Source organism: Quercus robur, chromosome 6, assembly GCF_932294415.1.
Source record: "Quercus robur chromosome 6, dhQueRobu3.1, whole genome shotgun sequence".
In the NCBI taxonomy this organism is placed as follows: domain Eukaryota; kingdom Viridiplantae; phylum Streptophyta; class Magnoliopsida; order Fagales; family Fagaceae; genus Quercus; species Quercus robur.
In genome coordinates, this window is record NC_065539.1 from 2,558,908 (window position 1) to 2,629,544 (window position 70,637).

General features: G+C 34.2%; 7 protein-coding genes, 2 long non-coding RNA genes and 1 other non-coding gene across 10 annotated transcripts; 5 read left to right on the forward strand and 5 right to left on the reverse strand.

Annotated features, from left to right (window-relative positions):
* Positions 1-2,593: 2,593 nt before the first annotated feature.
* LOC126689589 (protein ALP1-like) lies at positions 2,594-3,944 on the forward strand. Its single transcript, XM_050384825.1, has 3 exons — positions 2,594-3,088; positions 3,176-3,401; positions 3,484-3,944. The coding sequence occupies exons 1-3, from the start codon at positions 2,594-2,596 to the stop codon at positions 3,942-3,944; spliced, it is 1,182 nt and encodes a 393-aa protein (XP_050240782.1).
* A 190-nt stretch (positions 3,945-4,134) lies between these two features.
* LOC126689590 (uncharacterized) lies at positions 4,135-4,860 on the forward strand. The gene is made up of 2 exons (XM_050384826.1): positions 4,135-4,479; positions 4,675-4,860. The coding sequence occupies exons 1-2, from the start codon at positions 4,135-4,137 to the stop codon at positions 4,858-4,860; spliced, it is 531 nt and encodes a 176-aa protein (XP_050240783.1).
* A 4,492-nt stretch (positions 4,861-9,352) lies between these two features.
* LOC126690576 (myb-related protein 308-like) lies at positions 9,353-10,774 on the forward strand. The gene is made up of 2 exons (XM_050385779.1): positions 9,353-9,818; positions 10,068-10,774. The coding sequence occupies exons 1-2, from the start codon at positions 9,556-9,558 to the stop codon at positions 10,432-10,434; spliced, it is 630 nt and encodes a 209-aa protein (XP_050241736.1). The 5' UTR covers positions 9,353-9,555; the 3' UTR covers positions 10,435-10,774.
* Positions 10,775-15,938: 5,164 nt separating this feature from the next.
* On the reverse strand, positions 15,939-18,818 carry LOC126690577 (uncharacterized). Its single transcript, XM_050385780.1, has 3 exons — positions 18,658-18,818; positions 16,528-16,641; positions 15,939-16,288 (listed from the first exon to the last, which is right to left on the reverse strand). Exons 1-3 carry the CDS (start codon positions 18,679-18,681, stop codon positions 16,148-16,150), a joined length of 279 nt encoding a protein of 92 aa, XP_050241737.1. The 5' UTR covers positions 18,682-18,818; the 3' UTR covers positions 15,939-16,147.
* Positions 18,819-18,837: 19 nt separating this feature from the next.
* Positions 18,838-18,911, forward strand: TRNAI-AAU (transfer RNA isoleucine (anticodon AAU)). The gene has a single exon. It is a non-coding gene; the product is annotated as a tRNA-Ile (tRNA).
* A 1,527-nt stretch (positions 18,912-20,438) lies between these two features.
* LOC126690578 (proteasome subunit alpha type-7) lies at positions 20,439-24,805 on the reverse strand. Its single transcript, XM_050385781.1, has 3 exons — positions 24,509-24,805; positions 23,201-23,615; positions 20,439-20,931 (listed from the first exon to the last, which is right to left on the reverse strand). The coding sequence occupies exons 1-3, from the start codon at positions 24,679-24,681 to the stop codon at positions 20,770-20,772; spliced, it is 750 nt and encodes a 249-aa protein (XP_050241738.1). The 5' UTR covers positions 24,682-24,805; the 3' UTR covers positions 20,439-20,769.
* Positions 24,806-25,754: 949 nt separating this feature from the next.
* Positions 25,755-28,131, forward strand: LOC126690579 (uncharacterized). Its single transcript, XR_007644666.1, has 3 exons — positions 25,755-26,043; positions 26,687-26,773; positions 27,838-28,131. It is a non-coding gene; the product is annotated as an uncharacterized LOC126690579 (long non-coding RNA).
* Positions 28,132-28,611: 480 nt separating this feature from the next.
* On the reverse strand, positions 28,612-31,028 carry LOC126690580 (uncharacterized). The gene is made up of 2 exons (XR_007644667.1): positions 29,759-31,028; positions 28,612-28,961 (listed from the first exon to the last, which is right to left on the reverse strand). It is a non-coding gene; the product is annotated as an uncharacterized LOC126690580 (long non-coding RNA).
* A 6,432-nt stretch (positions 31,029-37,460) lies between these two features.
* On the reverse strand, positions 37,461-45,077 carry LOC126690581 (histidine kinase 1). Its single transcript, XM_050385782.1, has 13 exons — positions 44,474-45,077; positions 43,641-43,883; positions 42,766-43,521; positions 42,265-42,512; positions 42,024-42,183; positions 41,535-41,661; positions 41,331-41,420; positions 40,280-40,474; positions 40,105-40,174; positions 39,863-39,905; positions 39,441-39,581; positions 38,146-39,333; positions 37,461-37,854 (listed from the first exon to the last, which is right to left on the reverse strand). The coding sequence occupies exons 1-13, from the start codon at positions 44,726-44,728 to the stop codon at positions 37,639-37,641; spliced, it is 3,732 nt and encodes a 1,243-aa protein (XP_050241739.1). The 5' UTR covers positions 44,729-45,077; the 3' UTR covers positions 37,461-37,638.
* A 14,451-nt stretch (positions 45,078-59,528) lies between these two features.
* LOC126690582 (protein EARLY-RESPONSIVE TO DEHYDRATION 7, chloroplastic) lies at positions 59,529-66,485 on the reverse strand. Its single transcript, XM_050385784.1, has 4 exons — positions 65,352-66,485; positions 64,900-65,066; positions 60,406-60,490; positions 59,529-60,015 (listed from the first exon to the last, which is right to left on the reverse strand). Exons 1-4 carry the CDS (start codon positions 66,248-66,250, stop codon positions 59,826-59,828), a joined length of 1,341 nt encoding a protein of 446 aa, XP_050241741.1. The 5' UTR covers positions 66,251-66,485; the 3' UTR covers positions 59,529-59,825.
* Positions 66,486-70,637: the final 4,152 nt, after the last annotated feature.

The window sequence follows — 70,637 nt, forward strand, 5'->3', positions numbered from 1 at the left end:
AAATTCACACAAAAATAAAACATGAGAGAGAGAGAGAGAGAGAGAGAGAGAGAGAGAGAGAGAGAGAGAGAGAGTAATAACCTTTTTCATGTGAGAAAATATGTATAAAATGGGATAGAGAATGTCAATTTATAATAATAGAATGAGGATAAGACGAGTCAAAATAAAAGGAAGAGAAAGAGATAGATGAAGAGTGACATTAAGGTTGAGAGTAGTGGAGAGATGAAAAGGTAAAAGAAAAGTTACGGTTGGAAGTAGTGGAGAGAAGTGAGAAACATGTAGATGATGTGGCTGCTGATGTGGCTCAATAGGAGCGTAGCAATAATAAATGTTACCCTTCAATTTTTAGATATATATATATATATATATATATAGATAGATAGATTGATTAGATGTTATTAACTATTTGTTCCATAAACTGTTTTTTATTTTATTTTTTATATATGAATAATTTTAAAGTATACAAAAACTTAAAATTTAAGTATTTTATGGATGAGACAGTTATTAGTCTTAAATCATCTTAAAATTTTAGTACGGAGGGTAAACAAATAAAATATAATTTAATGATGAATTTGTCAAAAATTAATTGAATGACAAAATATTGAGTAGTATAACATTAATTAAAGTCATGTAAAATGTTTCTTAATTACCTTCTACCAAAAAAAAAAAAAAAAAATCACACAAAGTTGTAATTTGAACTCAATCATATATATATATATATATATATACATATATATTACACAATTTTTTTTAACCATAGATCTTCAACGAGAGAGAGAGAGAGAGAGAGAGAGAGAGCCTACGCTCTGTTTGTTTCACCGGAAAACTATCTATATAGATAGTTTTCCACATTTTCTAGTGTTTGGTAGCATAAAAAAAAATTAGTCAACAGAAAACTATCTTTAGTCAACGGAAAACCCTAATAAAAACAAGGCTTATTTTCTATGGGATGTTTTCCAATTTTTTTTTTTGGAAAACAATCTCTCTCTCACGCATCACATCTCCTATAAATATTATTTTTTTCTTTACCCTCTGCAGCCGCGGGAAACAACTATTTTGGCGCCTCTGTCTCACAGTCTCACGGTAAGCTCTCAGTTTTCTTCCTTCTCTTTGCTTTTTCTCTCCTCTCATATTCTCACTGTCTCTCCCCCTCTGGTCTCTCCTCTTTTCAGTTTTCACAGATCTCTCTCTATCTGTCTCCCACGGTCAACAACTGTTCCTTGCAGTATTCCCACGGTAAGGTTCTTGATTTCAATTATGCTCACACGGTTTACTATCCAGATCTTCAATGGTAGCCATTATTCAATTATATGTCACTGTGATTATTGTCAAATGTTTTGTATACAAAAACATCAAAAATCACGTTGGAAATAAACCTGTGATTTAATGACTATTTGGCTCTTGGCACGTATCTTTTCTATATATTCAGGCCTATGTGTCCAGCCATGATAGAGATATAGAAGAGGAGGTTTTGTCCATATATATTTTCATGTTAGTCACATTAGAATCCTCTCTCAATGTGTAGGGAATTAAAATTATTAAAGATTTTGTTGTTGTTGTTGTTGTTTTCGTTAGGAGCAATGCTCTGTTTCTCGGTCCAGAAACAGAGTGCTTGTAAGCCAGTTGTTGTTGTTGTTTTCATTAGGAGCAATGCTCTGTTTCTCGGTCCAGAAACAGAGTGTTTGTAAGCCAGTCAAAACGTGGTCTAGAAATAGATTGTTTTTAAGGGCAAACGTCCCTCCTTCACCATCTATTACCTTGTCAATTTTTAGCCTTTAATAACAAACTCAATAGTTATTGTTTCTACTAGCAGGGGCGGCTGCACATACATTTCAGGGGGTTCAAATGAACCCCCTGACCTGAAAAAAAAAAAGTATATATATATATATATAATATATTGCTTTACTAAATTAATACTTTTAAAATTATTTTTGCACACTTTGTTTTAAATCTTACACATTCTGATCTCATATCAGTTTATCTCACAATCAAACAACAACTTATTGTATTATTTATGAAAGGATGAGTGTGGTTGTGTAAGTTAATAGTTATATAGTGTAAGTGGAATTGAGTTTTTATTTATTTATTTAGTTTAAAATATTTTTATAAAAAAATGATAAATATATAACCACAATTGCATAAAAACAAAAATATTATACAAATTTAACAAAATAACATGGTCATACTTATATTGACAATAGATAATGAGAACTGATAATAGAACTATAATGAGATGATTTTAAAATATAAAAACTCATAGAAAAAAATTGTAAAATTTTATGTATTTGTGTGTTTTTGTTTTCAATAATTCAATATATTCAATTTTTTTTTTTTTTTTTTTTTTTTTATAAATTAAACGATTGTTTAATTTAAGTTTCTCAATGACCTCCCTAGAAAAATTTCCTAGAGCCGCCATTGGTTTCTAGTATTTATGGAGTGATAATGTTGTTACCTTATAGTTTTGTCTCATCAAACTTAAAGTGTTAATTTTTTTTATGAAGTGATTTCTCGATGTACCTATATATATGAATGCTTTCTTTAAGTACACATTTAATTCATACTCATCATTTTTTTTTTTTTTTGGGAAATATAGATGGATAACCCATCACTTCCTGCTGCCATAATGGGGGCAGCTACATCTGTTATTGCTTTGGGTGTTGTTCTTTTGAAAGGACTAAGATCTAGAAGAATTATGCCTAGAGAACCTCATGTTAATCGAGAGTATGAAAGAGAGACATATATGAATGATATTCTTTGTAGAGGTGATATGCGTTGTCTCCATCATATAAGGATGAGACCTATTGCTTTTTATGCGCTATGCAAAATTTTGAGTGAGAATAATCTACTTCAAGAGACCATTCATATGTCCATTAAAGAACAAGTGTTAATTTTTTTACACACTATTGGACATGATGTGAGGTTTCGAGTTGTTGGTGGGAGGTTTTATAGATCAGTTGAGACAGTGCACCGATACTTTAGGCATGTCCTTAGAGCTATTTTGCAATTATACAAACACATGATTAGAGAGCCTGACAAAGATACACCCTTGGAGATAAGAAATAGCAGCAGGTTTAACTCCTATTTTAAGGTAAATTCCATAGGCTTTTATTTTCCTCTTTTTTTTATATACATATAAAGATATAAGATAAATGTAACTTATATTGGTCGTAATTAGGATTGTGTGGGAGCTATTGATGGAACTCATGTTCGTGCATCTATTCCAATTCAAATACAAGGAAGGTTTCGCAGCAGAAAGGATGGAACAACACAAAATGTCCTCGCTGCTGCTACCTTTGGCTTAAAATTCACTTATGTATTAGCTGGTTGGGAAGGAAGTGCCCATGATTCACGTGTCTTAAATGATGCACTCTCTAGGCCAAGAGGATTAAAAATTCCTGAAGGTATTATAGGAATAGAAAGTGATTTTATTATGGATAATAGCTTTTGGAGTGATTTTTTTTCCTTCTGATTATGAACGTGTAGGTAAATATTATCTTGGTGATGCTGGTTATGGAGTTCGGAAAGGAATTATATCCCCTTATCGTGGTGTTCGTTACCATTTGAAAGAGTTTAGTGATAACCCGCCAAGAAATGACAAAGAATTATTCAATCTTCGCCATTCTTCTTTACGCACTAGCATTGAGCGTTGTTTTGGGGTTTTGAAGAAACGTTTCCGTGTGTTAGATGCAGAACCTTTTTGGTCATTCCCAACACAAGTGGATGTAGTCTTAGCTTGTTGCATAATTCACAATCATATCATAGGAGTTGACCCTTTAGACTCTATTATGAACAATGGGCTTCGTGGTAGTCCACTTGCAAATGACAGTACAAGTAGAAGAGTCCAACAATCACAAAGGGAAGTCCAAGAAGAAAATAGAGAATGGGTTCAAATACGAGATGATATCTGTCGTAATATGTGGGAGGATTATAATGCTATGGAGTGATTTCATACTCTTTATATTAGTTGGTTGTGTATTGGATTTTTTTTTGGTTTCATATTATCAAGACTTTTATGTTACAATTATTTTTGTTTGGCATGCACAACCCTAGTTCATATTTTGTATTGAATATTATTTATATTCTTCTTTCATTTTGTCTCATTTTTCTTGTGAATATCATTGTAATAGAATTGCAATGGGAAATAAAAAGGATACTCAGAAGGTCAAGGACACCAAGACCAACTTCAGGTGGTCACAACCAATGCAGAATTTATTACTTGAGATACTTGCAGATGAGGCTCTTCATGAAAACAAGCAATCCAACACATTTAAACATGCATCATATGCTAAAGTAGCTGAAGCAATTACTGAGAAATTTATGACTGAATGTACTCCAAAGCATGTGGAACATCGCTTTAAAACACTTAAAACCAATTGGAATACAATTGCATTACTTCGTAATAAGAAAAGTGGGTTTGGATGGAATGATGATTTGAAAATGATCACCTGTGATAGGACAGTATATGATGAAGAAGTCGAGGTAAGAAACTTTTATTATTTTTATTTTATAGGTAGAAACTTTTTAGTCTGTATCATTGTAAAGTTTAAAATTTTTCATTATTCTTATTGCTCTCATATTAGTTTTTGGCTCTATTCCTTTCTTTTTTTTTTTTTAATTGTTTCTTTTCCTTTCTTTACATAAGCACATCCAAATCATGCACAATTTCTAAACAAGAAAATTGAGATGTTTGATGAGATGGCTTTGGTTGTGGGTAATGATATGGCTACAGGAGGTTTTTCCAAGGGAGTAGGTGATATAGGTGTAGAAGCATTGGATGACTCACCTCCGCTTGTTGATGCTGATGTTGATGACATATCCAAAAAGAAGCAAGTTGATCCCTCACATGTGGCCTCAAATTAAACAAGGTCTCACAGGAAACGAAGTCATGCTACTATGATTGAAGATGCTGTTTACCAAGATTTGTCCATACAACTTGGTAAGGTTGCTTCTGCAATAGAAAAGATTTCTGAAAATTAGCTAAATTTTGGTAGTCTTTATGAAGAAGTTATGAAGATGGATGGATTTGAAGAAAATATGCTTGCATCTGCATTTGACCATTTGAATGGGGATGAAAAACAAGCAAGGTCATTCATGTTGAAAAATGACAAGCTCCGTAGACAATGGCTGCAGAACTTCTTTGACAACTATTTAAGCCAATTTTGATTATGTAGGTGCATTTTTGTTAGAATTTATGCTTTTCTATTTGGACAATTTGGCATTTTGGTATTTATCAGACTATTTGGCGTCTAGTTTGTAGGTTTTGAGATCATTATAATGGGTATTGGTTTGCAACTTTTAGCCCTTTTGTTTCATGGGCATGTGGATTTGGAAGCAACTTTTAGTCCTTTTGTTGGCTAAAAATTATTTTAATATGGAATGATTGGTTTGCTATTGTTACTAGTGGATATTGATTGCATAATTTTGGTGGTTAATAGTGTAAGTGCCATGCTCAATCATGACAAGAAGCTAAGAAAGCTATCTGCTACAAAGGTGTGGGATGGTAAAAGTTTTCTAAAAAAATAAGATAGTTTTTCAAAAAAATAAGATAGTTTTTCAAAAAATGTTTGTACCTACCAAACACTAGAAAACATTCTCAAGCCCATTTTCAAGGTTGTTACCAAACATTGGAAAATGAGATAGTTTTCCAAAAAATGTTTTCTGAAAAATGACCTATTTTCCAGAAAACATTAATGCTGAAACAAACAGAGCGCTAGAGTCTAATAAAAATCTTAAATATACCTTTTTTTTTTACCTTTATACACACACACACACACATATAGTGAATCTTTACACATACTTTTAAGAAAACTCTATATATTCAACTTTTTTGGATGCGTAAAATTATAGACTACTACCCCATAATGATAGTGGCTAATTAATTTTAGATTTTTTTTTAGTGATCTCATTTATAACGCTTTTTACTATTATTATATATTTACTAATTGATGATTTGCATAACAAAGACGATAAATGAGAGGTAGCATTGTTCACTAGATTTTCGAAAGTAATAGTGTATGAAAATTATATATATATATATATATATATATTAAAAAAGGTTAAATGAAATGCCAAAAAATAGATTTTTAAATTTTCTAACTTTATTTCTTATCTAATTTCTATTACTATCAGAGAACATCCCTTTTTTAGTTATGATTAATATGGTTTTTATAGTTAGAGTTTGATTAGTTTTAAATTTAAACTTAGTACTATAACTGTATTTAATTGTTGATTGTTGATTTAATTTTTAAGTAAATTTAACGGTTTATGTTACTTTTTTAGTTATGATTAATATGGTTTTTATAGTTAGAGTTTGATTAGTTTTAAATTTAAACTTAGTACTATAACTGTATTTAATTGTTGATTGTTGATTTAATTTTTAAGTAAATTTAACGGTTTATGTTACTACACTGTAAAGTTTTTAATATTCTCCACATATGGTAATCTCTATTTTATTTTTTACTTCTCCTTACAACCTCTTTGTTTTCCAATCAATGATTACTAATTGACGGTTTTTTTTTTTTTTTTTTTCCTACTCTTAATTACTTTGTATTGATTTTTTTTTTTCTTATACCACCTCTCTCTCTCTCTCTCTCGTTTTCCAAAATTTGATGATGATTCTATGACATTAATTATGCATTATTAGTGTTTTTTTTTTTTTTTTTTTTTTTTTTTTTTTTTAATTTAGTGTTTCTAACTTGATTTGTTTTCTATTTCATTCTTTCTTTGATACATTGGATGTGAGAATGAGTGTTTCCCTAGCATTACTCCACTTAATGTCGACAATTTATTTATTTAATTTAGGCAAAATATTATATTTTAAAATTTTTTAAATAAAAAATGAGTGGAAATATAAATAATGATATATATGAGGGATGTGGCTGAGTTTAAATGTTAAATAAAATTATATAAGAAAAAAATAAAAATAAAATACATACAATAAACACTAACTTATCCAAATAGTTCTATGTAATATAATATTTTTAATTATTTGTAATGCAATATGATAATATTTAACAATCAAAGTCATAAAAAAATAAAAAATAAAAAACTTAAAACACAAAACTAAATCCCATCAACCAAAATAGAGTTCCAAAGAATACAAAACTTTATCAAGCTAAAATAGAGATGCAAGAAAAAAAAGTCCACCAAAAAATTGAGGGAGAAAGAGTGGGAAATAACCACTTTTTTGTGAGAGAAAATTATATAAAGAATGGAAGAGTGAATAACAAATTTATACTAAGAGGATGATAATAAAAAGAAACAAAATAAAGGAAGATAAAAGGAAAGAGGAAGAGTGATATCAAGGTAGAATGTTTGTGGAGATGAAATGGTAAAGAGAAGGAGAAGGGTGGGAGAAAGTGTAAATGTTAAAAAAAAATGAGTACAATTTGATGAGCATAATTTTCTTTTATTTGAATTTAAGTAAAATATTACATTTTTATTTTTTAAAACAAAAAGAGAAAGAAAATATAAATAATTTAATGATAAGGAGGATGTGGTTGAATTTCAATATTGAGTAAAATAGAAGAGGAAAAAAGAAAAAGAAAAAGAAAAGATATAACAAAAAACACCAAATTATCCAAATTATGCTATGTAATGGAATACTATTTTATTTTTATCTACTATCTTTAATTTTTTTATAATGTAATCGGATAAAATTTAACAATCAAAGAGCAAAATAATAATAATAATAACAATAACTTAAAACCCAAAACTAAATCGTATCAACCTAAATTAGAGTTCTTAAAAACAAAAAAATTTATCAACCTAAAGCGGAGATGCAATAAAAAATAAAAATCCACCAAAACATTGAGAGAGAGAGAGAGAGAGAGAGAACCTTTTTGTGAGAGAAAACTATGCAAAGAATGAAAAAGAGTGACAAATTTATAGTAAGAAGGAAGGGATAAGAAGAAACAAATAAAGAAAGATAAAAGGAAAGATGAATAACAATATTAAAGTAAATGGTAGTGGGGAAATGAAAAGATAAGGAAAGAAGAAAGGTTGAAGAAAGTGTAAATATTTTTAAAAAAATAAGTGAATGTAAAAAAAATTATAGGAAAATTGGAAATAAAAAAGAAAATATATATATATATATATATATAGATGTTAAAACTGACAAAGATGAATATGTAAAATCAATAATCTATTTATATATATAAATATTTTTTTTTGTAAAAAAAAGGAATAAATAATAAATAATAATTATGTGGCGAATGACACGGCGATGAGGTGGCGCAACAGGGGCTCAGCAGTAATAAATACCACGCTTCAGCTTTTAATAATATATAGATAGTAAGAGGGAAGGGACAAGAAGAGACAAATAAAGAAAGATGAATAGCAATATTAAAGTAAAGGGTAATGAGGAGATGTAAAGATAAGGAAAAAAGAAAAGTTGAAGAAAGTGTAAATATTAAAAAAAGAAAAAAAGAAAAGTGAATGTAAAAAAAAATTATAGGAAAATTGGAAATAAAAAAGAAATATATATATAGATGTTAAAACTGACAAAGATGAATATGTAAAGTCAATAATCTATTTATATATATATATATATATATTTTTTTTTTTGATAAAAAAAAAAGGAATAAACAATAAATAATAATTATGTGACGAATGACTTGACGATCAGGTGGCACAATAGGAGCTTAGTAATAATAAATGCCACGCTTCAGCTTTTAGTAATATATAGATAAATTAAAATCTTATTAAAAAAAAAAAAAATTAAGCATGGTCAATTCCATTTGTGTTGAAAAAATAAAATAGTACTAGGAAACCAATCATTTCATGCTGAGATACAATTAAATAACAATAGAACAATCATTGACAGAAGATTTTTTTCATGTCAACCATATTCTTCGAAAATTTTCTCGCATAGCATTTGCCATGCCATGTTTGTGACTTTGTGGTTCAGGATTATGTCACAGATTACAACACAAATACCAACCTAATTCTAATATTTATAGGTACTGATAGCTCTCTCTCCTTCTACTGGTGTCGGCTACATCCAGTACTCTATACTTTTTACAGATGATCTTAGCTAGAGAGTGAAAGACAGGTCCCCAAAGCCTACCAAGCTCACATCTAGAAGCAATTACTGTTAAGAGGCTTACTTGCCTAGCCATTCACTTTCTCCTTTTTAATGGGGATGGGGGTGTTTGTGAGGTAAATATATAAATAACTTAATATTAAAGAAAAAAATTTGACATAATCGCACCTAAAGATCCGATGATGTACGTCATAACAAAAAAGGTAAAATATAATTATGCAGTTGGTGGACTAATTAGGGAAAGAATTTAGAGTACTTGAGACTTAATTAGTGACAAATCATAAACTAACTGAAACAAGATTAAGTAAAACATGAAAGTAAAATTGCACCAACCTTGATCCTATAAAAGTAAACCCTCAGTGACACTGGAAGGCTTAACTCCAATATATAGGCAAATATGCACCGAACTAGCTACTCCTCACCACTGATAACTACGCAAGTGACAGGCACAGCCACTTCAGCCTAGCTAGTGATAAGAGTAGTAATATCAATCGTGTTCTTTATACCATAACATGGGTAGGTCTCCTTGTTGTGATAAATCTCACACTAACAAGGGAACTTGGACTAGAGAAGAAGATCAAAGACTCATTGCCTATATCAAAGCTCATGGGGAGGGCTGCTGGCGCCAAATTCCCAAGGCTGCAGGCCTTCTTCGTTGTGGCAAGAGTTGTCGTCTCCGCTGGATTAACTATCTTCGCCCTGATCTAAAGCGCGGTAATTTCACAAATGAAGAAGACGACTTCATCATTAAGCTACACAGCCTCCTTGGTAACAAGTAAGTGTTGAAGATTAAGGTTTTTATTTTATTTTTTTGATAATTTTATAGTTATAATGGAAAGGGGGATGTGAATCCTGGGCGTCTCCAATGGAAACATTTGGAGATGCCAGTCGAGCAATAAGGCTCTTGGTGAAGATTAAGTTGTTAAATCCTACACAAATGCATGAATGGTCTCAATATCTATAGGAGCATGCAGTGCTATTCAGCTTCTAGTTCTAACAAAACAGTGGTTTTGTTTGGTACAAGGTGGTCCCTGATAGCAGCAAGGTTACCAGGAAGAACGGATAATGAGATCAAGAATTACTGGAATAGCCATTTAAGGAGGAAGTTATTGAGCAGAGGGATTGACCCTTTGACTCACAAACCGATTAACACTGACACTGACAAAGGAGAGAAGTTCATGGATGGGTTTGGGTGCAAAATTGAGAAGAACCCAGTTGAAAAAAGTTTAACAGAATTGAATCTTGAGCTTAGAATAGGCCCTCCCAACCAACATCCACCTTTGCCATTGGAGAGAAAAGAAAAGAAAGTCTGTTTCTACTGCAGCCTGGGACTAGAAAACAGTAAATATTGCACTTGTGGGAGTAGTAGCAATAGTACTAATGATTTTTGAAGAATATGCGACTCTTGATTGCAGAAGCTTGGTGAGGAAGTGAATTTGAAGTTGTTTTTTTTTTTGAAAGGAAGGATTTGAAGTTGGATGCATAGCTCTCCTGGCATGGAGAAATCAATTTTAAAAGGGATTAATATTGTTAAATTATCTTTCCCTCTCTCTCTCTCTCTCTCTATCTCTCTGGGGTTTCTGCTTTGCTTGATTATGTATAAAATTGATCTATGCTGAAAGTAGTCCATGCTTATGAACTACCAACTTGTTCAACGGAAAATTGAAGTGTGCTGTGTGTCCTTTATATATATATGGTAAGTAATTTAATACCATTTCTTTACCATCATCATTGTAATGGTACTGGTAATAGAAACATTGATCTATCACCATTCACCAGATAGATTATGTTTCTTCTTTATTCTTTTTGTACTGAAAGATTCTGTTGGAAGAATGGTAATAGATAAAGCTATGATCATGAGAGAGAAGGAGAAGAAGACAGGAAAATGACTCACAAGGAGTAGGTAAGCTATCCCAATCATCTATAACAATGAGAGAGAGAGAGAGAGTGAGTGGGTGTATATATGTAAGGGAATCATTTTGATGGATTTGTGAGTGGGTAGCAAGTTGCAACAATAATTGTTTGGTTGTATTGGTAGAGTGAAATTAAGATGGTTGCAGAAAATATTGCCGTAGTGCTTCCGTCTCTCTCATATCCACACATACATACCTTTGAATTAATGGGAGTTAATCCATCTCTTAAACGAGGGTTATGGTCCATATATATAATTATCTGTCCATGATATCAATCAACGTTGAGAAACCCCCAGCTACTAGTCTAACTGGTTAGTGTTTTTTTCATTGAGCTTCTAATTAAAACTCAATACGATTGAAAATGTTTAACTACTCAGCAAATGGGAACAAAGAGTGACTGTTTCCACAACTATAATGAAAATGGTGACCTTGCAAGCTGATTCATTTTCAAAAGCTAACTCAATATAGTCGAAAGCTATTAAGTGATGAATTACCACTTCAAATACTGGTAGTCTAATTGGATTTTAAAGTAATCGAAGAAGAGTTGGACTTGGAGAAAAAAAAGGGTAAAAATAAGAAAGAAGTAGAATGAATGCATCGCAAACTTCTTGTACAAGTACTTAAAACACCTGCATATAATTCCGAGGGACAAGATTGCCCTTTGGTGTGCTGCCTATATAATTTTAATTCCAATAGCGTTTATTACACCTAAATTGTTTTACGCGTGAAAAAGTATTTGAAATCATAAGGAGTATGTGTAAAACAGTTTGTATATAACAAGTTTAACCCCTTTATTTAAGGGTTGAGTTTGTGTCCAATGGCTAGTTCCACTGGACACATTGAAATATAGATACGTGCCTAGTTTTGGACACGTGTCAGTATCCTAACATGTCTAGTAGAATTGTCCACTAAACACAAGTCTCACTCTTATTTAATGAGTAATATATTATCACACACTTGTTATTGTACATTTCGTATAGACTAAATTTAAAATTTGTTAAGATTGTAAAATCGTGAATAGTACTTTATTTAATATATATAGGAATCATGTTGTGTAAAAGATTTATTTATTTTTAATAAAAAATAAAAAATACTTGGTAACTCATTAAAGAGGAAACGGGAGGTACATCATTGTCAATATTACATTATTAGTATCTTCGACCATACTCTCTCACTTCCAATTGTATTGAGCATGCGGGCCTTGTTACGTTTATGGGCAACCTTGTTTCCTTCCTTCCCTACCAACATGAGATATATGCCAACTTCTCTAATCCTTCTCAACCTACACTTTACATCATCTATCATATGTCCTATTTTAAAGTAGTGGCCTTGTTCTATAGACATTGGTGCCCTTATGGTGACCAAAGAGTTCCCTCCAAAATAACATTCCTAATGTCGATTATAATGTCGATAATCTACAAATGTTGCTGTTGGATAGGATAGTAACAAAAAACGTGTGAATGAGGGAAACATGCTTTAAATTGTTGTCAAGTGTCGTTGGAGTGAAAGGTAAAGATGTTGGTTTCAAAAAAAAAAGAAGGTAAAGATGTTACATGGCACGAAAAAAAACTATCAATAACCGTCAAGAACACAAGTATAAATAATAAATGACTTATTTTTGAAGAATAAAACACACACATCGTACCTCTCTTTCAATAGAAACTTCTCTCACTTGTAATGCTATTTCCTTTGTTTCTAGTTTAGGATTATTGTAAGCTGTCAATATAATTAAGTACTCTGTTTATAATCATCACTCTTTTATTTATGAAGCACTGCTAGTTTCAAAGCAAGTTAGTAGTTAGTAATTCAACAAGATCCTTGAAATCCTTAGTTTAATTATAGTTCACTGTTTCTTGCCAATATAATTTGGTAGCCTCGTAGCTTGGTAGATCTCTAAATCCCTTTACTTTCTAGTAAACTTGTAGTTTTGTAGATCTCTTAATTGCAACTTACTGTCTTCTATCAATAGTTGTTATTTTGCATTTTTCTCATTAATCAACTTATCATAATTTAGTAATCTTAGTGTGTAAAGATCTAAAGTTCTCTTCATTAAGGCATTATTGAATCACATCTTTCTAAATATGAAGTCAAATCTCAAGAATAAGGTCTTTAATATCAATTTAATTATCATTTAGCATTTTGTCTCATATGCTAATCACAATTTTTAAAATCCTATTCATACTAACTCCAATCCATGAGTTTAAGAAATTCAAAGTTACATTTATTGCTAATGAAAATATGGTAAATTAAAAACACAATAAACTATTAAGATGATAGATTATGATCAATACAACAACAATTTCACACGGGATTATTATTGACGTAATTTGCATAGTACACTTGTTATGGTTTATCAACTCAGCAATTATAAATTTTGTTATGACACAAATATACACGCATGCTGGCACATCTCAAAAGAATATAATCTATTGAACATGCCAATTCTACCAGTAGCTTAATAGCCTCTTAAAAATGTTTTAGGTACATAAACAAAGTTTATAACATTTGGGGTTTGATGATTTGACATTTCAGCGTTAGTAAAGTTATTATGATATTTTATTGTATCTCGGTTTTTTATTGGTTTAAAGAGCCAAGAGTATTGACAAGAAAGAAAAACTGCGCTCAACATCTGCACGCATGCAGGTCTTGTCAATCACAGTGGAATGACAACTACCGAAGCAATAATACATGATATAGCTGCTGTGTGTGCGTGAAGAGAGAAAGAGACAGTGGGTGTATAGGGGGGCCGAGACAGGGATTGAGATTCATGCACCAGACCGCAGCACTCTTCTTTATTAGCATCACATCCTGTGTAACACATTTTTCATAACTTGTGAAGAAAGGAAGTTATAATAGGAGCAACGTTCATTTTCATACCGTCTTATCATTAAGGCAACTTTTGTTATGTATCAATTTCAATTATATACCAAACCACTGATCTCACTGAAAAAAAATTATACCAAACCACATTGTGTGTATGTATATATCTATTCTAATATTCTTTGATGTGCCCAGCACAGTGACGAAAAGAGAAACAAGATTACGATAGCTGCAATGAAAGCTTAATATATTTCAGAGACTATATGTGTAATCTAATACTGAAAATACAATGATAGATAGTCAAGTGTAAGTGCATCTACTTATCTTCTTCTCCAATCTAATACCTCCCATCCCTCACCCTCTGTGAAATGTCGTCTCACCTTGCATGCCACTATCTCAAAAGGGAGGAACATATATACTCTTAAAATAATTATAATTATAATTATTTCCTTAATTAATCATAGAAGTAGGTTGATGAAATTATCACCAAACATCCCTGAAGTCTCGTCATGGAATAGGGTCTGTGAACTATAGTTAAGATAATTTTTGCTAAACCCGCAATAAGCAAAAAAGTACTTGACATTTTGAGAAAAATCATAACGTGAGACTCGCATTCAGTTAATTGTATTGACTTTTTAACCAAAAACATAATAGTGGAACCCACAAAAAATATGTTATCAAAGAAAAAAAATAAAAGTTCCTTTATTTTACGACAACAAGGACAAAAAAGAAGATGTTAAAAGCTTGCTGGTAATCTAATCCATTAGTTTGCATTTGACATCAACTTATTTAACTTTTATTGATTGTTTTTGGCTGAAAATATGCTAAAGTATGCTAAAGGTTCTAAAAAGTTGCATATAAAAACTAAATACTAGAAGTACAAATGAACACTAATTGTCACTCCCTCCCACCATAAATCAAAACCAAAATCCTATTCCTATCTAAGTGGAAGTTGTGCTTTGATATGTTGCAAAAATTAGAGGTCATGTTGTAACTTGTACGGAAATCATGTTTGCACTCTCTCTCTCTCTCTCATAGTGGTATAACTTTACTTAAAGTTACTGCACTAAATATTTTTCTATTGGATGCAAATTTTGATTAAACATGTTGGATTACATTTTCTTCTAAAATCCTTTTATGCTTGCAAATTTTCAAGACAATTGAAGATTAATAATCATGTAATCAATAATATATTTAAATTTCAAAATTTTGTAGTTTAAATTTATGCATAAAAAATAAGTTTTATATTTTATATGTTACATCTTACTAGATTACATTTTTTTTTATATTTTCTTGACACGTATGCCAAGTTTTTTGTTCCAATCGGATTCTATTTACCATTCAATCTTTTTTTTTTTTTTTTTTTTTTTGAAGAATCAAATTTATTATCGAATCTAGAAGCCTATCTTTTATGCACAATTTTAAATATAAAAAATTTGAAACTTAAACATTCAATTAATGGCTTTGTTATTGATCTCATATCATATTGAAATTTTGCAAGCATGTAAAATATTAAAAAAAAAATCTAATTTATTAGCTAATTTGTTAAAACTTGTATCCAATAAAAATCCCATTATTAGATTGTTAATAACTTTTTATTGGATTAATATTTTAAAAATCTAACTATTAGATATATTTTTAACACGTACCAAATTTTGTACTAATAAAATATTGTTTACTTTTTGATGCATTAACTTATCTTTTATGCATAGTTTATATAAATAAACATGTATGTCTGTGCGCGCATGTGTGTGGGCGGTTCCAACAAAGGCTTAATGGGTAGAGCCCAATTTCTACCCACATTTATAGACGTCGTGAACCTAAATATTCAATCTACACTCACCAGCCCAAAAGGATAGAGGTCTACAAAGTACACATAAATCTAGGCCTCGATTCCAGCATAACCTTAATAAGTAGGACCACCCACGTTTACAGACATTGTTGTGATCCGAATATCACGCACATACCAAGCCCTAAAGTAAAGTGGGTTACGAAGTACAAACACCAATGAAGCCTGGAACTCAATGGCACTGACCAATTCTCGAAGAAGAATCTGGATTCAAATCTTCCCTTCCCCCAGTAAGGATGTGGTATTACATGCAGCCGATGTACAGTAAATTTTTCCATTGTAAGTGGAAAAAAACCAATGCAGCCTTAAGCAATTAGCCAAACCCAACCAAGCTTATTATTACGATCAAACTTACACACAAGTGACGCTTTCTTGAGCAAGAAATTTGTGGACAAAAGAATAAACTAGGCATTAGAATTTACATATAGAAAGTCATCCAAACATCCACATATGAAATAAAGCATCAACTTCTGCTATGTGACATTCTCCAATTATACAAATCTCTCAAACAGAACAAGAACTCTATGCATCAGGGCTGCCAAAAACCCTGTCTGGTTTATCAATTCTAGCTGTACCTGAGCTTGATGACTCACCCATTGCATCAGGAGAAGCTGCTGCCTGGGATGATTCTCTCTTCAGAGAAGTTGGCATCCCGGAAATCTCCTGAAAGGGAAAAAGAAGTTAACAAGGCTGGGTAAGAAATAACAATCAGAAAGGGCTTTAAGTCCCACTGGCCTATTGCTCCTATCAGATGAACTATGTTTAAATTCTTCATAACATTCCTCCACAAGGGAAAAGCCTAGACTTATTCCAACATATTTTTGTAATAAACAAATAAAACCAAAGGAAATAAAACTGCTACTGTTCCCAACAAGTAACTTAAACAAGAATCTCCAAAATACCTTCATTAAATGCAATCTCAAGTCACAAGGTCGAACTTGATTTCCAATACATGCCATCACAAATTTTGAATACTGAAACAAAACATCAGCAGCAGCTTGCTTTTTCTCTTCACTCTGCAATTCAAATTGTATTTTTGATGATTGAATGGCACAGAAAAATAGACAATAGGAGAGGAAATTATGCAACTATTCTAATAAAACCCTTCCAGCATTAGCATATGTTTAAATATATCAAATATGTTATTGGGATACAGAAATATGAGATGATAAAGTTTTAAAGTTTAAACTCTCATCTCAAGGCTGCCACTATTTTAGGCTATAAATGAACCAAGTGTTTATGAATAGCTCGAGCTTAGCTTGGGAAAATACTTGTTTATACTTACATAGACTTGAGATTGGATTTATAAAAGTTTGTAAATAGGTTCATATGATATAAAATTATTATTCATAGTTTGTTAATAATATAAATAGTCTGTTTGAAGCAAAATTCATTGATTTCTGAAGAGGTGAAAAAAATTAGTAATGATTTTACTATATATGAGAAAAGAATAAGTTAATCAACGAACTTGTGAATAAGCTTGAGCTTGTTTGACAAGAAAATAAATTAAGCTTGAACATATGATCTTGTTTGGTGATGAGCTTGAGCTTGGCTTGTGTTTGAAAGAAAATTAAATAAACAAGCTTGAACCTTTAATAATTAGCTTGACTTGGCTCGTTTACAGCCCTACACAGGTTATTTGGATTGGTAGGCCTTGGGGTGTGCTCCTCAAGGTCCTGGGATCAAGTCTTAAATTTACTTGGTGCATGGTTCTTGTGGGTGAGGTCATGCATCTGGGGTTTACTTGATGAGGGTGGGTTTAAAGGAACTTGCCTTGAAGAGGATCCCTATCATTCAAAATAATAATAATAACTAAAGGGTAAACCATGGCATAGACCAATAACCTTGCACATATATTTGCCAAAATCAATTTTGTTAATCTATACATACGTGTCCGTGTGTGTGTGTGTGTTTGTATTTGACCTGTATTTTACCCATTTTCTTCCAATGTTTTGTACCTAATATTGCATATGGTTGATTATAGCTTCCCACTTTAAAGAATGACCAATGGTGCACCCTGCCCCCAGAGAAATCCAATGCCACTCAACAGACAGGAAGGACAGATACAAAATCAAGCAAATAGGTTATCAAGCATGATATCTCCATTCATAGACAATTCTTTGTTTCTTTCTTTCTTTGTCTTTCTTCCGGAGTAAGAATAAAACCAAGGTACAGAGGCCAAACAACAAAAGGGAATTCCATTCAATTTCCTTTTGAGTTTTGAGTCTTTTGACCACAGTTACTTCCTATGTACACACTTCTTCCATTCTTATAAAACATACAGACGGTAATCTGTATACATCTGTGCACACAATGGCAAGAGAGTCCGAAACTAAGTCCGAAATAGCTATACTAATGTGATTCATCATTTCCCAAAAGTAAATCAAGGAAGCATCAAACACTACAAAAAGGATTTTTTTTTTTCTATTTTTTTTTTATACTAAACATGAGGAACCCAAAAGCTCATAAATTTTCAATCAAAATTTTGATTTATGGCAATGAATACGGGATTTACTTGATGTATATTACAACTTCCACAGAAACACATATATAACTATGAACTCAACACTTTCAAGTTTAAACCATTTATAGACACTCACAGGAAATCAAAATGCCTACTACAAGTGCTTAGGTAAGGAATTGAAAATTCTTTCCCTAATTTACCCTTACAACCAAACAGGGGTTTTGGCTTTGGATTTGGATTTGGATTTGGATTTAGAATTGGATGGAATTTTAGGGCTCCTGTATTTTATCCAAATCTTCAATTTCCTATACATGTTGGGCAAAAATGGAATTATAGTTTTAAAACTAAGCAATGGAATCAGGAGGTGTATAGTGTTTGGGATTTTTTTTTTTTTTTTTCCTTAAATTTAAAATAAAACAAAAACCTAAAACGAGAAAGTAGACGATTTTGCTAATGTTTGGTTTAAATATGAGGGTTGATCTTGAGAGAGTTAGTGTGTAGAGATTAGAATGAAAGTTGAAACAGAAGAAATATAGTACAACTCCAAGGAATGAAAATTAAACAGTACCTCGTAATCTTCTTTATCTTTCATGCCCGAAATTCTTTATTCTCCGCTCTACGGTTTGAACTTGTGAACTCACCTACCAATGAATTATGAATGAAGGTTAACCTGTGTTTGTTAAAATATATAACTCGCCCTCATTTTTTATTAATACAAAGTGAACAATTTCTCACACTTTCGACAAGTGGCCTATTAGCTCAGCTGGTTAGAGCGTCGTGCTAATAACGCGAAGGTCGCAGGTTCGAGACCTGCATGGGCCAAAATATTTGATTTTTTGTTTTGGGCCAAAAATTATAAATTATAAAATTCTGGGCCGAGCCCATGGATAATGTATCTTGGGCCAAAAATTAAAAACAAAACAAAATCTTCTTTCTTTTTCTCTCTATTTGTCATCCTCTATGCTCCAGAACCAAACTCTTTGGCAAAAAATGAAATAAAACAAAATCTACTCTTTTCTTCTCTCTCCCATCCAGCTCAGATAATATAATAATATATTAACAACAAATACTATGTTCACAACATTTTCACAATATTTTTACAACAAATCATAAGTGGTAAGTTGTTACAGGTTATTATTGTTGGGGTAAAAAAGTAATCTTAGTGATAGGTTTAAATTTGAACTAATAACAACTAATCACCTATGATTTGTTGTGAAAGTGTTATAAAAATATTATGGACATAGCACTTCTCTATAATTACTTAAAAACTAAGCGTTTCTTGTTCTTTCTTTGATAAATGCATTAGAAATTGAAACTTCAAAGCATGCAACTCCATACTCTCAAGGAGACCTCTGAGCTAAAATCCTTTCATCACTGTCCACTTGACGTCTCCATCTAAAACGAAGAGAAGCTTGCGTAACATGGGAGACTAGTTTGGAGTTAGCTTCAAGGGACTTGGTCAATTAATTGTAAGTTTGTAATACAAAGTGAAAGGCCGTCTGATATGAGGAAATAATTTTGCTTGGCAATACGTTTAACTTAAATGAGATATTTGGGCTAATCGAGAGATGGAATCAGGCTATGTATTGAATTTGAAGGAGTAGAACTTGTTGGACCGATAAATAATAAATAATGGCACACGTGTTCACCTTTAATATGTGAATTAAACTGCCATGAAGCTCTTAGAAGAATATAAGTGACGTCATATTATTGGTTATTAAGCCTATTATCAATTTATTAAGAGCCAAATAGAGATTGCAGAACCATTTGAATGAAAACACGTGAGGATCACATGGTCATTAACATTTATGTGCGAATAGTTATTTTTAGCCGAAAAGCATAAAAAAAAAAAAAAAAAAAAAGAAAAAAAAAAAAAAAAAGAAAAAAAAAAGAGGTAGGCGACCTTGTCGAGACACATATATGCAATAACTACTATTATGTGATAACTATCATTCCCGATCAATTAGACGATTATCTTCATTCTTCTAAATGCATAAAGTAGGAATTTTGTTCCTCAATTTGTGGTTGATTTTTGCGTTTAAGTCCTATTGAGTTAGCCCATGCTCAAGCCCAACCCTTCTGGTTCGAAGTACTGTCTCGCATAGCATAACGTAATGCGACCACCCATAAAAACCACTTCGTAATCCAAACAGAACTATCTATAAAGTCAAATCATTAACAAACAACATGATCTCACTTTATTTTGGTGAGATATTTTCCTTGATGTATGATATGGTAGAAAATCAAACCAATTCCTTTCAATTAGAGCCCCCAATACGCTATCACGGACACTAGAACGGTAATTTAACCTCATTCCAAAATCAGAAAGTAGTATAAGGGTAGAAACTCTTGGCCCTAATCAAGATTTCTGCTCGTATATAAAATCCAGTCAGACCTCCAACTTATAAACCATACATTAGGACATAACGTTCCATACCTTGTAACTATCACTAAAAATATAATTTAACAAAACTAAAAAATAAAAAAGCCATCCATTTTCATACTTGAAGCAGTCATGTTTCTAATGGTTCAAAAGCTTCGCACCTCAGAACTCTAATAGCATCCAAACGGATGGCATTATGGCAATACTATTCAGGTTTAACCACAGTACCAAATACAACTCCAAATAACATTACGAGCATCAATAAAAACTAGGGGGAAAAAGAAATCGAAAATAAGATTATGTTTCCTTTGGGGGGCCCTTCTTTGCAGCCTCAGCTGCTGCTTTCTCTGCTTCAATTTCAGCAACAACAGCATCAATCTCAGCTTCCTCAAGTTGCCGCAGGCCATGCTCCTTAGTCATCACAGCAACTTCTATGTTCTTTCCCCCACTCTCAACAACCTAAATGCAAGCATAAACAATTCAAACTGTTATAGTTCCAGATTAAATGATGGGTTACAGGTTATATGATGGGCTACATGTTATATATGCCCTAAAACCAATAGAGTCAACCATGGGCTACAGGTTAAATGATGCCATTGCAGTCCACTAGATTAAATGATGCAGTTTAACTTGATCTTACTATATGTTTGAATGGGGGGAGACGGGGAGAGAGGATAGGGAAGAGAATGGATCGTGAACAGGTGGTACCCTTCTAGAAGAGTATGGAAATTTCTAGCCACCATCTGTCATAGGCAAGAATATTCCTTGTCCTAATGTAATCATCAGTTTCTATATAAGGAATGATTAGTACGGGGCTGGGTATGTAGATTCTCCAGCACCTCCTTTTTGTAAATATTTCTATTGCAACTTTCTTTCCCTTTTCAACATGGTATCACAGCAATAAAGATCCCTGGTTCTGATTCCTTTATACATCTTACAGATTCTTTTTTATCTTCCTATTTTTCTAACATTGTTCAATTATCAAATTTATTATTTAGTCCACAAAAGTAACACAGTTCTACCACAAATATCAATACCAAATCTTAAAGCAATAAATATGAAAGCAGTAAAAGCAGGACACATGATCTGGTAACGAAGTAGAAAACTAAAGAAGAACCTCTTCAATGGAAAACCACTCTAGGACCCAGTCTTGTAGAAAATTCACTATAGGAAAAGCCACTACAACAACCTATTTACAAAACCTTTGTTTAGCTAGACTCTCTATTGCAAAATCTGCAAAAGCACTGCTTGCTTTCCTACCCTCATTTGCACAAACTAGAACTTCTGGTACTTCAAGGAACCTCTTTGAAGATTTTGTTGTAGTGAACCTCACAGAAAATAATTCTTTGTGAGTTCAATTAATCTCTCACTCACTCTCTTTGGGATCACAATATGAGAGGCTAAAGAACAAGGTTTTTCAGTTAAAGTACAGGAGAAAAGAAACAAAGTCTTCTCTCTGACAAGCATATTGTGAGGAAGCCTTTTCCCTATAGAAAAATTGTGCAAAAGCCAGTTTATATAAGTGCACAACTAGGGTTTAAAGAGACAACACAAAAATTAGGTCAAACAAGAATTAGAAAACAAAGTCTAACATTCTTGCTCGAGCAAGGGACAGACAAAGTCTCGAGTTGAATTATTGTTTCACTCGAGTGAAATTCTTAGGGATCAGAATCTTTGATGCATCCTCAAATGGCTCATATCCAACTTTTAAAAATAAACAAGTACACTCAAATCATGATGTTTGATTACAACCATTGTCATGGAATTGGCTGATGCTAAAATCCTAAAAAATGGGAGCACAGTGACATACCCTTAGGTTAGATATTCCACGTTACCTTTTGATTTGTAGTGCCTGCCAGCGCTTTTTGTACCATTCTAATACAACTAAGTTCAGATAGTTTTCAATCAATTAACAATTAGCGCCAAGAGCCTTGTAGCTCAATTGGTTGGCACCTCCTAGTGTTTCCAATGGAGACATCTAGGGTTCAAATCCCCCCTCCCCCAACTATCAAATTATCATAAATAAATAAAAAAACAATCATATCATTCCACCAATTAGATTTCATAATTTGGAACATTCATTGAGCTCTAATCTCTTTTTCTCCACAAGCAAGATCTGCCAAGATACAAATTATAGATAAGATGATACCTCAGAATGAAAAACACATCCCTTTGAGAATCAGACATCATTGTGGCATGTTATTATAGGCGCAAGAAGTAGAGATACAGAGATTACTTATTTGCAAAAACAGAAGTCAGACTGTGAATCATCTTGTGCTTCACTATTCCATAGCAAGAGAACTTTGGTCATTTCTTTTATGTTCCTTTTTTCTTTTTGGAGTACTTTGGGTCATGTTTTGCTCAATCATAGACTTGTTGGCTTTGTTTGATAGATCATTTGGGGAGACATAGAAGAGTTATCATTTGGAACACTGTATCATTGGCTCTTATATGGTGTATTTGGTGAGAGCAAAATCTCCATACACTCGAGGGGTGTGAAACTGCAATTTTAGAGATACAACATCTGTTCCTTTGAACATTATTGGATGGATTGAGGCAACAAACTGTTTTTCTTTCTCCAATAAGTTAGATTTTATAGAGTTCCTAGAGTTTAAATGTTACTAATTTTTGTGCCACAGAACACATAGAAGAGGGGGAACCTGCAATATGAAAGAAATATAATGAAGTATGAATTCGTGTTTCCAGGAAACAGGTCAAAATAGTTTACCTCAAGCAATGCACGGATTGCAAGCTTAACTGTTTCTTGCCCAGAAGTTTCTTTATAGTTTTTCTCCAAAAACTCTCTTAACGAATTAGAGTTTCTTCCAGTTGCATTGGCCTTCCAAGCTGAAAATGTCCCAGAAGGATCTGTCTGATAAAGTGATGGAGCACCAGTATAGGGATCAAAACCAATAATCAAAGTTGAAAGGCCAAATGGTCTCACACCCCCACTCTGTGTGTACTTTTGCTGAAGACCAGCAATATAACGAGTGATGTACTCAACAGTTGCTGGATCCTCCACTGTAAGCCTATGGCTTTGACATTCAATCCGTGCCTTGTTTATTAGGACACGAGCATCTGCCTTGAGTCCAGCACAGGCCAGTGCGATGTGATTATCTAGGTTCACAATCTTCCTAACTGATCTGCAAAAAAAAAAAAGAAAAAAAAAAGACTCATCAGAGGACTGCCAAACCTAGAAAGGATAACAAGAAAATAACAAATTGAAACAAAGAAAAATAAAATTAGTAAGCAATATCTTCGCCAAGGATGCATTTCTAATACAGTGTGAGCTGCACAATCCCCCCAAATACGATGATTCATTCAGTATCTTCTTTAATTCATATCTTGATTAGATACATTTCAGAAATTGGGAGGGCCTTAATCTCTAATCTAAATGGGAAGTGGACACAATTTCAAAAAATAACAAAGTTTTTATCTTTGTTTGGCGACTACCAAGTAGAATAATGTATATTTCTAATATGAAAATCCTAACAAATGCTTCTATAAAAATACCATATAATAATAATAATCTAAACGAGCAAAACATTGTGCAGCTAAGAAATTGTAGAGCATATAACATACTGTAGGTTAAATAACACATTGTAACTCTTTTCTAGCTAAAAACACCATCATATCTAATGGTGAAGTAGAATTTGAGCAAAGGTATTCAACATAGAAAGTCCAAACACAAAATTTGTCTCCTTTAAAAATTACAATTCATAGGGCTAAATTGTGCGCCGCCTAGTTAAAATCAATTTCAGTAAAATTCATCATCTGAGTAGTACATAAAAAAAAAAAATCCCCAAATTTATAAAAATGGTATATGAAAATAGTAATCAGAAATAGAATGATACAAAAAAAAAAAAAAAAAAAAAAAACCCTAACCCTCGGATCATGTACACGATGGGAGGACAGATCAATTGGCAATCTCAACCAATTCCATGATTGTTATATCTAATAGAAGAAACGCCAATAAATAAATACAGAAAAAGGTGTTTAATTGTTTGTAGTGAGAGAGAGAGAGAGAGAGGGGGACCTGGTGTCTTGGAGTTTGGCGGTGGATTTCTTCTCGACGCCGAGGACGATGGTGTCGGTGCCACGGACACCGACGGCGGCGTTGCCCTTGCGGACGGCTTCGAGGGCGTATTCGACCTGGAACAAATGGCCATCTGGTGAGAAAACCGTTATTGCTCTATCGTACCTTGCCATTCTTCGTCTTCTTCTTCTTCAACCCAACTCAACTCAACTGATCTCTCTCTGTTTGTTTCTGAAAACAATTCTAAAACTCTCTCTCACTCACTGCGTTTTTTTAATTGCCAATCTCAACTTAAGCCACAAGGCAACCCACCCACTGAAGAGTTGCTGTGTTGTGTTTCTCACTGGAGACCCGGAAAAATTGGACCGGATCCGATAACCCGAAAGAAAAACATGGATATATGTTACATGGGTTGACCCCTTTTTCTCAAATGATTTATTTATTTTTTTTGTTAAAGAGTTTTTGTTTATTTGTTCTCTTATTTTGCATCAAGAATTTGTGTATTATTTACCATTTTTGAAGAGTTTTTATTTATGTTTTCTCTTATTTGTATTGGAAGGAAAACAAATACAATATTATCTTGTTTATTTATTATTTTTGACGTTAAAAAAAAAACCTACTAATACCATATTGATTTTACCTTTAAAATACATTTTGATGGTCATAAGTTTTACAGCCCATTTAAAACAATCTCGTTTTTAAGCAAGCTCGATGAGATCAAATCCAAACCTAATTGATTCAAACCCATTTGCTAAGTCTACTTCTGATTTGAGTGGCACCACTAGAAGTTGGAGCTACTTTTAGGAATAATATAGTCATTTTCTCTTCTTATTATTTTTCCATGCAAATGTTCAAGGCCTTTAGAGAGCCTTATCAATTCTCGATTATTTTCCATTTTCAAATAAAGATCAAACCATCCCAAGATATATTAGGACCATTTCTATTTGAATTGAATTTGTTTCATGATTTAGATTAAATATTATTAATTTAAAAATGTACTCAATGCCACGTCATTTAATTGTAATTCAGAAATTTTATACATTGTCAAATTTAGAAATTTTAACTGTAAAATAGATTCAAACTTCAATTCAAGTATATGATGTTTCAGGAACTCCACATCAGCATCTAGTTGGTGTTTCTAAGTCCAATAATAAAATGACATCTGTCTAAAAATAACATGTAAGCATACAAGACCTTTTAAACCCGAAAAGACGAATATGCCCCTGAAAATTTTCAAACCCCGCCTAAACACCTTTTCCCCTTCAACAAAATCAAAAGTCCCTCTCTATCTCTGCTCTCTCTCACCGCACAACCATCTGCTCACTGCTCTCTCTTTCTTTCTTTCTCTCGACTCCAAAGCTCCACAATCACTACTTAGCATCGCCGCCGGAGCTAGGCTACCAAACTTCACCAATTCCAACGAGACCGACCTTTGTCTCTTTGGAAAACCCCAAAATCGTATCTCCTTCTCGTTGCTTCCAACCCTCGACGATGGAGGTTTTTTCCCCTCTTCCAAAACCTAAAGTCGCAAGAAGGTTTTCTTGTCTCTCTTGTTCTGTTTATTTTCTGTATTTTTCACATATTATTTGTATTTTTTTCTTCTTCTTGAAATTACAAGGGTCAATCTTTTTATGATGATTGATTTGGCTTCATAATCTCACCTCACAAGGGGTCTACTTTTTATAACCCAGACTCACTTGAAAGATAGACCTTTGTAAGGTATATGGGTGTGAGATTTGGGTGTTTTTGTTTAGGAAAGAGATGGGTCTGATGGGGTTTGGTGTTATGGTGTAAGATACGGGTGTTTTTGTTTAGTGAAGAGGCAGGTCTGATGTGGTTTGGTATTTTGGTTTAGTTTGTATCCCTATTTTATTATCAATGTTTATAAACTTACTTGGGATTGAGCTGCCTAGACTAATATTGATAGTTCCTTGTAGATAATGTGTATATTTTGCTAGCAGTGTACTTTGTAACTTGCACATAGTCTATATTGCCTTATCAATAAATAAAGAGGAATTTGGTATATTTCATTAGATACATTTGGATTATTTCAACATCAGTCATGTTTATCATTGGCTTTATATACTCTGTTTCTTTTAGTTTGCATTATAGCACTATGTGGCACTAGTTTCTGTTATGGAACCTTGCTGATTTTATTTTGTATGTTGCTTATTTCAGTTACTAAATCATATTGTGTGGGCTGCCTCCTGAACACCCTATCTCTAACATTAGACCTCTACGAGATTCACTCAATCTTCTCTTCAGGTCTGTTGCGCTTCTTTGGTTTACATTTATACAAATATAATTGTATTTGTTGTCCTCATGTCAAATACATAATTTCTGTTGATCAGTGTATGAATTGAAATTTGTATAATGAACACAAGAAGGGACAGGAAAAAGGTTTGAAATTTTTTTATTTGCTACCATGACCATGTGCCTTTGGCATGATTATTCTTAAAAAGGGAAGTCAGCCTTTGTTGGTCCAAATGGTAAGACTCATTACACTTTGTATACTAACACAGAAAGGTGTTGATCTATTGTACTCTTTATGGTTATCTATCATACCTGAGCTCCTTTTGTATATACCCTAGTTTTTTTTTTTTTTTTTGGATAAGTTGTAGACCCTTGTAGTTGTTTTGGTGTTGTAATTTTTATAGCTGCTATAGTTGTATTGATGTTTTACTGCTGCTAGGTGTGTTCTGAACTATTTTGAACAGCTTGATTTCTTGTTTTTGTCCGGCTGCTGCACCCTATTGCTTTTATCAATTTACAGGAACTCATGGATGATTACTTGATTTAGCATTCTGATTCTTACTTTGTGCACATGCCTTGGAGATGATTCGATTGAAGCAATAGTCTGTCAATAATTTTTATGTTTCTGTGTAACTTTGTACCACAATCATTAGAATGGATTCATTGAATGTTGGGAAATAATCAAATTAGATGTGCTCTTGCTAATCATGCATTTTGATAGGATCCTTTTTGTATATGCTATATCCTCTTTTTAAGGGGTGGTCTCTAGTTGCTTGTGAGCAACATTGGAATGCATTAACAAATGAAGAGTAGCTTTCTTTTATGGTTATTCTTAAAACTTCTTTTTTTTTTATTTATATATATATATATATATATATGAAGTCTTGAACTTTATTTTGGTTACTTTGTTTGAAATAAAAAATCTGAAATTTTCAAAGCAAAAATCTATCAACTAGTAACTAAATTCAATATTGTCTATTGTTTGTGGGTGTGTGTTTTCCATTAAATTTTAATTTAATTTGCTTTAGTATTAAGAGTAAAGTGACCAACTAACCAATTTTGAATTGGTTTTGTAGATTGTCTAAGATTTTGCTTGTTTATAATGGCTGTCATAGAAAATAAAATTCAGTGGCATATAGTGGTGCTGGAGCAGCCACACATAAGCAATGGCCTAAGGACTATACTTGAAGACGTGCTGGACTTAGCAAATGAGATTGACCAAGTTTCATTTGGGTTAGGAGAGATGTAAATCAAGTAGCTTATGAGCTTGCTAAGTGGGGCTTTGTTAACAATTGGAATGGTTTTGTAAATTGTGGTCTTACTTGATTGTATGATATATGTGATCATGAAGGATGCTCTAGGTTGTACAATTTCAATTTCGTTCTTTATAATAAAGCTTGGTTTATTGTAAAAAAAAAATTATATATATAATGGGTGATTTGGTCACACGTCCAAGTTGTAATTCATTTGTTTCTTGGCTTGACAATAATGGGGCAATTATTCTTACTTGTGAACTCAACTATTGTAAGACTTGAGTAAAAGTGGAGCAGCTTGTAGCACTGTACAATTATCCCTTGAAAAAAAAAAAAAAAAAACAACAAATCCCCTTCATCACTTGTAAGAAAACTTTAAAAAAAAAAAAAAAAGGTCTAGCACTTGCCATTCACTATATCATCAAAATAACAAAAAAGAAATATTCTAGCTAGAAAATATTGTCATTCATTATATCATCCCCTTAATTGGAACTCTTCATGAGTGCTATCATTCATCCCAATATAGCACTAAACAATATAGCACCTACAACAATCTAGCATTACAATTCCACCACCATGCACATATTGAAACTAATATAAAAGAATAAAATGTACTATTGCATTAAAAATTTTCATCATTTGCATATAATTAGTCTTTAACTAGAAGCTACTCAAACATACACAAAATCTATCATGTTTGAGTAACTTCATTAGTTACAAAATCTTTCCAAAATGACAGCAATAATTAGTGTTTGGCTATGCAATCACTTGACCAAATTTTCAGCTATTCTATCTAAAAAATTGGCAAGTCAAAAATACTATCTAAGATGTTCCTCCACTGTGCAATAATGTCGAAAATGCTGTCCCAAAATGCTGTCCATTAGCTGTGCAGAATAACATCCAAAATACTATCCAAAAGAGCTTTGTCCAGAATTTTATGCAAGGCCCTAAAAAAAAGAGAGAACAATATTAGGGGGAAAAAAATGAGAACCCAACATTATTTGCACCAAGTTCTTTTGATAAAAAGTAAGACTTTGTTGCTTTTATACTTGAGCTAACCATTGTGCTAATTATATTCCCATGTGCAAGTAGCACATTCCTTCCCAATCTCAAGTTACATCTTTCTTCCAGAGTTGCAAATTCATGATTGTGTCATTAAAGTGTGAAACACTTCAAATATCTTTTTTACATCAAACCGGATCCTAGCACAACAACCCGTTCTTACATCTAAATTATGATACTTTATAACCTTGTTTGAACACAAATTCTCGTTGCCTAATAACACCATTATTCTCTCGTTTAACCACTTTTCAAATGCTAAATCCCCTTTTTAAAGCATACAATTTATAAGGGTTATATACTTCTTCAAACCTCACTTGCATTCCAATTTTAAATTCATCACATTCACCCAAAGTTACATTTTCAAAATTTTCCCTTTTATCATTGTCCCCAATTGCAACAAAAGCATTTTTTGAAAAGTCCATGACTAGTCGAACCTAATTATGAAAAAAAAAAAATTTGAATGAACATAATGAAAAGATGACTCAAATATATATAATACAACATAACATTAACTACCATAAAGTCATAAAAAAGAATCGCTGCCAGCCACCCGCTAATCCTCAGCCATAAACAAACATACACTCAAGTGAGCTTTACACCGATGATCAAAATATCATAATTTTTCATAATAACTCAACCAAAGACTTAAACTAGAAAAAGGACAGAAAGATAGATTGAATACCTTAGAGGAGACTCTTAGGAAGAAACTATTTATCAAAATCAATTCCTTCAGCAAAAACAACGGAACAAAAGCATCACATCCATCCCTACACCATGAAAAAAAAATTATTACAAATAATGAAACAAATTGTGAAAATTCCAACTATGAAAAAGCAAATAATGCAGGTCACTGCACTAGTTGGGTGAGCTTATTACTCAAGTCAGATTAGGTATCTTTTCTGGAAAGTAGTGATTGAATTTATTGGTCTAACAGTTTGCATGCAGGATGCACACCAAAATCTTGTTTATAACAATTTCTAATATAAGAATTATGAATTCTTGTAGGACAGATTTGTATTGTTAGTGAAATGTGAGTGTATATGTGGATAGATGGATAGTGAAATGTACATGTAAAATTGGTATGGACAGACACTGATCACAAATGGTTTTTATTAAGCCAGAAACAACTTAAACTTAGCTAATTTGGAATTGCTAGTCTCCCAGACTTTGGCTATTCTGATTCCTCTGTTTATAAATCCCATATAAATGCATCATCTAATCAATATTTTCACTGAAGCATTTTATCAAACAGTAGAAGTTTCCTTTCTAGATATGAATGTATATGTCAATTTAAAAAAAAAAAAAAAAAAAAAAAAAAAAAAAAAACAAAAACAAAAACAAAACAAGACACATTTAAACATAAAATTTCAGAAAATAAATTCAAAAAGAGAGAGAACAAAACATTCCTGCAACGTCTGGTGTTAGAAGCAGAGAAAACTTCTGGTGTTGGTGGTTGGAAACAACGAGAAAGAGACAGCTTTGGGCGTTTTTCGACGAGACAAACGTCGGTCTCGTCAGAACTGGTGATGATCGACAGTGTATCTCTATATCCGACGGCGATGCTAGGCAGCGGCTGTCAAGGTTTGGAGTTGAGAGAGAGAAGATAGAGCCATGGAGGGAGAAAGATGAAAGTTTTGATTTTGCAAAAAGGGGAAAAGCAAGAGAGGGTGAGTGTTTGAAATTTTTTCCGGCGGTGATGCTAAGCAGTGGCTGTGGAACTTCGGACTTGAGAGAAAGAAAGAGAGCAGATGGTGGTGCGGTGAGAGAGAGCAGAGAGGAGTAAGAGAGTTTTGATTTTGCTGAAGGGGAAAAGGGTGCTTAGGCGGGGGTTTGAAATTTTTCAAGGGCATATTTGTATTTTCAGGTGTATAAGGTAGGGTGTGATGACATGTTATTTTTAGACAGGTGTTACTTTGTTATTGGACTTAGAAACACCAACTAGATGCTGAGTTGGAGTTCCTGAAACATCATATACTTTCTCTATCAATTCTCGATTATTTTCCATTTTCAAATAAAGATCAAACCATCCCAAGATATATTAGGACCATTTCTATTTGAATTGAATTTGTTTCATAATTTAGATTAAATATTATTAATTTAAAAATGTACTCAATGCCACGTCATTTAATTGTAATTCAGAAATTTTATACATTGTCAAATTCAGAAATTTTAACTGTAAAATAGATTCAAACTTCAATTCAAGTAAAATATAGAGAACTCTTTTTCCCTGAAGATTAACATGCATTTTGTTTTTACTTTCAAATTTAATACCTTGTAATTTGATGCAACTTATTAGAGTTGGAATTTTTTTTTTTTTTTTTTTGAGATAAAATTTGACTTGTAACATAGTATGCCAATGACCTAGAGGTTAGTTGACACCTCTCGCTTTCCCAAGTTCAAGATTCAATCTCCCTCCCCTAATAACTTAATAAGTCCCACTCCCCTAATAACTTAATAGAAGAAAAATTAAGCTTGTAACTCAATACATATGTGCAAATGCATATAAAAATAAACATAGTTAGATATATGTGAGGCTAGAGAATTTATGACCTCGACTCACTTTACATTAGGGCCCAAGGTCCAAGCTGAGGAGGGGCATTGCCGAGAACATACAATGAAAGTCCAAATGGCCTAGGGATATAGTCGAGGACGATTCTGTCCTTGGCATCCCAGAGCGCTCCTAAAAGAAAGGGCGAGCACAGTGTAGGAGCGGCCCAAGTAAAAGGCTGCCAATACTGTAATTAAGTACTCTGCGTCTGACAGGTCCATACTCTTCATCATGCTCTTTAGCTTTTACAACCACCCCCAACCATTTTGGGTATGGGCTGAAAAGACAAGTATCAGCCCTAAAAAGTGAAACCTACACATGGACGCATAAGAGAGGGGAAAAACTAGTATAAAAGGAGGGGGAAGTAGCCAAGAAGAAGGGGGGGGGGGGGGGACAGATCGTCTCCCGGACCATGGAGCCCTAAAAGAGGAGAATAATAAGAACATGAAACTCCTCGGATGAGGTCTAAGGACCGGAGCCACTCAGGCTGTGTTGGGAAAAGTCTTATTAGACACGCTAGGTTCACCCTTGTGTGATTACTATGAAAATCATAACTAACCACCGTCCGGTGACCAAGGCCTAGCCTTTCAGCCCACTCTCTACAAATTTTATTGTTTGGGCCTTCAACGTTCGAACCTAACACACCAACTTGGGGTCATTACAAATTGAGTCCTTACAATTGGCGCCGTCTGTGGGAAGGCTTGTGCGTTGGCACAGGCGGTGGTAGGATCAAGCTTCTGTCAAACGAAGGCCTACGGAAGCCCCTCCATCATTTCCAGCAGCACGCTGTTATTGTCCTAATATAAAGTTCCACTAGGGGCTACACTAAGGGCTACACTTCACAGTGCCAGTGGCATGGGCAGTTCTAGGGGCTTCCAACATCAAGCCAATGCCCCACACCTTGGTCGAGGGGCTAATCCTCGAAACTTAAAGAAAATCTAAGTTTTGGACAGAATCAAGGTATTGCATGGTCCTCGGATTCAAACCTATAGGGAAACCAACTACTTAAAGAAAATCCAAGTTTTGGACAGAACCAAGGTATTGCATGGTCTTTGGACTCAAACCTATGGGGAAACCAACTACTTAAAGAAAATCCAAGTTTTGGACAGATATAAGGTATTGCATGGTCCTCGGACTCAAACCTATGGGGAAACCAACTACTTAAGGAAAATCTAAGTTTTGGATAGAACCAAGGTATTGCATGGTCTTCGGACTCAAACCTATGGGGAAACCAACTACTTAAGGAAAATTTAAGTTTTGGACAAAACCAAGGTATTGCATGATCCTCAGACTCAAACCTATGGGGAAACCAACTACTTAAATAAAATCTAAGTTTTGGACAGAACCAAGGTATTGCATGGTCCTCGGACTCAAACCTATGGGGAAACCAACTACTTAAAGAAAATCTAAGTTTTGGACAGAACCAAAGTATTGCATGGTCCTCGGACTCAAACCTATGGGGAAACCAACTACTTAAAGAAAATCTAAGTTTTGGACAAAATCAAGGTATTGCATGGTCCTCGAACTCAAACCTATGGGGAAACCAACTACTTAAAAAAAATCTAAGTTTTGGACAAAACCAAGGTATTGCATGGTCCTCGGACTCAAACCTATGGGGAAACCAACTACTTAAAAAAAATCTAAGTTTTGGACAGAACCAAGGTATTGCATAGTCCTCAGACTCAAACCTATAGGGAAACCAACTACTTAAAGGAAAATCTAAATTTTGGGCAGAACCAAGATATTGGATGGTCCTCGGACTCAAACATATGGGGAAACCAACTACTTAAAAAAAATCTAAGTTTTGGACAGAATCAAGGTATTGCATGGTCCTCGGACTCAAACCTATGGGGAAACCAACTACTTAAAGAAAATCTAAGTTTTGGACTGAACCAAGGTATTGCATGGTCCTCATACTCAGACCTATGGGGAGATTAGTCATTAGAAAATGGGTTAAGTTCTAGACAGAATGGAAATCCCGCCCTGTCCTTGGATCCTTAGCTCTAAGGAAACTAATGCAAACGAGTGTTTAGGCCCGGTATAGTCATACCTCGATCCTCGGACCGGATGCCAAAAATGGTTAAGGCTATGAAAGTTTGTAGGAACGTGGCAAAGCACCCTAGTACTCGACGACCCTCTCAGATAGTTCATTTTTGGGTTACCCATCCTCGGATGATCACCTCATACGCAATACAGAGCATTCAGCTATTACCTCGGTTAGTCTTATATGTTTAACCTACTTCAGGTCGGCATCATTGTGCCTGTTAGTCTTAATAAGTTCAAAATAATAGCTTTTTGTTAACAAGGGTTTCAGCCCTAAGTATCGTTCAAAAAAAAAAAAAAAAAAAAACCAGCACATCCATTCACAAAATAACTGTTGCAGAAAACAAAGGGTACGTAGAATAAAATAAAGTCATCTTTTATTAAGACAAAGAAATAGTACAGCGTACAATGAGAGGCTTAAGCAAGCCTATACCAGAAGCTAAGTACAGAAGCAAAAAGGAAAAAGATACAAGGGAACGATAAATCCTTTAAAATTTTGCTCTAGTAGCGACTAAGCATGTCAGGATGGCCCCATTGATGGAAGGGAAGAAGCAGCAGAAGAAGAAGTAGAAGCACCAGGATGTCACCAGTGATGGAAGAGAGGGGGAAGTGGAGGCAAAATGTGGCACCAGTGAAGGAAGAGAGGCGAAAGCGGGGATGCCAAATCCCCGTACCAGTTCTGACTCCCATTAGGCAAGTGCCATATTAGCAACGCTCGAGAGAGAGCGGATGGTACCGACGATGAGAAACCCCATTGCTGTCGCACCAAAAATCTGACGCGACCAGCACCTGCTTCGGATTTTGGCTAAAGGAAGAAGAGGCTTCTTTCCCGCCTTATGAAGGGGGAGAAGTGGCTTGAGTCTCTGTCTCCCTTGCCCTGACCGGGCCATCTTGAGTCTCGGAGAGACCCAGTGCTTCTGGAAATGGTGTGGTCTCTTCACCTCTATCTTTGCCTCAACCATATCACTCCCTAAGGCTTAATCACACCAGTAGTGAGGACTTTGAGCACAGCTGGAGGTTTAGGGATTTGAAAAGATTGAGGGGTCTGTACGTAAAGGAAATGACCTCTTACCTTACTTCTTATATGGAGAGCAGGTCTGGTGGCATTTAATCTGTACAGATTTCCAAGAAAAGTTACAAACGAGATAATTTCCATTCAACTCCCAACGTCGTCTACAACCGTTGGATTTGCGTCGCCTCGTAAAGGGAACTTATTAAAGATGCGCCTCGTGCACTGAAACGGCAGGAGCGCGGCGTGAGTAAAACTAAAGGAATGTCTCATAACTAGGAGCATTTCCCAAGCAAATGAAGAGACACCGACATTGATGAAGGACAAAGCTGGGCAAGCCGTGATGTAGGCCCGACATCACCAAAACCCTCCTCTCCGACCAAGAGATTGGACAGCAGGATTTTGAGGGGCTATTGTGGGGTCAGAGAATTTATGACCCCGTCTCACTTTACATTAGGGCCCAAGGCCCGAGCCGAGGAGGGGCATTGCCGAGAACATACAATGAAAGTCCAAATGGCCTAGGGATATAGTCGAGGACAATTCTATCCTTGGCATCCCAGAGCGCTCCTAAAAGAAAGGGTGAGCACAGTGTAGGAGCGGCCCAAGTAAAAGGCTGTCAATACTGCAATTAAGTACTCTGCGCCTGACAGGTCCATACTCTTCATCATGCTCTTCAGCTTTTACAACCACCCCCAACCACTTTGGGTATGGGCTGAAAAGACAAGTATCAGCCCTAAAAAGCAAAACATACACGTGGACGCATAAGAGAGGGGAAAAACTAGTATAAAAGGAGGGGGAATCAGCCAAGAAGAAGGGGGGGGGGGGGACAGATCGTCTCCCTGACCATGGAGCCCTAAAAGAGGAGAATAATAAGAATATGAAACTCCTCGGATGAGGTCTAAGGATCGGAGCCACTCAGGCCGTGCCGGGAAAAGTCTTATTAGACACGCTAGGTTCACCCTTGTGTGATTACTATGAAAACCATGACTAACCACCGTCCGATGACCAAGGCCTAGCCTTTCAGCCCACTCTCTACAAATTTTATTGTTTGGGCCTTCAACGTTCAAACCCAACACACCAACTTGGGGTCGTTACAAATTGAGTCCTTACAATATATATTAAACTTTGTACCTAAGTTAATAATTAAAAATTATAAGAATATTATTAGTTTGATTATGCAATTTTTCTCATACTTGATTGCACTATTTCACTAAAAAAAAAGGTAATTTGCTACTTCTTAACTTACTTTTTGTTATTATTCACTGAATTTATTTAATGTTTACATTTTTCAAATAAGATAGAAAAATTGATAAATGATGAAAATATATTAATAGTGAACATCAATTAATTAGAACGTGATAAAATTTTACATTCACCCTTATGTTGAAAATACTAATCAACTTTGTTAAGAAAATTTAAATTAGTTTTTAAAGGGCTTTAAAATAGAATGGGTTAGAAGTAGTTTTTGAATGTATTTGAAGTAGTTTAAAACTAATTCAGCAAAAAAAAAAAAAAAAGTAGTTTAAAACTTGGAGCTCCAACATAATGCATTTTTCTAAAAAGTTGCATTTGGTGTTCTAATTATAAGTAAAAACTGAATGAAATTGTGTTTTTAGTCATGAATTCTAAATATATATATATATATATATATTGACAATAATATATATATTGATGGTTCCAAATTTTTTATTGTTGTTTTGTTTTTTTAATATTACTAGCATGTAGTCCTATTCTAAACAAATATAAAGAGTCAATAATAAAAGAAATATACTTGCATAAACAAAGTTCTAATTAAACAATTTCTACCATTTTCAGTAACAAGAAAATTATATTAATTTGTTTTTAGTTAAGTAATTTTGTACAAAGGAAAATATTTAATTAAAAAAGAAATATACCTAATAAAAATTTTCCAAAATTCTTTTAAAAGAAAAAATCAGTTTCTACAATTTCTCTAACCAAATTCGCAAACTAAAATTTTGTTATGGAAAGAAACAATTGAAGCACTACCCAATAAACAAAATAAGGTGTAACCAAACACTTTTAGTTTACGATTTTTATGAACAATCAAAAAAAAATCTAACTCCTACCTCCTATCAAAAAAAAAAAAAAAAAAAAAAAAAAATCTAACTCCTACCCCATCTTAGGATTTCCAAAATCCAAACCCCTTGAGTCAATTAATCAAATAAGAAAAATTGACTGTCCTTCTCTTTCTTTTTGCGTGTAGCTGCAAATAGAAATTAATAAAACATGATTGCTTTAAACACAATGAGTATATTTAAGCTTTTAGGTTTTAGGTTTAATGAGATAGAGGAAAGAAAATGTGAGGGAAAGTGTATGAGTGCTAATAGAGAGAGAGAGAGAGCAAATTGTTTGGGAATGATAAGGACATTGTATATATATACACACATACATTTAGAGTGGGGTGAGCAAAACTTATTATTGCCATGTCACCCTTTTTTTGGGTGGGGAAAACCTGCGGGACATAGTAGAACGAGGAAATTTTGCCATCGGCATTCGGTACACTTGACCTAAGAGCCAAAGTCACCTCAATTTAGAGATGACAAAAATACCTATAGTCATCTCAACTTGGAGACGGCAAAAATACCTATAACTTGCCCTATTCCACATGGTTTTGTTTGCCCCATCCCAAATTGGGGATAGGGCACCCTTGATCCAACCCTGTTGTGTCGCCTTGTTGCTGTCTCTAATTAAGTTTTGTCTTATCTACCCAACATATTATACAGGTGTGATCTGACATTTTTCCAAATTATATTGTCTATTAGATTCGGGCAATCAAGCATAGTGCATTGGGTCATGTAATATATATTGAAGGTGGATCTCTAGAATCATATAGGAGAACTCAACATACTTTTACAATGCACTTTCTCAGTACTACTATCCAATTTTACATCCGAAGGCTGCCTAAGCCACTGGTTTTGTTAGCTTTCGCTTGACGTGTAAGTTAGGCCATTCTTTTAGTGAGTGAAAGAATTGTGGACACCATCATCTTGTAGTCAATTGGCTTTGTTAGATAAGCATCCATGCCCACCTCCAAGCACTTGGCTTCATCTGATGACATTGCATGGGCTGTCAGTGCAACAATGGGAATGTGCAATCCGTTTCCCACTTCTGATTTCCTGATTATTTTTGTTGCTTCATAACCATCCATCTTTGGCATCTGTTTGTCACAAAGAGAAATGTTCAGAACTTTCATGTCATAAGATCAATCTAAGCACATTCACATGGTAAACCAACACAATATGATCATTGTCAAATGAAACAGACTGAGGTGATATTTCCTAAGCATTCCTTTTAAAATCGCTTCTAGTTTTACTCTCAAAAGCAAGAGCTATCTAAGGAAACTACATAGGATTTTTTTTTTGTTCTTTTTATTCATCTATTATTCAATATATTATGATAACCAAGACACTAGAGCATTAGAAAAGTATGCATTGTAATAGATTCTTACTTGGCAATCCATGAGGATCAAGTCATATGGAGGGGAATCCTTGATTTCTGTTTGTGATCTTGTGTTGCTTTCTTCAAAGAGAGATTCCCTTCCACAATCTTCTGCGTTAATCATACAATTCAGAGAATCTACTGCCTGAAGTCCATCTCCCACAGCAATAACTATTGCCCCCATTTTTTCTAGCATTATGGTTGCAACTCTCTGGAGTACTGGGTTATCTTCTGCAAGCATTATGCGTAGGCCTTCAAGAGATTTCTGTTCATTCACAGCTTTACTTGAATATAAATTACCTTGCTGTGTAGGACAGCTGCTAACCAAATTTCTAGCTTCACATTCAGCATTTTCACGCTGAGGTTCTATTGAAAATGATGCTTCTTTTGTGCAACATTTAGGTTCTTCATCTTTAACATCATGAGAGTTCAGCCTGATCTGACATGGATCGCTTTTGGTTGAATCATTTTCTTTTGAATAGACAGGAGTGAATTCCTCTAAGCAGTTATTAATTGTCTTGTATCCTAAAGAACAAGGTTTCCTAATCCCTTCTCTTTGTTTTTCCCCAGTGTGAAACCCTTTGACAGAATTAGGACCCCCCATTTCAGACAAATCAGAATCATCAGAGCTGGCAGTGTCAAAATGTGTGGCATCAATCTCAAGACATTCATGCAAATCACCTTCTTTGGTAATTCTCAAAGCATTTGAACTTTTTTTCTGCTGCTCAAGATTTGTCTCCTTTATGACAGCTTCCAGGATGTGAATCATCTTGGCCTTGTATAGAGGTTTGTTAACCATCAATACATTCGCCTTTCTGCGAAGCTCCAGCTTTATGGCATTGGAAGTATCATAATAAACCATCCATGCAAACTTTGCTTTCCCAAAGTAATTGTTAAGAAAGTTTAGTTGTTCCTTCCATATATCTGTGCTCAAGTTAAGTAGCCCTATATCAACAACTATGATGAAAACTGGGTTTGCCATGTCTTTTATTTTCAGTAGTTTTGCCTTCAAGCGCTCACTTACTGAACATTGTGCATCAAAGCCATTATCATGAACTGATTTTCTGGCACAGAAGAGTTCCTGGAGAATCTGTGTCAGTTCATTCCATTCAGATGCCTCTAAAGTGAAAACTCCAATTTTATGCAACCACTGGGACATAATCAATCTACCCATTCTGCCATGTAGTGCAAGCAGCACCTACATTCACATTTCAAATATATAAGCACTTGCTGTTTGATTGTTCCATAGTGGAACTACACATGAGTTTTCAAATAGTATTCTAAAGAAAATAATTTTTTACTTACTACTAAATTATGCTTTGCAAAATCTACTTGACAATTTTGTTCTATGCCATCTACAGGTGCTCTGAGAAGCAAGTATAGTCGCATTAGAGTTCCTGGACCATCCTTCTTTACAACCTTGATTTCTCCACCCATCTTGTTAACCTGTCATCACCAGTATAATTGTAAGCTGGACAAAGAGATTCACTCTATATGGTGCATTGGACTATATAAAACATAGAAAGTAAGATATAACCTTCTTTTCTCCCTATAAAATTTTAGTATAATATAATAGTAGCTTTCCAGGATTATTTGGCACAATTCTAAACATACAGCTGATGGCCTAAAGGTCAAAAACTTCACAAATTTGATATTTATAGGTGTGTTGTTTCTAGTTAGTTATATGCTATGCATCATCAACATATATACTGGAAAACTTCACTCACCAAGGTCCGTACAATGCATAGTCCAAGACCAGTGCCACCATGCCTGAAATTATCAAAAAGGTTTCAGAAATAACATTCTGGCAATTTCAGTTCTTGTTTTTTGATGAATTACTTACACTTTTAGAAATATTGGTCTATTTTTATTCAGACAGCTCAATAGCAAACAATAGACCGTATTCATCAGATAAAATCTGTAATTGACACATTTGTTTTGAGAATGAAGCTTGTTTTGTTTTACTTACGTTCGTGTTGTTGAGGGGTCAGCTTGCTCAAAGCTTTCGAATACAGATTCCCACTTGCTTGGATCAATACCTACAAATATGAACTAACTGTTAATTTTATTCATTAATGGAGTGTCTAATTTTACAAGTGGATGCAGAGTTTCAATATCATTATAGAATGTTTTGAGATTCCTACCACAGCCAGTGTCATCAACTTCAAACCAAAGAATCATTCTATTGTCTTTCTTGCAGGCCCTTTTCATATGGTTTCCCTGTTGCTTCCACTTCATCTTATGTGCACATCGTGATTTCTTCTGATCGAAAGGAAACTTCTCAGCATCAACGGAAGAATTTGAGATCTCACACCATCCTCGAAGGATGATATGACCCGCTGTAAGCCATTCAGAACAGTTCAGTTGCAGGTTACTTTTTATTTATTGAGAAATGTGATCGTTTTGTAATTAATGTACTTTGTGTTGTTACTTTATGTGTTATCATTATTGACAATAGGCCTACATTTGTATATTCTCCTATGATGAATTTGGGGATGAAATTACTTCTCCATAATGTAAAATACCAAACATTGTGTGAATGTTTAACTTACAAGATTTAAAAAATCATTGGCTTTCTTTACCGTCTGCAAGGACTCAAATGAAGAGTCACCTACTTCTGACGGTTTTATTAATTGGTAGTTTCTTGGACAGTTTATAAATACAATTAAGTCAAACATCTCTGCTTTCTTCTTATACATCCATAAAAAATGAGATGAACCAAAATGAATAGTGGAGAAATATTAACTTTTATTTTGATAAATATTAAATTCATTAGTGAGGAAAGAACAGGGATCAGATGCTTCCATGAATAAATGATAACTTGCAAGATATCTGAGCTACAATAAAAACAACCAAAAATAGTTCTCAAGCACAAGGTCCCCAATTATTTGTAGCTCCAACTTCTGAAAAATACCCCCCTTTTTTTAGGGAAAAAGTTTTCCCCCAAACCGGTTTGGAGGAATCTCCTCCAACCATTATGTGACCTAAAAGAGTTCTTTTAGGTCATGTGACTAAAGTAGACATGGATGCTTTTTCAATCACCACTTAATTGGTTGGAGGAATTTTCCTCCAAACCAATTTAGAGATAAACATTTTTTTTTATTCATTTTTTTACAGTATGATAGCTTTCATAATTGTAGCTGTAGCACTGCAGAACTAGGGCTGGCAAAATTTCGATATATGAGTTGCACTTACATGTCGTGAACTTGATAGAATTGCTGATTAGATTTGCAAAAATTTGAACAACTCTTGCAGAGTCTCCTCGAACTAATTTTGGCATATCATCTACACAGGAAACAGATAGTGATAAGGAATATCAGAAACAGATAGCTAAACTTATAATAATAATCTTTGGCCAGTAATTTGAATTATCTTATACCATGAGAACTAAAGTCATACCAGAGATATCTAAAACAGTTTCTACATTGTGGTTAATGCATTGCACAGAGAACATGTCAACAAGTCCTTCAAGTTCTCGCCCCAAGTCAAACTCAGTTTCCTCCAGCACCAGTTTTCCAGATTCAACCTACATAGTGTTTTTATTTTCGTTGTCAGGAGCACAGTATGTAGAATAAAGTTCTGTCACTCTTGTTATTTAGAGTTGTTTCTTATAAATTCAAAATATTGCTGTGATAGTTGAAAGTGAAGAAGTAATTATTGTGGTAAATCTGCTCAACAAACATTATACTAAGCATGTTGTCATCTGATTAAGTGTGGTTCTTAACTTCTGATAAAAATCTAGGTGTTTTTCCTTTCAATTGTTTGGTAGATAGTTACTGGAAGGTGATCAACTAATTCTCTCCACTTAGTAACTGTATGAACATATACTCTAGCTTGTTTTGATACACAATATGTAGAAATCAGTAGTTGGCTTGTTTTATAGCTCACCTTGCTCAAATCCAATATATTGTTAAGAAGCCGGAGTAGAGCTGTTGAGCATTTTCTAATCTGTGTAACAGTTGAATATTGTTCATTTGTGAGGCAATCATCACATATGAGAATGTCCAGCAAACCAATTACTGCAGCCATAGGTGTCCTCAGTTCATGACTGCAATGCATCAGGTTTTATTATTGAACCATAACCTCATAAGACAAATATCTACAAAATCTAACACTTGAAATTACTCACCTCATGTTCGCTAGAAATTGGCTTTTATAGTTACTAGAAGCCTCTGCCCTTCTTCTTGCATCAAGATGGCTTATTAGTTCTGCTCTTAGTTTCATTTCCTTAGACACCCCATTAGTCAGTATCAAAATGCAGATGCATCCAATGAATAGGATACATAAAGATGCAGATATCAATATAACCATTGTTTTGAAGGCTCTCTCATCTACCTTGCCCATTATATATTTCCTTGGAATGATGATGACCCCCACCTGCACAAAGTTCAACTCAATTCAATTTCTTGCTTTATGCTAATAACTTTCATATTAGTATAGGCTGATTAAAAAAGAAGTGAAAACATGTACAATCCCCCTGGAAATTTTGGTTCAACAAAGAATAATCAGTAAAATGTTTAACATACAATCATTTCTATCTGGTCTGCAGCACCTACTATCCAAGTTCTTAACAACATAGGACCTAAAATTTCAGCAGAACAAAAGATGCAAAATTCTGGTCAAGACTTACCATAGGAAGCCTCTTTAGTTTTAGGAAAAATGAGTCAATGTAGTACTGATCACCGCCGAGATTGATGTTCTCTTGATGAACCTCAGGATTTGGAGGAAAGTTGTTTCCATAGGCTCTCTGCAACCACCGGGCTCCCATTCGTATTACAGGATCCTCAGAATCAATAGCCATCGTAAGATTGGGCCCCTTAGTTGATTTTGTCAAAAGTGGAGTATTTGAAGAAGTAGCAAGTAGAAAACCATCTTGGGATGTTAAATATATATGCCCACTGTGAACTTCAACAAGCTCCTTCATAAGCTGGCCAACACTATATAGTGCCGTTGTAACACCCACAACAGCTACTATACTTTTATTTGAAGGGTCCCAAACTGGCAGTGCTGCTGAAAGAACAGGTGAATCTATAGATTTGCTTACCGCCACATGCCATGAAGCCACACCATCTGGTACTTGTGGAAGGCCTGCAATATGGATTAGATCATCTGGTGGGATTGGCTTTGCTTTTCCTATTTTCACACCAGTAAGGGGATCAAGGGGTTCTCGATACCAAATTGCAGAAATGTTACCATGAATGGATTGCTCATTAGATCCACTTATTGAATAGTTTACCAGATCAGAGTAGATGTAGTATGTATTGTTACTCCTGTGATCTCTATGGAATGCCTGGACAAAACCATTTTTATAATTGATAGTTATTGCATTGAGAGCTTTACGACTAGCAAATAGTGCCCATGTTACATCCCTCATTGCTTCGTATAGCTGTAAGAGTTAGAAAACTATTAATAAACAATATTGCCAAACATTTTCGTTTGGGATAAATAAGTCTCAAATAAAATTTACAAGTAACATAAGATATAATGAATGGTTTAACAGTCAACCTCAACTTCGTCTGCTTGCGTAGCAGGTTTGCTGTACCGTTTGAACACGTACTCTGACAGTTTAAGCTGCACTGTAGTTATCTCAGAAGTTGAGTTTAAGATGTTCCACATCCGTAAAATGGGACGTTGTAGAAGTTCATTACGAAGGCCATATGCTAAGTTATTCAGTGATTTTGTTGTGTAGACCCTTGTAAAATGCCATGTTAATATGGTTAGCAGCCCAATTAAGATGGCTAGCATGACCTGTTTAAAACCACAAAAGACAAAGTTAATAGATTAAAGAACCAAATATGAGTTTCTGGGTATACACATAAGTTTCCACTTTCCAGTTTCTTCTTTTACCAAATAAGATCTTCTAACAACTGAATTCTGGTTTCTTATACTTACCATGTAAAAAAAGTAATTAAAAGAAATCTCCTTCTCTGGCAGAAGTGAAAATGTATATGCAGGAGGAAGGTATGGGAGGTTAGGGAAGGCCAGGGACATTATTAGTTAGTATCAACAGAATCTGAAACAGTTAGGCAAAGAAATGACTTCCAACCATTTAAGCAAAATGGGTTCTCTTATCTTGGGAGTTTCTGCAGTTCCAGTATAAAATTACAGAGACTTAGAGGCGCTAAACTTATGTGATGTTCCTTGATTAATACCATCATGTTCAATATCATTGAAGCTGACTACACTAGTATTATATGTAGTATGTATGCTGATATTAATAGGCATTTGTATTAGCTCAATTGTAGACTCTGCTTACTCAAGCTGATCATATTATTGTTTATATGATAGAATATCAAACATGTTACTAAAACAAAAGTGCAGGGCAAAATTTCACAAACCATGATTGCAAGGCGAGCCACAAAGACACTGTAGTAGGAGGAGAGACAGTGAGTACTAGCAAACTCAAACTCTTCTCTTTCAACATCCCTGTGAAAGATTCTTCGACCGCTTGGAGTTGTGCTCCTATTCCAAGGAGAGGCAAAGCCTGATATTCTATCCAACACCCTTCTCAGAGGAGTTCCCATTGGTGTACTTGGAGATGGTGAACAATATTCACTACTTCCACAATGATTCTCATCTGCCTTTTCTGCCATACCCTCCTCAAACTATAAAGCATGCATTAACAAAGAACCTGTCTGCGTCTGTGTTAGTGTGTTGTGCCTGTGTGGTAGTGTGTGCCAGTGAGAGAGAGAGGTTCTTGGGTGGGTGTTTTTAATACACTGCTTGTGTCATTTCCCACTTTTTCAAGGCAATAAGCATATTTTGGTTTACAAATTTCTGAAGTGGGTAGGTGATTCCTCATCCACAACATTCATGCCACACCTCCCACCCTTTATCCAATTGCACTTTGCCAAATTCGACCGTTGTTGTATAATTGGATTCTGAGCATGAAAAAAAAGACTAAACTTGCTTAGGCCACCACCCGATGTGGCAAACCAGTTGAAGACACTTCTTATTTAAGAGATAACTTATCAAGTGTTCAGTCCACAGTGTAAATCACTCACATTACTTCTACATTTTTTTTTTTGTCCTTATCCATATATCTCACCTAAACTAAACTCAACTAAGCTTTAAAAAACTTCAATTACAGCCAATTGGACTTGGGGATATATATTCTTTTACCCTACTTAGTACCTAACTTATTTATACTTTTCTCAATTTATTTAGTATTATTTATAATATTTTTTGCTATAGTACATGTGACCAACTCCTGCTAATTTGTAGAAGATTTGTAATCGATCCAAAAAAATTTGGAACTAAAGCTTTGTTGTTGTATAATACTTTTGGAGTCTATGATAAAATTGTTTATTTTAAGAGAGATCTAATCATAACCTATATTCACTAATTAAGAAACTGTGAAAATTAAAACATTTGGAAATCATGGTTATGATCATAGTGAGTATCATACCTATAATAACGCAAGATAGAAATTTTATTCAAATGCAATACCATGTCTCTAATTACTATTCTTTATTCTTTAACAATCAAGTGTTTATCCGTTAGACATAATTGTTGAAATTCAAAGAGGTTGAAACAGACCTAATATTGAGGAGATTGTTAATTGACCGAGTGAGACTAGGCAGAACTATTTCCTCCTTGCACGGGTTTGACCATGACCAGCAATATTAAAATTGGATTTGGATCCAGTGCGATAATTGCAAGCTGTAATTAGTCATTGCCATATAATTAATTAATTGAGAGTGTGAGATGTAAAAGTTAGAAAAGTAAAAAAGGATGAAAGATTATAAAAAAATTTCAATTCAAGGGCTAAGATTAAAAGTGAATTTTTAACTTTCAACTCATCCAGTGATTCAACATTATATTAGATTTTTTTTAAGAGAGTTTCAACCTATAATGTCTGTTTTTAATGATAGTTCTTTATCATCAAACCAAGTTACCAATCGATTTTTGTTGCAAGCGGAGATTGAACCATAAATCTCTTATTCAACCATTAGAAACTTTAATAGTTGAGCAGAACCCAATTTATACTAGAATTTGTTTTTTTTTTTTTTTGATGGGATACCAGATTTGAATCCACAAAAATGATATTGGAAGGAAGAGAAAGTTTGGGAGTTGGAAAAAGATAGCACTGCACCGCCATATGAATATTATATTCAAACCATGAAGTTATCAGTTATGTCATTGGCTCATTGTTGGAAACTTGGGGGGTTGGGGAACATGGAATTGAATTGTATGATTAAGATCTGGTGTCTATTCTATTCTAGTGTCACTTTCGACTATTGAAATTTGAACATGGTCTTTGGGTATGCATTGTGCAATGATGTGCACGGCTATTTTGTCGGTCGTGTGGGATAAATTATGATTTGGATCTTAGCCTTTAGTAGTACAATGTTGAATTCTAATACCGCAAAAAGAGCCGTAGTAAAAGATAGCGAAGGGGAAAAGCCTATGACTTTTGAAATGCACATCTTTAAAAGACCGGAATTACGGAACGGAATTACTGTTTCTTATCCAAAGTAAAATAGTAAAAATGTCTTATAGAATAAACTTTTTTTTTCCAACTTTATTGTTTTTCTTCATCGGTGGAAATTTTTAAATAACATAATCTATATAATTATGCCAACGGTCTTTTTTCCCAATAATAATAATAATAATAATAATAATAATAGAAGTGTTTGATTTTTATTTTAAAAAAAATCTTGGGTAGTTTCTTTTAAGTATGATCTCTATAAATATTTGTTCTTTTTTTTTATTTAATTTCTTATAATAAATTAGGTGAGGGGAGATTTGAAGAAGGGGGTGGAAAGTTTTTTTTTTTTTTTTTTTCAAGAGGATGGAATGTATTTATGACTTACAAAACTTTTTTGTTTCTTCACATTTTTCCTTTCATTATGGAATTGGCGGGGCTAATTCTTTAATTAGTTTATGTCAGTTTTGTAGTCTCACTCTAGTTGTGGGGCCCAAAAAGTAGGTCATTGGCAATTTATAGGATTTTGCAAAATCTATATGGTAGATTTTTAGCACAAAGTAGATGTATTTAGAAAACTTGTGTGGGACCTAGGAATTAGGTTTTTACACATGTATAGCTTTGACATGATTGTTGTGGTTGTGTGATTAGGGCACATTATATCGTGATTGATAGATATAACAATTGCACAATTCATTTGTTATGCCAGATGAAAACAAGTCGAGACTCTAGAGTAAGATTTGGTAGGAAACAAGTAAAGGGCAATTCATCATCACGGTTTAACTTTGGCCCGAAAACAAGTCAAGTCAGAATTTTTATGACAATAACGCCAGCAACAATGGCCATCAACAGTAACAAGTTAAGTACACTAACATCAATGACACAACATAAGTAATATCAATGAATAATGCTAGGACCACAACTTTGCCATAGTTGACCTAGTTGTGATCATTGCATTTTTGAATACCAATACCTCTCATTTTTCTTTTCACAAACCATTTCATACACATACTTGTTCAAACATTCACTTATAGCAGCGCTCATACACACACACTCTATTCACAAAGATTTGTGCATTCATGCACGCACACGCTTTTTGCTTACTTGTCCCTACTCCGTGGTCCTTTGTCTCTTACTCCAATTTATATTATATGTATTGTGTTTTGTTTGCATAATTTTTCTCCTCTTTATTTTTTAAATCGCAATGTCACTAAACCACAAGACTATTCATTTTATGCATATAAAAATTAAGCTTGGTAAAGAGCTTTCAGTTGGAATGAGAAGTATTATCATTGGGCTTACCCGAGTCAAAATTGCAACTACTTCATAGGAGGAAATGTCATTTTCACCACATAATTCAAAAACTTGACGACCTAACAAAACATTATGATAAATTTTAATCCTTGTTTCTTTTCCACCATTCCTTTCGTTTATATTTTTCCCTGAGAACTACTTTCTTGCAAGACTTTCCTTAACGACCTAACAAAGCAATATAAGCATGGGTATACTGAAAGTAAGAAAACCATATAGGTCATAATTTCCTTGTCGCAAGTGGTGGTAGCAGCTAAATAAATATGATTTTTTTGGGGGGCAAGTGGTGGTAGCTGATAAGAGTGATAGTAATCATACAGTGATACATAAGACAAAGACTAATTAATAAAGCCACGACAATGTATGGGGTGTGCACTAGGTACCTTGATTTGACAAGGTTGGTCCTCTAGAACATAGCTTTTGTGCTCCACCTCACTAATCCATAATCTCCCATGCTGTAAGCTCTCTCATGTGCTTATGTAAACAGCCACTACACTGAGAGCTCAGCTTAATTAAAGTCCTAATCAACCTTTAAACTTACATGACTTTAGTGCTAATCACTCTCCACTCTCCACTCTCCACTCTCCACACCATTTCATTCCTATTTGCCTTAGCCAAAACAAGAACACAATTAAGAAGCATTATCATCAGTGTGGTAGAGCAACTCAGCCTTTTGTTATTCTTGATTTTTTACCCAAAGAAATTTGGAAATATTTTCTTTTAATCTCTTTTTTCCCACAATTCAGATTAAAGCAAAGGAAAAGATTGGAATTTTAAGAGTTTGGTCTCTTTGTAATTTTTTTTTTTTTTTTTCATTAAAATTCATGCCTCTGCTTAGATGCACATGTAACATGCTTCACGTACTTATTTTGAGACACACAAAATGGCAAAAGTCGTACAGGAAGATTTGTCAATCCCACAAGAGAGTGGAGGGATTGGGTGCATGTTTAGCCACATTCCAAAACTCCACTATGATTGACGTTTTCATGGTGTGTGTGTGTGTGCTATCTGCCATGTATATCCATGGCTCGCAAAACCTTTTGATAATGAACAACTGGGATCCATTTTAAGGAAATGTCTTCTTGTCCCATAGGAACTTCCTATCTCAGCTCCAACAACCAAACTTGGAAAATCTTAGGTATGATTTTTTATGTCTATTTGAAAGAATACACGGCAAAGATCAGAGAATTCAAGAATCTGTCAGTCGGTATCAAACTCATCAGTACATTGTATGTCAAGGAATTGAATTATCTGAATCAGACAAAGAATCAACAGGGAAGGCTAGCATTGAAAAATGTGGAGGTCTTCACACCAACGGAGCATTTGATTCGTCAATTAATTGATAATCAAAAGTCCACCATTGAAAACTTGTGGCTTAAAACTAAAGGAATGAACCATACCACAATTTTGCACCAATCCATCTTTAGTGCTAGAATGATTGGATTAGCTTTCTTTGGTGTTACTTTTCAAATATTCTTAAAAAAAATTAATTAAATTCATTTATTACAAATATTCGACCCCAAGGTTTAAAAAAGTGGGCTTTTTACAAATAACAACTCTTTAAAAAAAAAAAAAAAAAATCAATAACTACAATGGAGGATTACAAAAACAACACTCTAGAGTTTGAAACGAGTGTTTAGTCCTTACATTTTTTATTTGAACAATTAACACCCTAAACTTTATATTTGTGACAACTTAGGCCTTATGGCTTATGTTAGTATTTTCAGTTAAAAGATTAATGAAGTTAATCATGTGATGTGCATATAATTCTACCATATCATCTATAATTTTGAAAGTGCCATTATTATTTTCATGTATACTTCCAATGATTAAGTTCTTTACGTTGTAATAGAAAGTTTTCTAAAAAAAACAAAAACAAAGGTTGTAATAGAAAATATTAATAGAAGGTTTGATTTGACACAAACCTAAATTATATGCTACTAGTAATTTAATTAGAAAATCTAATGACGGGATTCTCAAAAAATAAATAAATCTAAAGACAAAATTGATACTAACGACAGAGTCATGAGTGGTATTTGTAAAATTCAAAAGTCAAAAAAGTAAACAAAATTTTTTAAATCTCTAGACATTTACTCAAAAATTTAAGATAAGTTTTAATTGTGTCAATCAAATTGTAATTGCCAACTACAGTTTACTCTATGCCTTGACACAGAATTTTTAAAATTCAAAACCTAAATGTTCTGTATGTAATCACTAAAAATCTGTGATTAAAACATTTTCTAATAGAAAGTGACTCATTTTCTACATAAGATTACCTCAAAAGAGGTGGGTGGCATGCGTGGCTGCTTGCCAATGAAAGCAAGGCAATAAATAACCAAAGCCCATTGTATGGTACGGATATTTTTTGATTTTATTTTTTGATACGGATATTTTTTGATGTTGATGCAACGATAAGGATAATGATATTCTGAAGAATAAGATTGTTCTCTCAAAAAAAAAGAAAGAAGAATAAGATCGTCTAATTGGGCATCCCACACCATGCCAAACACATGTATCATTCTAATCTCTACCTAGAAGGCTAGAAGCACTCGCAAAAGGCTAGGAAGGAAAGCACACTGAAAAGATGGTGTTTAATTTGTAATTTTGTGACAAAAGATCAGTCTCTAGCTAAGGTCGTGACTAGTCCAATCCATACATAGGTTAGGTCATTTTCTTGAATTCACAATCCCATTATTGATATAAAAAACCATTGTAGGGAAAAGTAACAAGGGTCATTTTTATTTACGCACTAATTTGATGAGGTGTTCCAGTTTTTATTTATTTTTTATTTTTTTTTTAAGATAATTATAATATACTGTTAACCCTGTAACTCAAACCATTTTTCCTCTAGACCCTCTTGGTAGGTTCCAGTTTCTTAAAAAGCCTTCAAAATTGAAGATGCTTTCAATAGTCACTCCATTGCCATGGAATATTAAACATGCCCTGAGTGCGAACCCATTATATTAAGAGCATCTAAAAAGGGCCCGAGCAGCTTATTCCAATCCCAGCAAACATTTTGTATTGTGACACAAAACCAAAGCTTTGTGGTTCTTAGATCTAACGGATCAAATATATTAGATAGTGGCCCTGTTTGGTAGACTATCTAAACAATATATTTTCAATTTTTAAACAACATTACACACATTTTTACATATATTTTTACCCACACGTATTTTAAAAAACTACAAACAACATTACTCAAACTTCTCTAACAAATGAGCCCTAATATTTCCACCTACAAACAATGGCTTATCTACTATTCCACTGCAACAACAACAATAATGAATAACTAAACACACCAGAATACCATTTTTCGCCTTTTGATGGACAAAATTTTTCTTTTAAGGGTCCGTTTGGATACAACTTATTTTGCTAAAAACTGAAAATACTATTACAAAATAATTTTTAAATGTGTGAAAAATTACTATTCACTCTTTTTTTATTGTTCATAGGCGCTGATCTTAAAAAAATAAAATAAAATAAAAGAAGAAGAAGAAGGAGAAAACATGTAAACGTGGGTGTAGAAACGTGGATCCAAACTCCACCTAAGACTCATATCAAAGTTTGACCTAAAAACACAGGGTTCTCAATAAATATTTATTTCATAAAATTAACCTACAAGAGAGTTTAATAGTTAGCAATAATTATGTATGTGCTACGGCAGAAAACATAGTGCGCACATGACTTTTATAAAATTGACACCACAATATTGATGGAAAAGTGAATGAATAGAAAATGGGAAAATGATAGAAAAGTGGGAGAATAATTTTTTTTTTATAGGCTTTTTCTCATGATGATTGGCTTCAGGAGTAGAAAAGTAAAGAGATAAAAAATTCTTTAATTTGTATAACTTTTCTTTCACGCCTCTATTACATAAAACAAATTTTTTTTTTTAATAAAGTGTGATTATTTCTATTATTATTATTTACAAAAAAATAATTTTATCATTTAATATATATATATATATATATATATATACACACACATACACACAACAAAAAAAGAACCAAAAAGAAATGTAGCGCAAATTAAAAAAATATAGTAACTGCGTTAAAAACAGAAAAAGAAAAACTGTCACTATTATACATACTCGTACTTATACCACGTTCCAGCAATGACTATCAAGACAAAAATTGAGAATAAAAAAATAAGATAAAAGCAAGAATAAAAAGACCCAAAAGAGTCACAGTTGCCACATACAACACAGCATAGGATTAAAAACAAGTGAAGGTATACATGTCATTTCACACAATTTAGGGGGATTTGTTTTCTCTATATCTCTTGTTTCTCTCCAATTTAGGTAGCAATACTTATCACATTGATTGCCATTCAACATCTTGCAATTCAATCAGTAGTACAAAAAATCTAACTTGGCAATCTTTCTTTGATTAGGTAATTGTAATAACATGTATCCGCTGTGGGAGAAATTATAGAGTCCTTTGGTGAACTACGTCACTTGTCTACCATTCCATTAAAAAACTTAAACTTATTTAAAATTGCTGAGTCAGTAATTAATTTATGTTTAAAAAAATTTTCTTACTAACAATTTTAAACAAGTGGAAGTTTTTTAATGGAATGGTGGACCACATCACTTGTCCACCATGTGGATCTTATAATTTCTCCCGGTGTGGATGAAATGAGTGCCATTTCATTCCATAATTGTGAAGATTCACACATTAATCTCCTTAAAAATTTGTCTTCATATTTTAAAATAAGAACATATATTTCCTATTTTAGCTAGTCACTTTTCAAAATAGCTATATGATCCTCAATTCATTCCCCCAAAATTCTTATTTTATTTATTTACTATTATTTTGCCTTGGTTATTGAAAAAAAAAAAAAGTGAGAAACATAATGAAAATTAAATAAAGAAATAACCTTTTTAAGTTAGAATATAGATTTTTTTTTTCAAGAATAAAAAGGATTTAGCTTATTTCCAGTACTTTTTTAACTAGAGATCTCATTTTGTTTTAAAATCGCTTGAAAAGAACAAAGCCATGCGGAAACTTCGGCCCCAAAGCAGACAAACTGCTTGTGACCTTGGAACAAATCCTTCCCCACATACATAATAGTAAGTGTTAGTAGGTTTTAATCTCCACTTTTTATTTAGTTAGTGAGTGATGTGACAGTTTCTCGTTAACACAAAAAGATATTCCAGTTACAAAAGTACGGGAGGTAAGTTAAACCCAAATAAAAAATACGTAATCTTATATGAATGTGATGATGGAGAAATTGAGAGCAGTAAATCGATCGGTGGTGCTGGTGGTGTTAGCGTTGTTTTTCTTGTGTCAAGCAGGTGTTGTTTCGGGGAAGCATCATGTGCATTTGCTCAATGCAGTATTCAGGGCTTTGAATGTAACTGTGATTATTTTTTAATAATCACAGTTACAAACTTACAATTAGAGATTTATAACCAAAAAAAAAAAAAAAATGTTATGTCATATGGTGTAGCATTTCTATATTAAATAATTAATATAAATAAAAAACTAGCAACCTAAATGTAAAGATATGGAAATTAAAAAGGAAGATAAGAAGTTAGTTAAATACTTAAATATGAAATCTCACATTAATAAGGAGAGAGACTCATTTATTATTTATAAGTATAGTGATTAAATGAGCTAGAATATATTGGAGTAGATATTGAGTCAAATACGTGCATAAGGGGGAAGGGAAGGTTATCCTTTACTGAGTTAAAATTTTTCAATGCGTCTAGTTGAGGCCTAACCAAACTGAATTGAAGTTAAGCTTTTTTTTTATACGTAGAATTTACCACATTTGATCTTTCAACCTATTTGATTCTTCTAGAAATGAAATATAAAACAAGCGTATGAATGAATAAAAAATGTATTAAATAATCAAGATGAAATGAGTTTATGTGCATCACGTTACGATCTTTTATCAACTTATTTGGGTTCATTAATACATATAGGTGGATGGAAGAGTATGATTTTCCACGGCCACACTGGGAATCTCATCTCTTATAGAGGAAAATCGTTGCAAATACAATCTAAAATATGACATATCTTTAGGCTAAGGAGAAAAAAGGATTTAGGATGAGTTTTTCTCCAAAAGTGTTTGTTAATTAAAAAAAAAAAAAAAAGCTATGAGGAGTTATGGTTGTAAAATAGAGTTTTGAATTTTTATAAACGCCCCTTTAGACTCCCAAAACGCTTAACCAAACGGACCCTAAAAAGAAAAAGGAAAAAAAGACACATTAATTAAGAAGTCAAGAATCAAGATCATGAACTCTCTTAATGGATTCAATAGTCTTCTTCTTTTAAAAAAAAGAAAAAAAAAAGAGGTGTCCAAATTTGGTATGGATAGAATGTAAAACCCATGTTTTACATCATTCAATAAGAGATTGTCACATCAATTTTTTATTTAAAAGTTAAAACTCAATACATCCTACCAGACATAATAACATTTCAATAAACTCACAGTTAAGTTGGATTTTCATATGGATATTAGAATTGATTGATTGTATTTACGCCTATTCTTTAATATGTAATATAATGATGTGGCATGTTGGGATTGAAGAGGTAAAACTTAGGTTTTACGCCACATTCTTATAGAATTTAATCTAAACAGGAAGTTTATGAGTCAGCCAACTATTGTAGTGAAGATTCCATCTCAACTTGGCTGAAGCAGCTTGTTTCACCAAAACCTCTAAAAACTTGTATTCCTATTGATTCCTTTTGTTTTTTCAAATTAAAAATTAAATAATAAAAAAATCAAACTTCTCAGCTACATTTTATTTAAAGCATGGGTTTTTAAATAAAAATGTATAAGTTTTTGACATTACTTTCTTCAATATAGACAAACACAAAAATGACAGACATAGAACATTAATTTTTTCATGAGGCAATAAGAATGAACTTGTTCCAATTCAACAATCAAGGTTAAGGGCCCGGTATGGAATAATTCTTAAAAAGAGAACTACAAGAATGTGACACATGATGATTGCTAGTTGAAAATCCCAACCTACCTTGGGGTTTTGGCTTATCAAGTTTAGTGTCCATCCTTGAGGACAGTTATCTTCTCTTTTTCTTTTTTGTGAGAAACCTTTAGGACAGTTATCAAATTCTGTTTTGGCAACAAAAAGCCATGTGAGATTACCACAGTTGTTAAATTGCATTAAGTTTTGTATTCTTAGTATGTGGGAAGCACCTTGCTTTTGTTACCAAAAGGGTGCCTTGGGTAATTGTGTTGATGATGAGTCGATGACTGCCAAATATATCATGTATATGGCTTTATTAGTGATGGACTTGGAAACAGTCTAAAGTTTCGTGACACATTTTTATGTAGCTGCGGGAAAGAGTAATACAATATACTAATATAAAGCATAAAGATTGGAAGGATAATACCATGATTACATTTTAGATCTTTATACATTCTTGAATATAATATTCCCAATGAAAAATTTTAATTTGACTCAGTGTCATGAGGTACAGATCAGTATAATCTCCTTATTTATTTATGATCCACTCGAAAAGCTTGGCAAAGATCTGATAAAGATTAGATTAGATAGAAAAGTTTATATGTATAGCTAATATCCTTTAGTTGCAGATTTGCAGATAAGTGGGTTTCACCTTTCTTTTTTTTTCTTTTTTTTTTTAATATAAGAAAAGAAATATAACAAAAATATCGAAATGTAGATGTGTAATATCTACTTCAAGATTTTTTCTGCACACCGACTCGATTACTTTTTAGTTTTTAGCTTTATATTTTATTTTTATGTCAAAACTGTGATAGGGATTAGAAAGAGAGAGAGTGAGTTTGTTTGCTTGTGTGTGTGTGAGAGAGAGAGAGAGAGAGAGAGAGTTATATTGAGTGAGTTAAGGACAGAAAGTAAGTCTAGTATGGAATCCAACATTGATAAGGACATAAAGATGCCGTTTGGGGTGGGCGTCTGCGTTTACCAGTTTGCATTTTCAGATTTTTTTTTTTTTTTTTCCTACGTGTGAATAGTGACATCACATGAGTTCATTGTGTAGGAAACAAAAAATCACTGTTCATCACTATTTACAGTACTGTTCACGCACTAAAAAACTATTAAAAATAGATCCTACGGTACTATTCACACATTTAAAAATTATTTTACTACAGTATTTTCAATTTTTAGTTTCAGTAACAATAAGTTCAATCCAAACGGATTCAAGTGACATAAAGTCATTTATTATTTATAGGTGGAAAGCATATTTTAGTCTCTATATTTTCAGGCTATTTCCATTTTAGTTCCTGCATTTTATTTTTACCGTTTTTAGTCCTTATCCTGAAAAATGTTTCCCGTTTTGGTTCATGCCATTACATTAGAAACGGAGAAAACTGACGAGACAAATGACAGGAATAAATAATACTAAATTAATGTCCACATGGCCTAAATTAATAATAAAAAATATTTTTTGACATTAAAAATGCTTCGTCAACATCTAAATTAAAAAAAAAATTAATTTATTAATTTTAACTAAATAAAAAAAATTTAAAACAGAATTAAAAACTAAAAATCATATGAATTGAGATCTAAATATGTCTTGAACAAGAACAATAAATATGAATTGAGATCTAAATATGTCTTGAACAAGAACAATAAGAACACAAACTCAGATCCAAAAATACAAACCCAGAAATTAAATAAAAATAAATAAATAAATAAAAAAAACCAAACCCTGAGGTTTAAGTGTATCTTGAACAAGAAGAACACAATTTCAGATCTAAGAACAAAGAAAGGAAAAAAAAACACCCACATACACACACACACTTTCTTTCCTTTGCTCAAACTCACTCAAAAAAACAACACCCAGATCTCAAATGTAACAACACCAACAACACCTCTCTCTCTCTCTCTTCTCTCAAAAATGCCATCCCAACAACAGCAATAGTAAGAAGCCAAGAACCCAAATCCAATCCAAAAGCCATGAAGCAAAACACAAGATCTCTCTCCATATCAACCTACCTAGCAATGGTGGAGCTAAAACAAAAAATCTTGACTTCTCTCTCGAAACTCTCCGACCGCCTGTCACGACGCCATTGGCTCGCTCTCCAGCCTCTACCTCAAGGCTTTGAGGTTGCTCCTCCCGCCGCCGCCACTACAGCCGCATCGGAAAGAGCTGGCTAAGAATCAGGCGAGGAACCAATCATTACAGGAGAAGGAGGAGGAGCATCATCGCCATTCATCCCCATCACCGTTGGAGTCTTCCATGCAAACTTCGACTTGGTACCACTCGCTTCCTAATCATTCTCCGCCATCACCATCCCTCCTCTGATCGAACCTAGAACCAAAAAAAAAAAAATCCCACCAAAACTTCTCTCACTCGCAGCTGCTAGAGAGAGAGTGAGTGAAAACAAACCCAAATTTTGGGTGTGGCCTATTATGGTTATGGGTCTTTGATGATTTTGTTGGGTTTGAGAAAATGGGAGCTTTGAGATTTATGAATTTGTATTTAACCAAGATCTCGCTCTGTGATTAAAACCTAGATCTTTCATCTTCTTAGTTCAATCTCTTGATGTCTAGTTTGTTCTCTCTCTCTCTTTAACCCCATGGCCAATCAGTAGTGATTGGGTGGTCTATTGGTCCAGATCTAAAAGAGAGAAGCATAGAGGATCTGGGTGTTTTTTTTCGGGTTTGTTAAGGATCTGTGGCCAATTTGTGGGTTTTTTTTTTGTTTTTTTATTTTATTTCTGGGTTTGTGTTCTTGGATCTGGATTTGTGTTTTTGTTCAAGACACACTTAGATTTCAATTCATATTCATATGATTTTTAGTTTTTAATTTTTTTTATTTAGTTAAAATTTTTTTTTTTTTTTAATTTAGATACTGATGTGGCATTTTTTAATGTCAAAAAACATTTTTTATTATTAATTTAGGCCACGCGGACATTAATTTAGTATTATTTATTCCTGTCGTTTGCCACGTTAGCTTTCTCAGTTTTGATGTAACAGCAGGGACTAAAACGGGAAGCGTTTTTTCAAGATAAGGACTAAAAGCGGTAAAAATAAAATGTAGGAACTAAAATGGGAATAGCCTGAAAATGTAGGGACTAAAATGTGTTTTCTGGCTTTTTTATAAGTGTAGTGATTAAATGAGTTAGAATGCATTGGAGTAAATATTGAGTCAGATACATGCACAAAGGGAAGGCAAAGGGAGGAAGTTTTTGAAAAAGGTTATTGAGTTTAAATTTTTCAATGGGCCTTGATGAGGCCTAATCAAAATTGAATTGAAGTTAAGCTGAAGACCTGCTTTGCAATTAGTTTTGATAAAAATTCTTAGGGCAAATTACAACTTATCCACTTATGGTTTGGTTGAAATTTAAGTTGACTACCTGTGGTTTAAAATTTGACGCTTTACTCACAAGAGAATTGACCGAAATTTAAGTTGCTTATCTATGGTTTGAAATCCCATGATGCAAGTGTTCCTCTAGATTCTTTTTTATATTATTTGATCTTGTATTTTTATGTTTTTTGGAGGAGAGAGACACAAAAGTGGAGCAAAATTACATATTTAGCCTTGTTTTTAATAGAGTTGGGTTATGTAAATTTCACTAAGCTAATCTCAGGTGGATAAAGTGTCAAATTTCAAACCAGAGGTAGGCAGCTTAAATTTCAATTAAACCACAGGTTGATAAGTTGTAATTTGCCCAAATTCTTATAACAAATCTGAAGTTTATGTAGAATTTACCGCATTTGATCTTTCAACCTATTTGATTCTTCTAGAAATGAATTATAAACAAGCGTATGGATGAATGAAAAACGTATTAAATAATCCAAGATGAAATGAGTGCATGTGAATCACATTACGATCTTATCAACTTATTTGGGTTCATTAATAATTATAGGTGGATGGAAGAGTAAGATTTTCCAAGGCTTATGGAGAAAAATAAAAGCTATCATGTGAAGAAGGAAAAAATAATTTAACATGTGAAATTAAAAAGTCTAATAACAGTTTATGAGTCAACCAACTATTGTAGTGCACTTTCTCAAAAAAAAAAAAAACTATTGTAGTGCAGATTCCATTTCAACTTGGCTAAAGCAGCTTGTTTCACCAAAAACCCTAGAAAATTGTATTCCTTTTGTTTGTTCAACTTAATTTTTTTTTTTTTTAAATCAAACTTTTCAACTACATTTTATTTAAAGCATGGTTATATAAATAAAAAGGTATAAGTTTCTAGCATTACTGCCTTTAATAATATATAGACACAAAAAAAAATTAAAGACAACATTAATTTTTTCATGAGACAGTCAGAATGAACTTGTTCCAGTTCAACATTCAAGGTCAAGTGCCCAGTATGGTATTATTCTTAGTGTCCATCCTTTGTATAGTTATTAAAATTCTGTTTGGGTGGCAAGAAAAAGCCATGTGAGATTACCACACCTTCAGCTGGCGATAGACAAGACCTCCCCAAATAGAATAACAAGGAGAAGCCTAGTCTAGCCCTGCATCATTAAATGGAGAGGAAGTAGAAGATGATGAGTAAAGAGGCTGCATATCTGGGCAGAGTTACAGAAATCCTCTTGAGAAGTCACAGTTCTCCCACCTGCTTTTGTTACCAAAAGGGTGTCTTGTGTTGAATATGACTGCCAAATATATCATGTACATGTGGCTTTATTGGTGATGGACTTGGAAATGGCCTATAAAGTTTTTTGTCACACTTTTATATAGTTGTGGGAAAGAGTAATACAATATACTAATATAAAACATAAATATTGGAAGGACAATACCATGATTACATTTTAGATCTGTATACATTCTTGTTGACCATACTTGACCGAGTTTGTATTGTGACACAAAACCAAAGCTTTGTTGTTTTTAGAACAAACTAATCAAATACACACTAGGCATATCTACAACAACAATAATAACAACTTAAATGTTTCATCTAACTTAAGTGAAAATGGGAGAAAATACTATATTAAATGGCCAGACATCTACTACACTATCAACAAATTCCATCAGCAATTACTTGGAAATCTTAGCCTTCCTATCAGCAGCTGCAGCTTTAGCAGCAGTCTTGGCGAGGGTGGTAGGTTTCAGAACACTTTTAGGGTTGAATGCCTTTCGGATCTTAAAAGCAGCCCATCCAGTGCCTATAGCATGGCCAGCAGCATCAAGCCCTTCACTTGTTGCATGACCTGCTTGTTCCCCATACCTGCAGGACAAACATCATCCAAATTCAAACTCTAAATAGTTAGAGACGCATGATGACCCACTTTGTAAAACATGTTGGGGATGAAAACGTAGTCCCAATATTTGTGGCAGAAATACATAAAAGTTGGGCAAAGCAAAGCCGAAAGTGATTCACAACATTACTAAAGCATGAATGCAAGAAAACAAACTTTGATTGGTTGTCATTTTTTCCTTCTTGAGAAAAACATTGCTCACCAGTTACGGTATTGCTAATGTTAATTGCCCCCAAATGATATCGCTTAATGCGTCTATAAGCTTCATTCTATTTAACTCAAGTCTTTACACATTTGCTTAATTTATACCTACATTCATAATATTTATAAATAAATAAAAACACATCTGCTTAATTTACCTGTGGGAGACAAGTTCAGTAGTCACAGAGGATGATTTTGACATGACATTTCTTCCAGCAACTTCAACAGCGTCACAGACTTTGCCTATTTACAAGGAATTAGAAACATAAATAATACAAACTAAAAAATAAATATTTTAACTTGGAAATAATTTATTATTAAGAAAGAATTACCAATAGAAGCATTGATATCACATCTTTAGAAAATCAATGCTGAACATATTCATTGGAAGTATTCATTGCAAATGAGTTCACATCACTCGAAAAGTGGAAAGTTTTGTTGTGTGTGTGTGTGTGTGTGGGGGGGGGGGGGGGGGGGGGGGGTGCGGCGCTGTGGGTTTTGGGTTGTGGGTTGTGGGGAACGTGGGTTAAGGGGAGCTAAAGCTTTAAAATATCCCCCATTCAAAAGCTAACAACAGTTTCAAAGATCTTTGTCACTTTCATGCTAGTCTGTAGGAGTTTATTAGTTCCCAAATTGGGAGTTATATCCCTATTAGAAAAGGGATGGTATCCACAAGCCTATAATTATTATGGACGACAAAAATTTGAGTTTAGGTTAAATTAATAATCTGGTCCACAGACCATTGGATAAAGTTTAATTTGGTCCCTTAACTATTAGTTATGTCAATGTTGTCACACAACTTTCAAGATCAAGTCAAGTTCATCCTTACTTTTGTCTCAAAAAGAACTTTAAAGCTAAAATACACTTTTGGTCCCTCAAATATTTAAAAGGTAAGTCTATTTTTGCTGGAGTGACATTCTTTAACTAATATGGCATTAATTAAATATTAGTGTAAATCATACTTTCAGTCCCTGATATATAGGATAAATTTGATTTTGAAACCTCAAATTTAAAAAGTGAGAATTATCTAAAATATTTAAAAGGTTTAGAATTTAATCCCTCTGTCAATTCTTCTCCAGATGCCGGCTGCATTTTTCTCTATTAAAATTGTTTCAAATAAGAAGATTGTCATCTTGGGTTTTGCTTTCAAGAAAGATATCTGTGACATAACTGAGACCCCTTCAATTGATGTTTGAAAGAGCTTATTATGTGGCAGGGGACAGCTAAAGCATATATGGCACACAGGTCACTGAATACCAGATCCAGAGGGACCTCACAGTGGAAAAAGTTTACTTGGGATCATCCCATTCACCTCTAGCCACCACCGTGAAGCATAGTTTAAATTTCTAAAGAAAGATGTGGCCAGCAGCTGGAGAAGAAAAGAAAAAAGAGTGGAGGAGAAAAATCTTGAAAAGAAATGAGAGAAGGAAAAAGAATGAAAATAAAGGGCAAAAGTTATATACAGTACCTTATGTCCTATACCTTAGATTCCCCATTATAAATTTAGTCATGTGGCTACTTAACAGAATTCACTAAATGGTGTTAAATGTTTAAAACTATTTCTATTCTCCTGTGAGAAAAACCCAGCCCTTTCTCTGTCACTTCCCCTGAACTCAAGATGCAAAACTCTTTCAGCCCCCTTGTCTCTTTGCTAGAAATCAAAATCCCACACCATCTTGAACAGAAATCAAACAATTTTGGTACGATCACTCTAATAGAAGTGGTGGTAGACTTAAAATTCGCCTCAGAGGTGGAACCCCAAGATATTTGTTGATACAGCCGTAAGAGAACTTCCCAGATGGAGCAGGTATCCTAACTCGTTGCAAATGGAGTCCAAAAATTCCTTCAGGACTGTATACTCTTGTGTCATCTTCTCTTCCTCAGAAGTAAAGAAATTGATTTCGCTAGTACAATCGCAGACCTTATATAGAATTTGGGTCTAGAAAAATGGTCCAAGGTTCTGTACGTTTTGTACTAATAGTTAAACTGACTAAACTCCCATCTTTCCAATAATTGACATTGTTGTCAGGCATTTCCACGACGATGACACCTTTGTTCCTTGTCCTACAAAATCCAAGAACATAAAAAGCAATCCACAAAAATCCCTTATTCCAAATCCACCATCCAAAATTCCAAATCCAAGGACCCTAAAGTGATTCAACAAGTCCCCCTTCTCTTTCAATGAAGACTCGATTTTTGCCCCTTCTTCTTCTTTCACCTTCCAATTTCGATCTGTCAATGAAAGTTTTGGAGTTCCGCATTTGATTCGAATTCCATGGCCGCCACCACTCCTGTTTGATTACTTCCACTAAAAGTTCTTGATTTCTGTTCAAAGAGGGCATGGATTTGTGATTACTAGCAAAGAGAGAAGAGGCAGACTGAATTGAGAGAGAAAGCGTTCATAGCAAATTTGTCTTTATCAGGTTTTCTCACTGGAAGAGTAGGTGTTTTAATGGGGTTAAGTAATTTTGTTATGTAGTCACATGACATGAGGTACTGTATCTAAGTTTTGCCCAAAAATAAAAAATGTCAAATTAACATGATGTAAGCAACATAATAAAAAAGGGACAGAAATTGATGGAGGGACTAAACTAGTAACTTTTAAATATTTGAGTGACCTTGTCAAAAAATATTTGACCAAAATTGAACTGATCTCATGTTTCACAGACCAAAAGTATACCTATAGCTATGTCATTATCTATTCAGCATACTGTTAGCCATGCTAACAAAAAATGGATGAAAAATTAATTAAAAGGACTAAATAGTTCCTTTTCAAATATTTGAGAATTAAGTGACCAAAATCAAACTTACCCCATATTTCAAGGGTCAAAAGTAAAATTTACCCAAACTTTAACAGAATTATTTGAAATTGGTGTTGATGAAAATAATTAAGAAGTGTGCATGTGACATGTGCTCTGTTCTTTGCCAGTGTTTAATATATTGTTTTCCAAACCATACTTGCACAGAATGATAAAAACCATCTAATATAATGAAACAGTAAAATATATTAAACCTGTTCGGCAAAGGAAATCTGAAGACACATGTAAAAAATTGAACTCAGCAGAAAAAGTATTATCAATAAAAATAATCAAATAAAAAGTACCAACGGAAGCATTGTTATCCAATCTTTAAAACTCAATGCTGAAAAAAATCATTGGCTACATATTGATTGCCAAGGAGTTCATACTTGGTAACACAAAATGATGGGAAAAACAATACTCTTTAGATGGGGGGGAGGGAAGACAAAAATTTGAAATGACCCTCATTTGAGGGCTCAAAACAGTCACAAAGATCTTGTTGGCTTTCATTCTAGTTTTCAGAGGTCTCACTATTTATTAGAATGGATAATGAGCGTTTTGGGTTTTTTTTTTTTTTTTTTTGGGGTGTGTGTGTGGAGGGAGAGGAGAGTGAAGTCCAGATGGGAGGAGAGTAGATAGGGGAGGGGAATGGTTACTCCTCAACCATGTTTGGATTGTTACTATTCTACCTTCACACCTGCTCTTACCTTTAATTTCTCTGATGGTGGTTAATAGTTTTCTGTCCAAAACCATTCTTATGCATACGACATTTTTTTTTTTTTTTGATAGATAATAAGAGTTTTATTGATGAAAAGGAACAATGTGTTTACGATTGTAAACTCACTGCTCTTGAAACAAATACAATCAAATCAAAAAGAAAGTCTAATAGAGATAAGGAAATCAGACAAGGAACTACAAAGCGTAAGACCCCAAATACGAGACCACTCAAACAAAGTCCTAGCCAGCAAGTTCTTCAACATATCTATGGGTATTTCAATGTCCTCAAAAGTTCGGGCATTACGTTCCTTCCAAACTAACCACATAAGGCATGCTGGTACCATATTCCAAACCTTTGAGGAGTGAGTTCCCAACCAATTCCTCCAAGCAAAGGGGTTATAAGATGTTGTATGCATGCTTATGCATACAACATCTTATAACCCCTTTCCTACACTAGCAATAACCCATCACCTTTAAGCAATCAAAAGCCAACCCACCAACCTTAATACATGTACAATACAATTCAACGAATATCCCTATCCTATTTAACATTAACCCATCACCTTAAAGCAATGTAAAGCCATCCCACCAACCTTACTTCATGGATGGTTGATTCAATTAAACAGATATTTTTTGGCAACACAGTGAGAACATAGTTCCAGCCAGGAACTAAAGTACAACAAGAATATTTAATGAAGTCTATCAAAGCAATGACAAGCCATGAACAGAAGGGCGAAAAACCAGTACCATCCACTCAATTCACGTGAACCATAAGAGGAGATAAAAAACCAGAACACACATTTAAATCGTCTAGAATTGAAATTAAACGGCCTGTCATCCTCCTTTTTTTTTTTCTCAAATCTACCTTCAACACCCTATTGCCCCTTTCCTCCAGTTACAAATATTTTCCCTTTCCAGTTTCCACACACATCATGTGTGCCACTCTGCTATTTTGTGGTAATCAAATAGGAAGCAAGGTGAAGCAAACCCACATTAACTTCATAGATTTTATAATGCATCTATTTATGAACTTTTGGATTAAAAGCTGTTTGATAGAGTAAAAACAGCCATTCAGAAAAGAAATATATGCTAATATATTATAATATATAACGCAAGGGTTTGAGAAGATCAACATACTAAATCCATCTAGGGAAGCAAGCACAATCTCCCCTGGTAGGTAGCCAAAAAACTTCTTGCCCACTTTTGAATTTGCCACTGAGCCTGTTATAAATCCAGAGACTTTGACAACCCCAGAGAGGACCCCAGTTGCAACTTTCTCTGTCATTTTGGTCACCCTCTTAGCCCTACATAAACAATCAAAGCCAAAAAAACAATCTTTAAAATTTTAATCAATACTTGGCAACTACACCCAGAGAGAGTATCACAGCATTTAAGTTTCTTTTCCCATTTTCAACTAAACCATTTCAAAACTTTACCACCTATCAGTGACATAGCTCCCATTTTCATTTCAACCACAAACATACATATATTTCTACATAAAACATGCCCTTAACCAATATAAAAAAAGACCAAAACAAGAATTTCATTAACCACCACAGTTTATTGTTGATTTGTACTCATTCCCATACCTTTTAATCCGCTTCAAGGTTTGGGGACTGATCTCGGAATTGGAACCCGGACTCAACCTTTTCTTCATAACATCATTCCCCAACCTCAAGCTCTCTATCGTGACATCCCCGCACCACAAGATCCCCTTGATCAGTTTTCCCGAACCCGCCGCGATCATCTTCGCAGTAGTGCTACTGTAATCCTCCACATTGGGCGCCAGCGTAGTCCAATACGCGGCGCACTGCTTCTCCATCCGCTCTTTCTTCTTCACAGACTTCAAATCCGCCGGCGAAGTCTCCATCGCCATCGAACCGTCCAGCGCCTCCCCCTTCTTCTTCGCACCGTCCGAAACTCTCTGCTCCGAGAAGCTACTGTAATTCTGCAAAATCGAATCCAGGTCTTTCAGAAGCTTTTCCTGCCCCTTGGACGCGATCGTCAATCCGTAATTCAACATGTTATCAGAGTCTTTATCATCGTCGTCGTCGGAATCGGAGGCGTGTTGCTTCGAGGCGGGGAGGCTGAAGAAGTAATGCGAATGGTCAAGCTTGACGGCAGCTTCGTCTTTCACCAGAGGCCATTGGATCTCGTCGGCGACACAGGCGAGGACGGCGACGACGTCATCGTCCTGGCGGAGACGGACGACGGTGAGATCGCCGCAAGCGAGCTCGACGCTGTAGTGCTTGTCGATGAGGTTGAGAATGGCGCCGGGGATCTTGATGAGGACCTCTTCGATGGCCTTCGGCGGAGCCGTGGAAGAAGTTTGGTGGTCGACTGTGGGTTCCGGGAAGAGGTTACCGGCGAGGTCTCGCATATCGAATGAGGGGTAAAGATTGGAGGAGGAGGAGGAGGAATAAGGGTTAGGGTTTGATTGGATCGCCACCTCCGGGTAGAGAGGAGTTTTGTGGGAATAGGAAGCCATTGATTAAATTTTGTGTTGGTGTTTTGTTTGTTACTGATTCATTAGGAATGATTTGAACATGAAAGGGCTTGAAATAAAATGATGATACAGAGAAGCTAAATCGGCGGTTGGCGTTGTGGTTGGAGAGGAAGGTGGGGAACGGAAACTGTAACGTTATAGGACATACGTGGCGAAGTTCCCGCGTTGGAAACGTGGAGGGAACGACAATGTGTTTTTTTTTTTTTTTTGGATTAAAAGACCGACAATGTTTTGAGTTTGAGCAGTTTATGTCTTGCTTGGTACGTGTGTTTAGATATACTTGGGAGGAAAAGTATGTGAAAATATGTGTAATGTTATTTAAAAATTGAAAACATGTATTTAAACTTGCGTACCAAACGAGGCCTTAACCTCCTCGTGAGCAGTTTAACATTCTCGAGTCCTTCCCGCGTGGATATGGTTACCTTTTCATAGCAAATTATTGGTGGTTAATTGTTTTTTTGTTCAAATTTAAACATACTGTTAATATTACTTTTTAGATCCAAAAATAACAACTAGTAACAACCTGCTTAAAAATATTATGAATATAGGATTTCTCTTATAAATGTACATAATATTTTATTTATTTTACTACTCCACAAGAATGTAATTTTCATTCTGAATTCAAATTAGAAAATTATAATAAATATTGTGAAAATGTTATAAATATATCACTCCTCATTGTTATTATCAAATATCAAAGTTATTACTTGTCCTTCTTAAAGGGGATAATATTTTTTTTTTTTTTTTTTTTGAGAAGACAACTATCTTTATTACGAAAAAGAGGTTAAATTAGCTGGGATAAAAGAGAAAATTGATAATGGAACATTCTTCATCCTTAAAGGTAGGGTTGTCCAACAGGTCTAGGACCCGACCAAACCGACTGACCCGAAGCCCATGATAGGTCGGGTTCGAGTCCTTCTCTAGGAAAACTCGAATATTCGGTTTGGGTAGTAGGTTAAGGGTTTAAAAACCTATATAACTCGACCTGACCAAAAGTTTTAGAGTAAAATATATATATAATAGGTCCGTTTGGATTAAACTTATTTTTGCTGAAACTGAAAACTGAAAACACTGTAGCAAAATAATTTTTAAATGTGTGAATAGTACCGTGGGATCCATTTTTAAATACGTGAACAGTGCATACACTATTCATGAACAATAAATTTTGTCTCTAAAAGTCAACATAAGTGGCTTGAAAAAAAAAAAAAAAAAAAAAAAAACGCCAGACGTAGACGCGCAATCCAAACCGCACCATATATATATCTCAGTTCTTTTGAGGTGAGCACGTGAGACTGAGGATGATAAGACTAAAGCACTGTCAAATTGAGAACTACATGCATTTAGAATCTTACATGCAAAAGCAAAAATCAAATCAGCAAAGTAAAAATCAAATCACATGAAGTTCAGAACGATTAAAATTGAAATGGAAATCAGTCTTTCACAGTTCCACACATAAGCCTCAGTCTTCAATCCCATCTCAGACACTGTTCTCAGTATCTCACTCTCTCATAACTCAAAATCTCACTCTCAATCTCAGTCTTTGTTCTCTCTACTCTCAATCTTAAGTCTTTCTAGTCCCAAGTCTCAATCCTTCACTCCATACCCTCCACAATCCACACTCCTTTCCAAACCCTAGTTGTTGCCACAGCTGCCTCATCACCACACTCATGGCTTCACCTCATTTCCACCATGGGTTAAGCATTCTTATGCTCACAGATCAGCTTCTTAGTCTCAAGAGCCTTAGGAGTATTTTCTTCCTTTTTCATCTATCTTTTCCTCTATTTTGAGATATGGGTTTTTCATCTTGGATGTGGATCGGTGGGTGTGGGTATGCGAGAGGTGGATGGGCCAAGGTGGGTGTGGATTGGCAAGGTAGGTGTTGGTTTGCCGAAATGGGGATTGGGTTATGTGGGTAGATGGGTAGCTTAAATGTGGATCAGACTCATGGAGGAGGGTAGCTTGGATGATGGTAGTGGTGGATTGGAGACATGCAGCGGTGGAGCATGGCGGTGAGGTTGAGTGGGAAGAAAAGATGGAGAAAACTCACCATTAAGTGGAGGAAAAGGACGGATTGGGTGGTCGGAGTTGAGCTTCGTTGCGTCGGTGCGTGAGGTGGTGCTGGAGCAGTGCTATTGCCGAGATGGATGAGTGGTCACAGCTGAGCTTTGGAGAAAGTTTGTGTTGAGAGTGAGGCATGTGAGGAGTGACCCAATTCGAAGCCCAAACCCGCCTAACGGACAAATTTGACCCGTTCAACCGATGACCTGAACTACTGGGTTCGACCCATATATCAGGTCGATTGCAGGTCACATTTTTGGTAACCTGACCCAGACAAGTCGAGTCCAGGTCAGGCCCAAACCCAACCCGTGGACAGCCCTACTTAAAGGGGATAAGATGAAACTCTAATATATATGCAAAAGGCTTCATTTTGTTTAATGGGAAAGACTTCATTTATTGATTGTGCATTATCAATGTAAGGGCTAGATTTGCTCCCAAAGCCCAAATAGATGGTCAATGGCCCAAATAGCCCAAAACAATGAATTTGTTAGAGAGTGGGCTTGAAACTGAATTTTCAATGAGTTAGGTGGACAACGATCACAATAGGTTAGTTATTACTAGAAAGAATAAAGCAAGCAATTTTAAACAAGAAAAGTTATCCTCGGTCAAGTCTGAGAAAGGTCTATTCTTATATATTTCTCTGAGACTTATACAAAATTACAGTTCTTGAGTATACAGTGATTTTTCTTTAGATTTTTTTATCATCCTCTTTGTAATGGGGCTCTTTTCTTTTATATTCCCTTCCTTTCTTTCATCTCTGCCCTTCACATGTAGGTCAGATTCTAATCCTCTTGATACTTGTTCCATCAGCACCTTCCTGAAGTCTTTGACGGTAGCTGTAAGGCTGAAAATTACTGTTTAGGTATCACTTTCACATTAATGCGGCCAGGGAGTTAGATGCAGAGCATTCAATGCGGTGGTAGCAACTTTCTTCTCAGATATTTCTCAACTCTCTTTTGTCTCATCCCTCTTTGATGTTTATCCTTCCAAGCAAGATTGCCTGTTGCCCTGTTCTTGATAGATGGTTGGACCTTTGACCTCTGCTCGGCTTAGCCGAGGAGGTATTTCTCCTTGGACAACGTCTCCTGCTCATTATGACCAGACTTCTTCCACGACCCATTAATCTATATGTCTTTGTTAGTATCTATCTGTCCTCAGGCTACTTAACGTTCTCGGGCACGGCTTATGGCCCAATACCTATATCTGGGCTCTTCATCCCTACAATCAATATCACTCAAAAAGGATAATAATTGTATCATAGTTTTCTAAAAAAAAAAAAAAAAAATTCTATCCAGAGAACACTGTTTGTGTTTGTGTGTGTGTTTTTTTTTGGCTTCATCTTACCATTTTAACAAAACAAATTAGTCGATTTTTTTTTGGGGGGGGGGGGGGGGGCTGAATTAGAAATATTAGAACCTCCTGAACCCCAAGTCTTAAGACTTGGGGATGTACCAATCTGATATATACTCGGTTGGTAAATTAGTGGGACAAGTAGACATGAAACCTATGAACAGTGAATACAATCACAATGTTCTTAATCCTATTTAATTAAAGTACAAATTATTTGGCCTCTGGTCTTCTTCATTTCTTCGTCTCCTTAGGTTGTTGATTATGATAGTAAAGATATGTGATATTTTTATGTAGGCCTAGATAAACAAGGCGTTTTTATCTTCTTTCTTTGTGTAAACAAAAAATGGTTATAAGGGAGTGATCTGTATGACTTTCCTATCTAGACGTGACCTTAGTAGCACTTTAACCGCTTTAGGAATAAGATTTCGTATCACAATCACTGATAAGCTAGATGAACATCCTGTAACTAGGGTATAATGAGTCTTACACGCTACTAATAGAGGAACTTGAATCCATGTCCTAAGACATGTTGGCTTAAGCCTTTACCACTGGACCATCCGACGTGTCGTTAAACAAGAACTCATGTCTAAGGCATGTTGGCCCAAATCCTTATTACTAGACCAACTTGTTTGTAAACAAGACATTTAACGTAGTTATTAAATGTGATCAATTTCATTGAGGATAGACAAGGATAAGATTGAACCCATTTTATCCAATTATTCAAAAAAAGATTTGTCAAATTGGATTTTATTTTAAAAAGTACTAGATTATATTAACTGTGATTATGAATTATAGAAATTGAAGTATGATACATGTTAATACTTAATATATTTTAACTAATAAAAACGATTCTCCAAAAAAAAGAAAGGAAAAAAAACTAATAAAAACATTACGGTTTGGATATTTTCTACACCAAAAGTCTCAAAGAGACGTAAGATATCATATGTATGTATTATGGTAA

Coding starts and splice junctions, on each gene's coding strand:
- LOC126689589 (XM_050384825.1), top strand. CDS start 2,594: ATGGATAACCCATCACTTCCTGCTGCCATAATGGGGGCAGCTACATCT. Junction 3,089..3,175: donor GGTTTAACTCCTATTTTAAG/GTAAATTCCATA, acceptor GGTCGTAATTAG/GATTGTGTGGGAGCTATTGA. Junction 3,402..3,483: donor AGGATTAAAAATTCCTGAAG/GTATTATAGGAA, acceptor ATGAACGTGTAG/GTAAATATTATCTTGGTGAT.
- LOC126689590 (XM_050384826.1), top strand. CDS start 4,135: ATGGGAAATAAAAAGGATACTCAGAAGGTCAAGGACACCAAGACCAAC. Junction 4,480..4,674: donor TATATGATGAAGAAGTCGAG/GTAAGAAACTTT, acceptor TTTCTAAACAAG/AAAATTGAGATGTTTGATGA.
- LOC126690576 (XM_050385779.1), top strand. CDS start 9,556: ATGGGTAGGTCTCCTTGTTGTGATAAATCTCACACTAACAAGGGAACT. Junction 9,819..10,067: donor CACAGCCTCCTTGGTAACAA/GTAAGTGTTGAA, acceptor GTTTGGTACAAG/GTGGTCCCTGATAGCAGCAA.
- LOC126690577 (XM_050385780.1), bottom strand. CDS start 18,681: ATGAAAGATAAAGAAGATTACGAG. Junction 16,642..18,657: donor AAGATAAAGAAGATTACGAG/GTACTGTTTAAT, acceptor TTTGAATTGCAG/AGTGAAGAGAAAAAGCAAGC. Junction 16,289..16,527: donor TGAGATTGCATTTAATGAAG/GTATTTTGGAGA, acceptor TTTCCCTTTCAG/GAGATTTCCGGGATGCCAAC.
- LOC126690578 (XM_050385781.1), bottom strand. CDS start 24,681: ATGGCAAGGTACGATAGAGCAATAACGGTTTTCTCACCAGATGGCCAT. Junction 23,616..24,508: donor GCCAAACTCCAAGACACCAG/GTCCCCCTCTCT, acceptor TTTTTTTTGCAG/ATCAGTTAGGAAGATTGTGA. Junction 20,932..23,200: donor CAATCCGTGCATTGCTTGAG/GTAAACTATTTT, acceptor GCTTGCATTTAG/GTTGTTGAGAGTGGGGGAAA.
- LOC126690581 (XM_050385782.1), bottom strand. CDS start 44,728: ATGGCAGAAAAGGCAGATGAGAATCATTGTGGAAGTAGTGAATATTGT. Junction 43,884..44,473: donor TGGCTCGCCTTGCAATCATG/GTTTGTGAAATT, acceptor GGTTTTAAACAG/GTCATGCTAGCCATCTTAAT. Junction 40,175..40,279: donor AGTTGATGACACTGGCTGTG/GTAGGAATCTCA, acceptor TCATATTTGTAG/GTATTGATCCAAGCAAGTGG.
- LOC126690582 (XM_050385784.1), bottom strand. CDS start 66,250: ATGGCTTCCTATTCCCACAAAACTCCTCTCTACCCGGAGGTGGCGATC. Junction 65,067..65,351: donor ACCTTGAAGCGGATTAAAAG/GTATGGGAATGA, acceptor TTGTTTATGTAG/GGCTAAGAGGGTGACCAAAA. Junction 60,016..60,405: donor ACTGAACTTGTCTCCCACAG/GTAAATTAAGCA, acceptor TTTGTCCTGCAG/GTATGGGGAACAAGCAGGTC.